This window comes from Saccostrea cucullata, unplaced genomic scaffold, assembly GCF_032062105.1.
Source record: "Saccostrea cucullata isolate Sc308-1 unplaced genomic scaffold, CSIRO_AGI_Scuc_v1 ctg124, whole genome shotgun sequence".
Lineage (NCBI taxonomy): Eukaryota > Metazoa > Mollusca > Bivalvia > Ostreida > Ostreidae > Saccostrea > Saccostrea cuccullata.
This window is the reverse complement of record NW_026927278.1, coordinates 122,491-187,770: the sequence shown is the minus strand read 5'-3', so window position 1 is coordinate 187,770 and position 65,280 is coordinate 122,491. Positions and strand designations below refer to the sequence as shown.

The following is a 65,280-nucleotide window of genomic DNA, read 5'->3' as shown; positions in this document are numbered from 1 at the left end:
GGTCCTAAAAGATCTAATTTTTCTTTCAATGTGTAATTTATTCCTCGGAATTTGTATTTCTTATTTTTATTATTATATGGTATTGACCTATTTTATATAATATTAAATATGTCTCAAAAAATTCAAATTTCTATGGGTAAAATTTAAAGGTTATACCGGTATGTACTGTATCAATTCAAGAAATAATATTTTGTCAACCTTATATACAGAAGATAAAAATGTTTTTCAGATGCAATAGACACAAAGCGAGATGCACGGTATCTTTTGAGCTCTAGAGGCGTAAAGGAAACACCAGGTATATATTATATTAAGATACCGATTTATAATCGTGACAAGGAGTACACAACGGGTGTAGCTGGTCGGTAAAGGATGGCACATGATCCAACCTCTGATGTTTCTGAGGTTCGTGTTTGCGCTGCTCCTATTCTGTATTGTTTGATAAGACGTTTGTGCTTGAATATTGTTCCTTATCTCCATATACGATTTTTACTTTCACCATAGAATCTTATTTTTACAACATATTTTACAAAGATGGCTAGAAGTTTTACAATTTTACAGAGAACGTTTTATGTAAAAGAAAGTTACCAGAAACTCACTTTTTCACTTTCTGTAAAATTGTTAACATTTTGAAAGAGAAAAATTAAAAATATCTTCTGTTCTACGTAGCTTTCTCTGAGACATTTTATTGTAACAAACTTTTCACTATGTCCTATTCTATCTTCCTGTAATATATTTTTAACAATTTCGAACGATCCTTATTTGTATAACCTTTTTAACAACTGATAACATATGTAGATTAGAGCACCACTTAAATGTTCCCAAAATTTGAATCACTTGGATATATTTCTATCTGAAAAATTTTCGTCGTATTATTCAAAACTTCCGAATGAATTATATGTTTCTTGTTATCTGCACTATTATTTTAAAAAAAATATATGATTAATCGAAATACTAACTTGATTTTTTTTTTTTGAAGTATTGAAAACAGAATCAGAAGACAGTGTATGCTTACAACCGAAGAAAACGGGCCCCTGCAAGGCAAGAATGGAACGGTACTACTACAATAACAAAAACAAGCAGTGCGAAAAGTTCATCTATGGCGGATGTCAGCGAAATGACAACAATTTCAAAACTCTGAAGGAGTGCAAAGATAAATGTAAAAACTGAGAACTGCGATCTGGATTATTAATTAATGTTCCTTTTCAATTGAAAATTGGTCAAGTTAGATTAATTGGGACGCACATTACACTAACTAAAGTTGAGAAAGATATAATATAAAACAATAAAAAATAGGAGCAGAGCAAACACGGACCTCCAAAACATCAGAGGTTGGATCAGGTCCATGCAACGAAAAAATCCGTCGTCAATTCAGTGTATAAATAATGGACTAACAATTAGTTAGTCCGAAATGTCTTACGTTTTCCAGGCTTTTTTAACGATTTTGATATTTTACGTGCCAGGAAAACGCCAGAACCGGTGTAACGTTGAATATTGACCCCAGTTGAAAATTGACCCGGGGTTCATTTTTCAACGTTGAATATTGAACCAGGGGTGTTTTTTCAACGTTGAAAATTGAGACCAAAAGTCGTTGAATTCATACCCGGGGTCATTTTTCAACAGCTTGATATTTTTTTCTTATCCCCGATGACTTCAACGAGTTGAAAATAGACCCTGTTGAATATTGACCCCACCTATAAGAGTTTGAACATTTTTCGAACTTGGAAGTTGTTTTACGGGTTGTATCAGTATCTCTTTATATTATATTTTGGTTTCAATTTTTTTCCCTTTTCAAGAAAAATAGAAATAAACCTATCATCCCGTGTAAATATGTACGTTTTGATACACGATTTCAGTTATCTTCAAGAATGACAACTTTATTTTTGACAATATTTTCTAAAATCCACATCCATAAATAACCACATGTACAAAACCATGAATAGGGCATAAAACAAAAATCCTGGAAATCTGGTGTCTAGAAACAGAAAGTGAACTGTATATAATATCAAAGTGATCAGGTGGGCAGAACATCCCATCTAGTCGAATTCAGTTTAAAAATTAACAAAATTTAAAGCCTAAAAATTAGAATGAAACACATCAGCCAAAATGAATCCAATGATAGGTTATATTTGTGAAAAGATCAATTTGTGAAAAGATCAATATAGCGACCACAGCATGTAAGTAAAATCCCTGTAACAAACTTATCTGTCAGTAGCCTGCCTCGGCCTAAAAATCGATCGTTTTCGGAGCATAACCTTGAGAATGAGAACTAGAGTTAGAATCTGGGATGCACTAGAAGTTGCACTTCGGTCCGTGTAACACTTAACAATTCAAATTTCTAAAACGATGTAGAGTTTTAGAATGAGAATTTTAATATTTTACTTCAAAAATCTAATATTTCAATTTTCCAAACAGGTTTAACATTTTGAGTTTTAAGATTTATACCTTATATATTCAAATTCAAATTTCCAAAAACACATTTTGTATTTTAAACTTTTGAGTTTTTAATCTACCGTTTGTTCAGAAAGTTTACGCTTAACAATCTAAAATTCGATAACGTTTTCGTCATTTGATTATTTAAAATTTACTTCAAACTTCCAACTTTCAAACGATTTAGATTTTTAAAAATTTAGAATTTTGATTTCAAACTCAACTTTTGAATAACCAAAACACGTTTGTGCATTTTGAGTTTTTAGAAGTTTACTTCAAATGTCCAAAATATGAAATTCTACACCTGGTTTAAATTTTGGATATTCAAAGTAAAATTCTAAAAACTCAAAGTGTTAAATTATTAGAAATCTGAACATTTGAACCAAAATTCCAAAATTTTGAAAATCTTAAACGTCTCAAAGTTGGATTTTAGAAGTTGGAGCTAATTTTCAAATAATTGAAAGACGAAAAATATTACCGAACTTTAGATTGTTAAGTGTAAACTTTCTGAACAAACGGTAGACTAAAAACTCAAACGTTTAAATTCCATTAATCGTTTTTGGTAATTTGAATTTTGAAAATTTAAGGTAAAAATCTAAAATATCAAAATTTTAAAACCTATTTCGAAATTGGAAAATTTAGATTTTTTAAACTTAAATATTAAATTTCATTATATCAAATCAGTTTTTGAAAGTTAGATATTTGAACTAATATATTAACATTCTAAAACTCTAAATCGTTTTAGAAATTTGAATTGCTAAGTGTTACACGGACGCATTTCCCACCATCTTTGATATCAACAATTAAAAATACGCCGTCCCTGCAACTGCATTTGATCTTAACAACTAAAAAGTGCATTCCTCTTCAAAGAAACAGAGAGAGAGAGATAGGATCCTAAAGTTTTTTCTCGGAGGCGGGGGTATGGTGTCACAAAAATAAATAAACGAAACGAATAAACAAACAAGCAAACAAAAAAATGGAAAGGGAAACTAGCCAATGTTGAAAACCAAACCATGTTTCTCCAAATGGATGGAAGGGCCGCTTCAAAAATTCCTCACAAACTATCCTGTGTTTCCGCGATTCGGGGGGGGGGGGTCAATGTTTTATTTTGGCTACTTTATTATAAAATTTATTAATATTAAATAACGCTGAAAGTTAGGGTTGTGTATCTAAGGCAATTTTTTTTTTATTAAAAGAACTACAAAAATGAAGAAAACAGTCCAGTCACAAATACAAAAACAATAAAACAGAACAAAAAATGAAATAAAATAAATAAAACAAAAACCAAAACTAATCCCAAAAAGGGGAGATAACCCACCTTTTACATCCTGTACTTAACAAAATAAATATATGTATTGATTGTGAGGTTCGTTCTTGAACTGTTTGATTAACTATGCGAAAAAGATCACTTAACCTTTTGAATATTTTGAAAAAAAAAATCCGTTTTTCAAGTTGGACATTATAAGTTATTAATGTTGTGCATAACTAATAACTAAATAAGCACGTGCATCATAAACTCTCACCATTTTCCAAATATTAATATTAGGAATTTTAAAATTAAAATAAATGAAGTGTTGTTAGCAAAAAAAAAAAAATTATAAATAAACACATTTATGAACTAAATTTTATATTGTTTAACTATGTTTACTAATATTCTGGATTTACATATACAAATATATACTTCTTTTTAAATAAATATTACACGAAATATTGCAATATTAAGCTACATGTAACTTTGAAATCTAAGATATTTTTTTTAAATATTTCACTCTAAGAATATAACTGAACTACAGAATTAAGTATGCATTGATTACATTGGTGTCGGAAGCAAATTGAAAGTGCTGGGGGGGGGGGGGAGGGGCTAATTGAAAAAGAAAGAAAAATTCAAATCTAAAAAAAAAAGCTGACAAGAAAAAAAATATATTGGGGGGGGGGGGGGGGGGTGGGGAGGTGGATCCAATATCTGTTTTTTAAACACTACCACTTACTGTAACGTGCCTGTTGAAAGCAGGGGGAAACTAATCTAATTTCATATTGTTCGATGCCTATATTATGTCTATCTTTCCCAAAAAAAAAGGGTAAACATCCCTAACCCCCCTCCCCTGTACCAACGCCTATGAATTAAATCACAGTTGTGAAAACCAAGTCATAAATATGTGTTATGCTGTTGAATTTTGAACCGGTTTCATGATCAAAATTCCATGACCCGGCTCAGTTTTCAACGGACTAGGGTCTAAATTCAACACCTTTGGTCTCACTATTCAACGTTGAAAAATGACCCCCGGGTTTTTCAAAAAATTCAACGTTACACCGGCGCCATTACGAAAACTGGGAATTCGCTGCCTCCAACCGGAGGCGGCATTCTCGAGTTGATTTTAGATACTTACAAACATTTTAAAGTCACAAGTTATAAATAGTACAATACCTTGAGTACTTACCTATTTTGTTTCTATGGTTCAATTATAAAATAATTATATTATACAATCCGTTGAAAACATTTTATCAGACTGATGAGATTTGTTAACATTTCCTGCATTTTAAAATATTGCAAGTTATGTAACGAAATGTGGGGTGATATTTTCTTTTCATTAACATTGATGAGTGCTATAGGCATTGTGCTTGAGATCCATTCTGATTTCGGCATTTAGTTCGGTTCACAAGTTTTTAAAATCAACTCCGGTTGAAGACGGCGAAATTTTTCAGGTTTCGTAATGGCGTTGGTTCTGACGTTTTCCTGGCACGTAAGATATCAAAATCGTTAAAAAGCCTGGAAAACGTCAGATATTTCGAACTAACAATTAGAATGATTGATTGATTGTTTATTGTTTAACGTCCTTCTCGAGAAATTTCACTCATATGGAGACGCCATCACTTGCCGGTGGAGAGCTGCGAATTTTGTCCTATTCTCCGCACTAAGGGCCATTGAACAGGGAGGGATCTTTTTCGTGCCAGCATCTACTGCGACATGGGCAGTACTATTCAGTGTTTTAATAATGGACTAGCAATAAGTATGAAAAACGTCAGTCAGCATTTAAATCAATGATAAATTTGCTGACAAGGTCATTGAATCGACCATAGAACTTATGAAATGATGACTTTAAACGAGACAGCTGAAATTCTTTTTTCATTAACTTGTTTGTCAATAATTTAACTCGTTTTATAAATTGTAGAGCGTGCGCTTGCGTATCGAATCAATTGAGATATATAAACACGGTATGAAGGCGATGAGATATATTGCTGAATAAGTAAGGGAAGTTGACGATTGTAAAGTTAAAGACATCACGTTTATCATAGAGCTTGGTTGTTAAATTACCATTAACGTCTTTTTCAAGTAAAATATCCTAATATGAAACAGATGTATCAGACTGTGGTATCTTTTATCTCAAGCACACCGGGACATATCGTATCGGCATAAGAATGGAAATTACCATTGTTAATTGACAATATGTCCTCGATATAACTAGATGTCGAGTTGAAGGCCACAACAAATGTGTCTTCTTTTCACGTATAAGATTTTTGACAAATTCTGCTTCATAAAATATATGGAGATAACGAATATTATTCAAGATCAACAGTCCCTTAAACAATACAAAATAGGAGCAGAGCAAACACAGACCTCCAATACATCGGAGGTGGGATCAGGTGCCATGGAGGAGTGGGCATCCCCTGCCGACCGGTCTAACATATGAATAGCTTAATAGGTCTGCTAATAACGGGGCGCAATTGGTACCCGTGGGAATTCCAATAGATTGTTGGAAGACCTGGTCTCCAAAAAACCACATAGATATTGTCAATCAGAAACTCAAGGAACTTTTTAATGTCAACTTCAGAGTATTTGTGTATACACAATCAGAATGTTTTTTAACAAAATAATTTTGCAAATGACCAATGACAGAAAAGTAAATTTACGAGGTACATTTGTTTTTAAAAAGCAGCTGTCAATGATATCAAAAAGCACGGACTTTAATTTATTGTGGAGAATGGTTGTGTATAATGTTGAAAAGTCGCAAGTTTTTAAGCTGTAGATTTTGTAATTGGTAAATCTTGTGATTTCAAATTGTCCAAAAAAAAATTTTTAAGTATCCACATCTAATTTACAGCACTTCTTGAATATATTGTTGCACAGTACTCTTGAAGTTTCTCCTTCACTACTGTAATTATCTAAATGATGAGTAAAGAAAGATGCTTGGTAGAGCATTTACTGGAACTCGCTATGTATCTTTGTAACGATTTTTACAAAGTTTCGGAATCCAATATAGATATAGTACTTCAAATTCATTTTGGCTCTTTGGGATCTTAAAAATATTCAAAACTGACATATGATTTTGAAGATTTTTTTCCTTAGAAAGGGAAGAGGTTGGATTGTCGTTTGCAGAATTAAATTAAAAGTTCTGAAACACAATTGATATAATGAGCCTTACAAACGAAGACAATGTTGTTACCTGTTTTGTCAGCAGGGATCAGATCATACTGATCATGTAATCTAATTGTTTTTTCTCACTTCTAGATTGTTGAATACAGAAGGATAGATGGTTTTCATATTGCCCCTCATTCTTTTCATACGCGATTGTTAAACATAAAGTGTATGACGTTTCTGATAACAGTAAACGTTTTTGTGAGGACTTGGTGGAACATTTACTGGAACTGTCAATGTACAGTGTATCCTTGTTTAAAAGGATGCTTATGAAGCTGTGAATCCAATAGAGGTGCGGTAACTCAGATACCCTCTTGTTGAATGTTCTTTTGTTATTATAAACGTTTGAAAGTGGTATGTGATTTTGTTCTAAAATAAGGTATAATATACATGCATCTCATTGTACATAGGTTTCGTTATCTGATTCAAGATAGGCTTGCAGCATGGCAATTATATTGATCGTATAGATAAACAAGATTATAAAATGTTTTAAGGCAGAGTTTGATTTATTTCACAAATAAACGGATGCTTGTCAGCACAGTTGACATCGCCCCAGGACCAGTCGTTATCGGGATACTGCAGCAGAAGACAGTCCTGGTTACTACCCACGTTGTTTGGTTGCCCGGGCTGCCAGTTGCTATAGGTAACTGGATATGGAGTTCCGGTGTCCGTCCATTCAAATATGCCCTCTGATCTGTCATCTGTCCCACTTGTGTAAAAACCATTGCTTGCAGCAGCAGTCAAATCTGCAAAGAAAGTCAAATGATATACTTCAAAGAAAATACCCAAATAAGGGGAAATTGTATGTATGTTTATTCAATTGATAACAAAAAAACCCCATTTTGTCAGTTTTTTGTACCCATAGACAATAATGGAATCTCAGTCAAAACATGTATATATGGTGTTTATAAAACGCACTTTCTTACACAAAAAAATCTGCACCACATTTAAAACACAAAAAGCAAAATATCGAAAGACAATGCCTCTATTCCAGAACTGTAGGTATATTGAGTTTTGACCTTCTGTTTGTTTGATGATGTTGACGATGAAGTCTTGTTCCTGTTTGGATCTGACGGAGACCAGGTGAGAGTAAGGATTCTCCTTCCTACAGGCTGTCTGAGCCTCGTACCACGTGCTGGGTGTTGTATGGAATGTATAGTAGCTTGTAGTGTTAGCCGTCACCCTTGTATGGGAGTTTGATGGGTACTTAGGAATGCCTTAAACAATACAAAAATAATCAATGGATTACGTCAACAAGGTAATAGCACTTTTATCCATTTTGTTTACAATTTACACTACAACTTAAAGAATACGATTCTAACAACAGCTGAAGTAAACCTCCATATCACACTAGAAGTAAATCGATAGCGAACGTCAATCCTTAAACTATCTGAACATACGTGTACACCCCAACAGTAAGCCCTTAACATTTACAATAAAAGTGCACCGAAAAGTGCAACAAAGTAAGACAGTCTCCTGACATTACTAAATTGTAAAAATAAACCTTTAACACTAAATTACTCGTTATCAATTCAAAATTTGGGAAAAAAAACTTTACTTTTGAATTTTTTAAAATTTGAACCATAAGAAAATGTTAATACTTCCACTAATAGAAGTACTGAACACTAATACAAAGTAATTCTCCACATGTACTTTAAAAGAAAATCAAAACTTTTAGATCTGAAATACGAGATAACTCGACATTTAAACTTAAATTAAACCTTGGTAGGTAAACTAAAGTAAACCTAAAATCAACATTCAAGTTAAAACGAAAAGGTAAACTTAAATAGTGCATGTATTACAACAGAGGTAATCAAAATTCGCATAAGAAGTATCTCAACACTTACTCTTGCAGGTAGAGTTGAAGACGTAGATGTCATCTATTGCTATATCGCCGTTTCTTTTATGGTAGGTGTATCCAGAGCTGTAGTGATATTGCTTGTAACTGTCTGTTTTGGCCTCAAAGACCAACTAACAAAAATAATATAGTATCAAACATTGTTTCAGCATAAAACTAAATCAGAATCACGTGAAATTTAATAAAACACAAAAGTTCTATGATAAAGAATCTTTACATTGAGATGTGTCTTACATTGAGAGGAGAGGCGGTGTATTCCGGGTCTAAATAGATTTTTCCTAGACGCCACTCCTGGCCGAGCCCCCCTGTACGAGAGAATACTGGGTATCCTAGACCTCCGTGAATCTGACAACAGCAAAATAAACTTACAAATCAGACACTTTTTAAATCAAGATATCTAAATTTTGCATACGTTAAGCAACAGAAAAAGAAAAAGAGATGCACATTACATAGAAAGAAACAGGGATACAATGAAATATACGAAGTGTACATATATATTGTGAATACGGAGCCAAAAAAGCATATCAAACCTTAGCGTACACATTCAGTTCTTTCACATCGTTCCCATGAAGATTGTACCAGAACAGGATACAATACCCATGAGAAGATGGAAGTTCGGGGGAGATAAATCTAGTTGTGGAGGTTGATGCATGTGAGTGACTTGTAGCATGATTGTAAGCATCCAGAAACATGTAGTGTCCTATAAAAGGTTATTGTTAGAGATTTAAGACTGGGTCTGACTGACAAATATATTGAACATCTGTTAATGTAAAGAACAAGCATCTGATATCTATATCAAATCGGAGAATTTTGAGTTACATACGTGATTTAGATTCTATCTCACCGTGAGGACTTCCGTAGGTGTGGTCCTGCTTTGGTCCTGTTGTTGACGACTGCGTCCCATGGCCGTACGACCAGTCCAAGTCATCTGAATGATCCTGGACAAATCCACACTGACTTGATGTTTCAAAGTCACAGAAAAGGACAGTTGATGCAGCGGCGGATGAACCTTATATTAAACCATAACCATTTATAATTATTTGCATCAGTTTTCATCTTTGAGATATTAAAGCGTGTGTATTTACCTTGATGTGACGTAGCTGAGGAACCAGACACCTGTCTACAAATCTGAGATTCCCTGCTGAGTTTATGGAGTTCATTTTGCAGACGGTCCCTTTCTTTGAACCAGTTCTGTCTTTCTGTTGTTATTGCTTTCTCCGTCTTCTGCATGTCCAAAACATACTTTGTAACTGTGGCATTGCTTTTTATATTTCTTTCGCGAGTGGCTGTAAGTTCCACTAATTTCTCATTTAGTTCGGTTTTTACTCCAATTAAGTCAATTTGCACGCTTTGGAAAGTACTGTTGATGGTTTTCACCCAAGTAGAAACATTCTGAAATTCATTTTTAACTGAAATTACGTCACTACATGGACAGCTTTGGCGATTTCCGTTACTGATCAATGACCTTTTTGGACTTCCATCACAGTGATGCACATTGATATTGTACAGACATGATCCACCAAAGGCACAGCTAGATGTCGCACAGTCTCCGGTACAAACAAGGTGTAAAATGAACAATACTAATATGCTGTTCTTCATATTGATAACATCTACTATATGTAGAGATAAGTTCCTTTGACCTCAGTGCTTTCCGTATAAGATTCTCTATTGCTCTCATGATAACATAAATTGAATAAACACAGTGTAAAGTGAATTAATTTATTATTTGTCTACATAAAGATACTGCGATTTGAAAGAGTTTGGCAAATGTGTCGGCATGCATTTTATTTTGAGATGAGATATAGAAGACGAAAAATAACTTGTTGAAAGAGAAAAATCTTCAAAAAGTTTCTGCAAACACGCGACTCCCAATAGATAAGAAATTGACAAGTACGACTTATGATAACGGGGACCAGTTTTATCGGCATAAGTTATCACAATGCGGCTGTTAACTCTTGTTGGGTCTTGCTTGCTTTTTGTTGGATGTATCAAATCACAATTCCAACCCGGGTGCAGTTTTTCCAATGGACAATGTATCTATAACGTCAAACTCGGGCATGCGCAGACATGTGATGCGGCTGGAGGATCTGATCAAGTATCACATTCTAGTTCTGATGGCTGTTCCTGTGACGATATCCACAAAGTAGGTAGTGACGTAACGTCATTACGGACGACAGTGTCGGATCTCCAACGGGCGGTTGATAAGTTATACAGTGAAATGAACATCTCCAGATCCGAGCTTACACAAACACAAGATTTACTCCACGCAGAACAGCAGCATGCCGCGGAGCTACTGGTGTCCCTCAACAGTAAAGAGAAAATGCTGAACCAGTCTAAAGAGGAACTAGCTCACGTTCTATTGTCAGCCAAGACTGAGCTGGATAGCCTCCGTCAACAACTGATCAACGCCTCCAGACAGCTCTCAACTTGTCAGGGGAACGCCGGTCTGCCAACGACCCCACCTCAAGGTAATCATCGAACACTGTATATGAAGAATTTGGACAATTTTCGTAATATCCCTCAACAAAAAAGACATTAATTGAATGTGAAGGAAAATGACAATACTTATGATAGTAATTTGTAGAGGTTGAAGAAAATAAAAAGTTATCTATCATAAAAACTACAGACAAAATATTTGAATCTGTAAACAAGGCATATTATATTAAGCAAGAACAACCTGTTACAACCACAGTGAACCCTGTGTATTGATCAAGTAGACAGAACATTCAAATTTTGTATAAAGACAAAAGTTTAACAATTTGTATGAAAAGGCCAGTCAAAATACCATTCATTTTGATCATTGAATTTGTTTCCATTTGTGTAGTGTATTCAGGGTACTCGACATTCTACTGTGGCTTTGAGAATTACCAAGGTTCCATGTGTACCTTCCACGCGGAGACTGATTCCAGCACGAGAATGCTCTGGACGAAACAGAGTGGTCACCTTTATTCATCAACAGGACCCAACATGGACCACACCTACGAAACTTCATCAGGTGATCCAATACAAATAGATCTAAGAGGCACTATAGGAATGATTCGTGCATTTTATCATAATATCTTTAATTCTAAACTGACACTGATACAAATAAGAGGCACTATGGGGATGCACTGTATATAAATATCTCTTATAGTAAACTTGTCTATTTTTAGAAGTGACATGATTTTAAGTTGCCTAGGATGTTTTGAAGTTGTAATTTTATTCCTGAGATGTCCTCTTTTAAGGTCACTACATGGCTATCGACGCCAATTACATTTCGCAGCACTCCTCTTCATCAACAACACATACTTATCGCCTACTGTCACCGACCTTTGAACCTGCGCAGCACTACTGTATTCGCTTTTGGTATAACATGCATGGAACTGACGTAAAACCACTAAAGGTTTATGCCAAGGTATGTATATTTAAACATTTGTAAAATGTAAATTTGCAGTGATTAACTGAATCTGAAGAATTATTTTACATTATGTTAGGTAGGCGGTGGTCTGGGGAATCCGATTAAAGTTATCCAGCCAGTTAACAGTGTGGATTGGAAGCTAGAGGAAGTGGAAATAGGTTCTGAGTACACTGCCAGCAAGCTCCAGGTCATCTTTCTTTGAGATACTAGTACTAGTAGTTACATATATCTGGTTTATTTCTGAAATAATATAATGTGATAAATTTATACTTTTTCTGAGAATAAATAATGCAAAGTTAAATTCGCATTTTTTAAAATAGATATGGTGGGATATTTCTGGTCTTTAATAATATATAGGTAAACATCCAACATCTTTTTTTATATCGGCATGTATATTTTGTACGTGTATGTTATGTCAAAATTAAATTTATTTAAACCTCACACAGAACTTTTTCTTTCCATAACACAACCAAATTAACCCCAGCCATAAAGTCTGTACCATCTATAATGATAACCAACAAAGTAACAGTCAGATATTCTTGCAAGCTGACATAAATAAGTTTCATATCCACATGAAAAATGTAAAAATATAAAATTATATAAGTTGAATGTTGGTTAAATGAGAAATTTTCTAATTCTCATCCAAGAATATTTTCAAATACATCAGCAGAGATATGTTGTATGTTGATAATTTTTATTCTGCAAGTCTTTGCATTCTCAAGAAAAATTACTAAGACGTGGATTTAAATTCTATAATGACGGATAAAAATGTCTGTATAGATTTATATTTCCCTTTTCTTCCCGAGAGAATGAGACTACAATTAACAGTTGTATTTAGGTTGTGTTTGAGGGTAGTACGAACGCTCACTACCGATACTCCTACAGCTCACATGGGTCGAGTTCAAAGTTATATGATAATGAAAATGGAAACGTCGCCATTGATGACGTGTACATCTATAACACAACTTGTCAAGGTATTTACTGCATTTGTTTTTATAATTCATTAAATGCAATTGTATTTTTAATTAAAAAAACATATACAAATATAAAATTATGCACATCTAGAAATACAAGAAAAAGGTCAAAACGTCGTTTTTCTCCAAAACTTATGTAGCGTAGCACCTCTGGTATTTCTACATTTTTTCATAAAGAAGTATGAATTATAAAAACATACTATGTACATTTTATGCTGTGGTCTTTGTACATTTTATGCTGTGGTCTTTTCGCAGACGTACCAATTTGCCCTCCAAACTCGTACACACACGTAAATACTGACAACACTACATCATGTTATACATTTCACACCACACCGATGTCTTGGTATAATGCAATTGATGAATGCAAGAAGGAATCTTACGGCAGCCATCTTGCCTCAGTAACAGACCAAATTGAACATGATTACCTGGTTAATCTCATCCAGTCTGATATAGGTATGGAACAAAACTAATTCAAATACGATAATTTACAAAAATTAAACAGAAATACTGGGTTCAAACTTGAGGGCGAGACAACCCCTTAACACTGGGTCGAGACAGCGATATCTCAGCCCTGAAGGCGAGGTAGTTCTACTTCACAGATGCTGTCTCAGCTAGTCCAAAACGCATGTATCAGGGCTGATACACTACTAGGTGTATGATATACGTACAGAACAAGACTACCTGGTCAAATTTATCCAGTCTGATATAAGTATAGAACAAAACTAACCGATCAAGTCTAATATACGTATGGAACAAAATTACCTGGTTAATCTTGTTCTGTCGGGTATATGAATGGAGCAAAATATAACCTGGTTGATCTTATTCTACAAAAGAAAGACGCCTTTTACCAGCAACTACAGGCAGTCTTAGATAAAGCAAGGAAGAAAGACATGGTAATACTCATGGGCGACTTTGATGCCAAGATTGGAACTGACAACACTGGTACACAAGGACTGGACTATATGAACGACAAGGGTGAGAGATTTGTAGACCTATGCTCACTAAATTAGCTGGTAATAGGAAGAAGCATCTTTCCTCATAAAAAGATTCACAAGGCCATATGGAGATCCCATGACCATGTTACAGAGAATCAGATCGACCATACCTGCATCAACAAGAAATTTAGACTAGCGTGGTAAGATGTCAGGGTGATGAGAGATGCAGACATTTTATCAGAATACCATCTGCTGGTGACTGTATTAAGACTACGCCTCAAGAAGTTCAACAACATGACAAACAGGAGGACAAGGTACAATGTGAGTGCCCTCAAAACAAAGGAAATGAAGACAGCATTCCATCTCAGCTTATCAAATAGATTCCAGCTTCTACAAGACCAGCAAGAAAACAATTATACCAACATAGAGATCCAATGGAAGCAGATCTTAGAAATGTGGCAAGGCACATTTGAGGAAGTCCTAGGCAGAAGAAAGACTCGGAACAAGGAATGAATCTCTGGTGAAACCATGTTGAGATGATCAAGCAGGACAAGAAAAGCAAAGGCAAAAGCTCAAGAGGACTACACAGCCACAGATAAAAACGTTGTGAAAAAAAGCCAAGGAAAAAAGTTGAAAAAGATATACGGCATTACATCGACAACCTGTCCAGACAAGGAAACTTAAAAAAAACTGTATATGATCACAAAGAAGCTCTCCAACAAGTTCCAGCAAACAGACAAGCCATTGAAGGACAAGAACGGGAAACCTCTCACAACAACAGAAAAACAATTGAAGAGGTTGGTAGAACACTTCTGACAGCATTCGACAGTGTGTGCCGAGAAACATTGTGGAGGATACTGAGGCACTATGGAGCACAAGAGAAGCTAGTCTCCCTGATTCGAAACTCCTACCAAGGCATGATATGCAGGTTTGCCCATGCTGGCAGATGTCTGAGAGTTTCGAGGTCAAGACAGGAGTTCGACAAAGATGCTTATTGTCACCATTTCTTTTTCTCTTGGTCATTGATTGGATCATGAGGTCTACCACATCAGGGTGGAACAACGGTATACAGTGGACACTCCTGAAGCAACTGGACGATCTTGATTTTTTCTGATGACCTCGCTCTCCTTTCACACAGCCAAAGTCAGATGCAGGATAAAACAACTCGCACTGCAACAACATCATCAGGAACGGGCCTCAAAATTAAATTGAAGAAAACAGAATTGACGAAGAAAAACACCACTGTCCAAACACCAGACATAGTTGGTGGTGAGCCCATCAAAGAAGCTGAGTCCTTCATCTACCTGGGAGTGTGGTGGACAGAAAGGTGGCACAGACCGGAAGTTAAGAGTTGACAAGGCAAGAACTGCATTTACCATGTTAAAGAACATCTGGGCCTCAAAGAACATACGTATTACCACCAGACTTCGGATCCTCAACCCAAATGTAAAGTCCGTCCTATTGTACGGTGCAAAGAAGTGAAGGTTGACCAAAACAACCCTGCAGAAGATCCAGACATTTTACATCACCGATGGCCTGAAAGGATCTTGAACGAAGAACTATGAAAGAGAGCAGGACAGGAACCAATGGACGTACAAATAAGACAGAGTGAAGCTGGATTGGACACACGCTAAGGAAGTCATCATCTAGCATCACACGTCAGGCCCTGACTTCGAACCCACAGGGCAAAAGAAAGAGAGGACGTCCACGAAACACCAGGAGGCGTGACTCGAAGTCAGATTTAAAGACAAAGAATATAACCTGGCAGGACGCAGCAAAAGCAACCCAGAATTGAGTTCATTGGAGGACTGTCGTCGGTGGCCTATGTTCCTCACTGAACGACAGCCCTGAGTAAGTAAGTAAGTAATCTAATTCTGTCGGATATAGGTATGGAGCAAAATTATCTGCCAGAATTCATCTTAAGTATGGAGTAGAATTACCTGGTTACTCTAATTCTGTTGGTTAAAGGTATGGAGCAAAGTTGCTTCAATATTTAGATATATCGACGACGTATTGTCAATTAACAATGGTAATTTCCATTCCTACGTAGATACGACATGTCCTGGTGAGCTTGAGATAAAAGATACCACAGAGTCTGACACATCTGTTTCATACTTGGATATTTTACTTGAAAAGATGTTAATGGTAATCTAACAACCAAGCTCTATGATAAACATGATGTCTCGGTCTAACTTTTCTATCGCCAACTTCCCTTACTTATGAAGCAATATTCCTCATCACCTGCATACGGAGTGTATACCGGGTATATCTCAGTTGATTCGATACGCAAGAACATGCTCTACGTATGAACAATTTCTAAAACGAGGTAAATTATTGACAAGCAAATTGATGAAACAAGAATATCAGCAGTCTCGTTTAAAGTCATCATTTCGTAATTTCTATGGTCGATGCAATGACCTTGTCAGCAAATACAATTTATTATTGAACCAAATGCTGACTGACGTTTTCATACTAATTGTTAGTCCATTATTTATACTAACAATTAGTATGAAAACGTCAGTCAGCATTTGACTCAATAATAAATTGTATTTGCTGACAAGGTCATTGCATCGACCATAGAAATTACGAAATGATGACTTCTATTTATGATGTCCATTATTTATACACTGAATTGACGACGGATTTTGCCGTTATTTCCCATCATGACAAGGAGCACACGGCGGGTTTGACCGGTCAGCATGGGATGTTTACTCCTCCATGGCACCTGATCTCACCTCTGATGTGTCGGAGGTCCATGTTTTCTCTGCTCCTATTTTGTATTGTTTTATGGACTTTGAGATTGAATAGTGTTCGTTATCTCCATATCCTTCTTATAAATGTTGAAGGAGATAAATTAGTACATTATCAGTTTGGTGACAGTATAAAAATTTTCAATGTCAATCCTACTGAGAAATGGCAGAAACAGAATTTTTGTGATGTCTTGTTTCGACACCTTATCTTACATCTTGGTATTTTGCCTGTTTTTTTCACTTTAAGTATTCGTCTCCTTTTTACCAAATAGGTTTGATGACAGCGGGACAGAGTGGATTTTATATTTCTGGAAATGATGAAAACTCAGAAAATCACTTTGTCTGGACAGATGGAGGGTCGCCATCGTCCGTAACCTATAGCAACTGGTATCCTGGGCAACCAAACAACGTAGGTAGTAACCAGGACTGTTTACTGATGCAGTACCCTGACGCCGGGTATCAGTGGGGAGACGTGAGCTGTTCAGAGACGCATCCTTTCATTTGTGAAAGCAGATACTAAAAATAAATTAGCTTAAGGCGTGTTTTTACTTACAGTGACAAGACCATCTTTCTTCGCTGATTACCAAAACTCGAATAATTTGGCCAACAATTAGAGTCATTCATAAAACGTGTGTGCATTACCCGCAAAACTAGAATTTTGTATTAAAAAAAACGTGTTTCATAAATAAAAAGTAGCAAAAGAGGGCATCACATCCAAATTACTATCCTAGTATAGGTAATTACCGGTAAATATAATTTAAATATTAAATTTAAAAAAAAAACACAAAAGAATTGGGGATATTTCAAACTCTTTATTATTTGGCATACATGTATAAGATGGTAAATTGCATTAGATAGTTGCATCATAATACACATTTTACTTCTTCTTTGCAACGCAGAAATTATTTTCAATCATATTTAGAACATCTCTTTGAAACTGTTCAATTTCTTTCAATATAAAACATTTAAATGATCAACTTCATGCTCAAATAAGTTTGTGCAGAGATTTCAATTTTTTTAATAACTCTAAAACAAATCAACATAATGTCCACTGGTAAACCCTTGTTTCACATAAAAAAAGGTTTTGAAACGGTTCAGTGACTGGGCATATTTTGATGAAAGTTCTTGCAAACAAGATAGAAACAGTGCATGCATGATAATTTCTCATCAATTTGGGAAGATGAAAAATCAGTCCTACTGGGCATGGTATACTTGGTACATGTCTATTGTTATGCTGAATTCAATAACTATAGTGGATGTAACTATGACCTTCGGCTCCTGGTTACTCACATTCTATATTTCTTTTACATCGATCGCTCTAGCTCGGGATTTACCATCATACCATTACAATTTTCACTATGGTTTTCCTTCTAAAACAAAAAAATCTGATTTCAGGTACATTTTTGATGTATTTCAAAAACTGTATCTTTAAATGGCAAAGGCATGCATACATCTAAGAAAGATATTGATTACAATGATTTGCATATACATGTAAATTATTACTGTTCAGATTTATATAATTTAATTTTCAAAAAGATTAATTCTATCACCGTAATATACATGTATGCCTGACATTTATTCTTGGTCAAAATTACCAGTAAATGGGCTGACCTCTTCAGATCTTGTCTTTCCTTTTTACTTTAACCCCGTGTGACATCATTCTCTTCGACTGATAGCTCTCCACCCCCCAAACCACTTTGTTGGTAAGATTCCGTGGAAGTACTCGTCTGCTGCGGGTAGACCCGGGCTCGGACAGGCAACGAAACACGAAGACACCGACCAGAAACACCGCCATGATGGAAGAGCCAACGACTAGAAATACCAAAACATCCGGGTATTTCTCAAAGATGTTCTCACTATCTGGGGCAGTGCTGTTAGTCGGGTTCATCCTTCTCTAGGCAGGAATTTCTAAAGGATGAAAAAAGTAGATAGTAGAGGAAACTCGTTGACTGAAAGGAACCAGTTTGTACGGATATACTTCAACCTACGCACATCGCATGACGCTTTGAAATTTTCATGCTATACAAACTTGTGCTTGATACTTGTAGCTGAAAAAGCCTGCATGGTTTAGGAAACATCATTTTAAGTGTTTACTGCTAATGACCAATAATTTCATATTGACTTACTAACTAATGAAAATAAAGAACTTGGAAAATAAAATATTTATTGCATTATGGTAAGGTTGACAAAATTTGTTCACAGGCCAAATTCACCGCTTTTGTAGAAATCATAAAAACAATGTATTTTTATCAAATAATCACAGCCTATTTCACAATTTATTCAACAAGAAAGCTATGTGAACCTTTCAATACTCTAAACAATTCTCATTCACTTTTGAAAGTAAAAAATACATTTGTATCCTCTATTTATGTAAGAACTACGTGTACTTACCAATGACATGGGTTCCTTTGATTACAGCTGAAGAAATCTGCAATGTGAGCGGGTAACAGGATGTGTTGCCCAGCGATTCTAGGTCATAGTTACGGGTTGTTACCCTAACATTTAATTATGGATGAATTGTTTTCTGTCAGGGAGTTTTTATTGATTTAAATACTCTGTCGCAGGGGCTGTAACTTTTTTCTTCTGTGACATGATGTTACATGTATGTTTTTATTCCGCCTACTTTAATGGTGGGAAATGGATTATCCGACATGCTAGACTTCCCTTTTAATCTAACATTTTGTAATTGCCCTTAAGATAATGAATAAACGAGGCATAAATTTACGACGAATGAAAAAAACTTCACATTTGCAAAAATACATAAGTAGGTGAAATATTTCGTGTCTGTTCTTCATTGATCAATTCAATTATCTTCTAAGAAATCGATCAATTGATTTTCGCATCAGTGTGAATAATTCATACCTAAAATGAGAGGCAATTATTGACAGCTAACATTCTCACGCAAAAAAGTTTTATATAAAGTTGCTCTACTCCGGTAATTTGCCTCTTCAAAATCAAATTAAATTATGGTGGGTAATATCCCCATTTGAAAATATTTTATGTAACCTGGTTTTAAAGTTCCATTATGTTTGACTAAACCTATAAAGTTTTTTCATTATCATTCAATATCCTAGAAACACCTAATATTTCTAATTTCTTCTGAGCAGAATGTTTTTGGTATATTTACTATATACGTATACACATGTATGATCCGGATTCCATTGATACTTTACCAAAAATGAACATATAAATAAATACAAATTCAAACATTTTTTAATTTCAAATGATATTGTAGGAATGTACAGACAATGGGTGAATAATACTGATAACAACATTTAATGCATTCGGAACTGTCTTTTTGTAAGTTTTCCTAAAAAAATATGTTTCGTTGTAAACTCTAATCACAGAAAATAAATCAACTTTATATCAGGGACATGTTACGTCTTATTAATATAACAGATGCGCTATATAGCTGCACTGTGTTGGTTAATGTACACGTGAGTAGTATGACTAGCACTATGATTCGACAGGTTCGGTCACGTGTCGTATGATTTAACACGTTCAGTCACGTGTCGGCAGCACAAAGCACCATTGGACGGATTTGTAACAGTGTCCATGTTGGAACTGTATTGCACAGTCAGTATCACAGAATATTGAGGTCGCGGCCCTCTGATCCTCACCCCCTCCCGCTATGAGGATCGATCCCTCCCCGTGAGATGGCGTCTAGTCCCTCCGTAATAACGACTCCACCTTCCTCCTCATTAGGATGTCTTTATACTGGTTCCAAGTCTCGTTAGTGTATATGATTTTACTGGCTTCTTCAACGGACATGTAATCACGTTGCTACGAAGTAAAACTATGTTCAGTACTTTTGTGTACAAATGCAAAATACTCAGTATGTTATATAAGTAGTTGAACTTGAACATAGGAGGCATGTTGCAAAACCAAAATTCTTCACTAATAATGTATATTTTCTTTGAATCAAAAGTATACCGGTATATTGAAAGCTCATTTGAACATTTGATAAAAAAAATATGAATTCATCAGTAAGCATACAGAACGACAAATCTGGTTAGTCTATATCCTAAATACCAGTTCGGTCGTTCTTTATAAATACTTACCATAGTCTCGACTCGTAACATCGTGTTGTTCTGTGCGTGCTGTAGGAAAAACCGTTTACTAATACGGATGATTTCAGCACCATCGCTTATCTGTAAGCAAAGTTAACATACATCATTAGTCATCGACATCGTATCGATATTTTTTCGTTTAATTTGGTCACTTGTAAGCTTGTTTGGACTTATTGTGAAGATACACATTGTAGTTTACACGGAGCTAAAGCAGGCTAGCTTACCAGGCTGACTCCTTTCGGTTCCGAGGCGATAGGCGGATCTAAATGTTCCAAACCCTATACGAGAAGAGTTCAATTTTGAAATTTCATTTTTCTTCCCATATTTTGAAAATGTATCCTATAGTAATGAAATAAATATTTACTGTATCTTAACTTCTAAATTGATTGTTTTGCTGATAATTTTGTACAATTCATAATAATAGATTAGTATTGATTGAAGCTTTTTTTAATCATGTTTTGTTAATATGCTTATTCAGTTGATGTTCTTATATTAATCATGTACCTCCTTACACAACTTCATCCGACGTTCAAAATTTATCTAAATAGACATCTGTGATGTGTTATAACTAGTCTACTGCATATATAACAAAAAATTAATACACCCTCAACTATATATATATATATGTACAAAAAGTAGAGTCGATCATAGAAAAATAGCTTTATATTTACAAAGTGTTGGTGTTCTCGCTACAATTAATATGCATGTGCAAGATCTACGGTTGATATGTTGCTATATCTTTTTTTTTTTGCAGTGTTGTAAGTGAAAGATGAAATCCTTAATTAGTAAAAATTGTTAGAAAACTATTTTCAAGTTTAGCTTTATGTTCTATTGAAATAAAACTTTGACTGCATGCCTCCGCCAAGGGATCTATATGGAGGGGGAATAAGAATGTAGGCCATGTCATATTCCTTTTTATACCTTATCTTCCCAACAAAGATTAGATAGACAAGGCATTGTATACATAATCACAAGAAAATATTTCGATTCCCCATGTGCGACTGCATGTACATGTGCCTAAATGAAATCTATGGAAATACTGTAACGAACAGTATTCAATCTCAAAAGTCCATTAAACAATACACATTTTGGAGCCAAGTAAACCACTAGAGGTGGGATCAGTACCATGGAGGAGTTGGCTTCCCCTGAATAAAACATATCATCAGATGACTTCCCTTCATTAGTTCTTCGCGAAAAAAATCTTTACATGAATGAATCAAAACGTATGTCTAACTCCACTGGCAGAGGCAATGAGTCCTAAAAATTAACAGGCTCTTCTCACACAAGTGTTGCAAGTACAAAATTTACAACCACTCATCACGAAACCATCCTATACTGATAGTATAGCAACCCATTAAACTAGTACATATAAGTATATGTTCCTGCATAAGCTATAGGTACATTATCTACCGTACAATCTCACCTCACCAAAGGGGTCACGGTACAAACTGCTGAATTTACGGGCCACGGCATCCAGACCCTAGATTTCATGTGAATATACAAATTCATTAGTATTCACAACACACAAAAGTTCGGTGATCGATCACAATATTAGTGAAGCTGTGTAAAAAACGGTGATACAAGTGGGCAACAGAAGACTGTTGTCAGAAAGCTAGCAACAAAAAGACAAATGTTGCTGGAAAGCTGCAAGAAACTACAGCTCTCTCACAATATTCAATATTAACCTTTGGTCCGTTATTGGTGCTGTCTAACTGCTGCAACTAAAAGTGTTTACAGGTTATTTGCATTAGTTGACTAAAAACAAAGGTGTTCAAATCACTCTGCTTGGAGAAAAAATTAATTTCTCAGGATTGTTTTCAAGTTACGTGACTGATTGTTAAAAACATCTCTGTGTGGCACTTAACTAATCTTTTAGTAAGGAAAATAATTAAAACGTGATCGCGAGTTTCATGAATATTAATCGTCAAATTCACGCGCTTTGGAGTTGTTATACGTACAAAGATGTCGCCAGCAGTCAGGATGTCAAGCTGTAATTTCGTGGACCGTAATTTAGGTAGACAGGGCGTATGCTCCTTCCACTTTTTTCTTCTGATTTTGGCAGAAACAGCAGATTCAGCTTCAGTCTTCTCTCGTGTAAGGAACGTCCCATGTGGTCGAAATTCACTTGTTGCAGATTTCTCTCCATAGGATCTGGCAGACGGCAGAGCGTTAATTGGCGGGAACGATACAGTTCCATTAGAAGACGACCTATCGGAAACGCAGGTCTAGAAAAAGAAATTTCAAATATTCAGTACTTGAGAAACTATAAGACCTGTTTCGAAGAGGGTAATAATTTCTAATGTACTTAGTACCTACCGTTTCTCTCGGAGTTTCCTCTTCTATGACGTAATGCTCAGGTGCAATGTCGGCTCTAGATCCCCTCCCGCTCTTAGGATCATCTGTCTTAGGCTCAGCTAAAAGAAAAGAATTTTATAAATATATTTGAAAATAAACCAGAAATACAAATTTAGAGTCTTTGGTTTGTAATTTTTTTGTTTGGTTTTGCCTCTTCATAGAAAAAAACAGACCTGACAGATGTACATACAACATATATAAATCAAGGTTTAACAGACCTATGATAGGCGTTTTGATCAGCTTTGCCTTCCTTTTGATACTCTTGGCTTTGCTGGGGCCTTCGGGTACAGGCTGTACGGTCTCTGTTTTGGTTTCTTTGCTGTCTTTGACGGAGTCTTTGTCTTTCGAGCTTTCACTCTTGTTGTCTGCTTTATTATCGGTCTGAGCGGACGTTTTGTGACGTTTTGTTAACTGTCAATATTATCAAAATTCTTATGAATACTGTATATTAAATCACATGCTTTTTTAACAAGTAAAGAGAAACCTGTGCTTTTTGTATAACAATTTGTCGCCTGATCTAGCTTAAAAGATGCAGATATCAGTTGATTTAATTGTCTGTTTTCTGCCAAAAACAGCATCGGAAAACAGGATAATTACGTGCAAAAGGAAAACATTGCGTGTAACTGTGTAATAAGCTTAAGCACAACTTTAAATAATGAATATCATCAACCTCAAACGTTCGAAATAATAGCTTTAAGAAGATTAGGTATCTGATTGATTTATAATCAATGTAATGAATCATATATTATTTTTACACTTTACAAAATATTTGTTTCCCCAATTTTCAATCTAATGTCCTTGATCTCTGAGATACAAACATGAGTCAAGGTTACGGAACATACACTGTAAACAAATAAGCCATGGGTAACAACAAACAAAATAAATTCAAATAAAAGTTACAAAGTTATCGTTTTGATAAGGTTTAAGGATAAACACAAAGACAGCCATAACAAAATATGTCTCCTCTGGGGACAAATGATATAGAGGGAATGAGGTATGTTTCCATTCTGATAAAATGATTGTCAAACTATATTATAATTAAAAGATATTTCAAAGGCAGTTGTTAGTGAAATGATTTTTTTCTTCAAAATGGTATTAATGTTGGTGACTGAAGCTGCAAAATTTTACACATTCATGATCTTGTTAGATTCTGTACACATATCAGGAACGGCAAACCATGCATTCATCATAAACACGCTGGGTTAGTTTCTTTAACACCGTCTTACGTTAGACAGAAGACCGATTCCCTCAGAAAACTGGGTTGACCTGGCACTAAATTTGGACAGAGATTTAAGGTCAACCCCGAGGGTGTGTCCGAGCGGGCTTCTTAAGAAATCTGGCATCTGGGTTTATAGAAAGAGCACTTTTCTTTTAATGTACGGTCTTTGAAAGGGTATTGTTTAATTTACTAATTCTTTGTTTAACTTATGATTTTACGTTTGTTCATTGAAAAAAAAGATTGATAAAAACCTCTGTATTTTATTGTGTTCATAGTTTCATACCCACCTCTGGGAAAGAAATCTGATCCGCTCCCCGCTCGGCTTTTGCCTTACGTTGTGAAAACAGGGACCCCAACATTGCTGAAAACGTTAAAACGAGTTAGATCTACTCATCATTATTTAAGCACTCTAAAAATGGTAGACAGCAAGACATCAACGCATTCTTTTTAATTAAATTATAAGTACAATTGGTTTAAAAATAGAGAAAAATTATGCCAAATGCATGAATGGTGAATTTTAGCAATTTTTGTTTTAATTCATGAATAGTTACCATCAGCGTGACTAAATGTACGTCCCAATCCCAGCTCTTCTGTTTTCTGATTGGCAAATTTACTTTCATTTTGAACATCAATGACAGTTTGCATGCGCACAACTCGAACACGACCCTAAAAAATTTATAAAAATTTCATATAAATATTTTGTTATGTTGTCACTTAGGAGATTAATATTTAAAACTTTTTTAAAAATTTCTTTCTGTAACATACCGATTTGACAACATGTATCCAGGGCGTCCTATTGGTATCATGGGAAATAACTGCATCTTGACTAAAATAACAACCAAATATATCATACCTTTAGATTTAAACAACTAAGACCTCTAACATGTGTATTTTTGCATAACAGTAAATTAACTGCATCTAAATTTTTGAAAATTACTGTTCTTATCAAATTTTGTTTTGGTTTACATTAGCTACCAAAGAATTGGAAAATTTAGTTACCCATAGTATTTAAGTTCGATTGCGTCCGTATTTGTTAAAAACACTTCCACCGGAAATTCATAGAACAATTGCAATGTCCTAAAAAAGACATAAAAGATAATTGTCTTGCAAACAGGATGAAAAAAAAGTAAGTACTGTGTCATACATGCTCTCCACAGAGTATTTAAATTTTCTTAATCGCATTTGCTGATTACAATTCAGAAAATTACCTAAGGTATTCAATAGGAGGTCCTTCCAGTTTGTTTTGCAATCTCATCAAATCCTGAAATATTTTTAATTTAGGTATTTATTAACATCAAATAAAAAATAGAGTTGTTTCAACAAGCCTGACTTGTTCAATTGCCGTAACAATCTATATAAATCACTGTTAATTCTACTGATGTACTCACTGATCTGTGGAGAATGAGGACCTCTACATTGCCCTGCGTCACCAGGTGGTGTTCACGTGACCACTGCTCCTCCAGCTCCTCTAACTAAAGGAAAAACAGAGAATTGCAGTGAGGCATACTGATATTCAAAGGAAAAGATTAAAATACGGTGACAGATAAAATCTTTCAGAAGAAATTGTCATTTCAGTAACGTGAGAAAATAAGCAAGTGGAAATGGGTAATTATAGGGACATGGGAAATGGGATTACACTGACGCACAGAAAGCATCAAAGTAACACTCAAAGGATGTTCAGGTAAACAAGGGAATAAAAACTGACCTCATAGAATGTTCAGGGGAAAACAGAATATAAAAGTGGCGCAGAATGAAATCTTAGAGAATTTAGGTGCTTATATGACAAATAGAGAGATGTTCAGGGAAGGGGATAACAGCTACGCATTGAGAATGCCTAAAAAAAACGTGAAACTTCAGAAAACCGCAAAGGGATGAGGTGGACAGGGTTTTGCTGTAATGAATAGAATGCATTCATAAAACATGAGGATCATGACAGCTACATGTTCAGATGAACAAAGGACACAGAGAATGTTCAGGGAAATACAGAAAATTATAGTGAAGCGGAGAATGTTCAAAAAATTACAGTGGATTTCAGTTCGAAAGGGTAATTTTAAATTCAAAGCGAATAACACTCTTTCAGAGAATGTTAAGAGAATACAGATGATTTCAGTTACCTACAGTGATGTCCAGGAAAACAAATGGGTTTACAGTGATGCACAGAAAATGTTCAGGAGACTACAGAAGAACTACAGTGCCCTTCAAAATGTTCAGGGGAATGCAGAGAAATACAGTGACGCACAGAAAATGTTAAGGAGACTACAGGAAAACTACAGTGCCCTTCAAAATGTTCAGAGGAATACAGAGAAATACAATGACGCACAGAAAATGTTAAGGAGACTACAGGAGAACTACAGTGCCCTTCAAAATGTTCAGAGGAATACAGAGAAATACAGTGACGCACAGAAAATGTTAAATAGACTACAGGAGAACTACAGTGCCCTTCAAAATGTTCAGGGGAATACAGAGAAATACAGTGACGCACAGAAAATGTTAAGGAGACTACAGGAGAACTTCAGTGCCCTTCCAAAAGGTTCAGAGAAATACAGTGACGCACAGAAAATGTTTAGGGAAATACAGAGGATTAACTGTGACGCACAGAACGTGTTCAGGGAAATACAGGAGAACTACAGTGCCCTTCCAAATTGTTCAGAGGAATACAGAGAAATACACTAACTCACAGAAAATGTTAAGGAGACTACAGGAGAACTACAGTGCCATTCCAAAATGTTCAGAGCAATACAGAGAAATAGTGTCGCACAGAAAATGATCAGGGAAATACAGAGGATTAACAGTGACGCACAGAAAATGTTCAGGAAAATACAGAACTTCAGTGCCCTTCCAAAAGGTTCAGAGAAATGCAGAGAAATACAATGACGCACAGAAAATGTTCAGGGAAATACAGAGGATTAACTGTGACGCACAGAACGTGTTCAGGGGAATACAGGAGAACTACAGTGCCCTTCCAAAATGTTCAGAGGAATACATATATATTATTATAACAGTAACTTGATCCGAAGGGTCGTATCACGTCGAGTTGACAGGCGCGGATCATCAGATCTAACGAGACGCGAAGCGTCGAGTTTGATCTGATGATCCGCGCCTGTCAACGAGACGTGATACGGCTCTTCGGATCAAGTTACTGTTATAATGATAAATTTATTATATACCCCCTTATAACTAGCTAATTATAGCAAAATAAAACATTAGAGATCAATTGTATAATATTTGTCCATAAACAAAGCATAATAACAATGGACTTTTTAACGCGCAAAAAAAAATAACGTCATGTTTTTGCGTACTATATCATCAGTTTCAGAGAGTGGTGATGTGGATTCAGAAAACCACAGTGTGGTGATCCGGAAAACCGGATCAAGACGTCACGTGATTCCGTTAATTCTACAGTAAAATTGAGTGATACACGTTAGGTATAAAATAAATAGAAATACACTGACTCACAGAAAATGTTAAGGAGAGTAAAAGAGAACTGCAGTGCCATTACAAAATGTTCAGAGGAATACAGAGAAATACATTGACTCACAGAAAATGTTCAGGAGAACTACAGTGCCCTTTCAAAATGTTCAGAGGAATACAGAGAAATACAGTGACTCACAAAAAATGTTAAGGAGACTACAGGAGAACTACAGTACCATTCCAAAATGTTCAGAGGAATACAGAGAAATACATTGACTCACAGAAAATATTCAGGAGACTACAGGAGAACTACAATGCCCTTCCAAAATGTTCAGAGGAATACAGAGTAAAAAGTGATGCACAGAAAATGTTCAGGGGACTAGGAGAACTATAGGGCCCCAAAATGTTCAGGAGAACACAGAGAAATACAGTGACTCACAGAAAATGTTCAGGGGACTAGGAGAACTGTAGGGCCCCAAAATGTTCAGGGGAATACCGAGAAATACAGTGTCGCACAGAAAATGTTCAGGAGACTACAGGAGAACTACAGTTCCATTCCAAAATGTTCAGAGGAATACAGAGAAATACAGTGACTCACGGAAAATGTTAAGGAGACTACAGGAGACAGGAGAACTACAGTGCCCTTTCAAAATGTTCAGAGAAATACAGAGAAATACAGTGACGCACAGAAAATGTTAAGGAGACTACAGGAGAACTACAGTGCCATTCCAAAATGTTCAGAGGAATACAGAGAAATACAGTGACTCACAAAAAAATTTCCGGAGACTATAGAAGAACTACTGTGCCATTCCAAAATGTTCAGGGGAATTCACAGAAATAGTGTCGCACAGAAAATGTTCAAGAGACTACAAGAGAACTACAGTGCCCTTCCAAAATGTTCAGGGGAATACAGAAAAATACAGTGACGCACAGAAAATGTTCAGGGGACTAGGAGAACTATAGTGCCCCAAAATGTTCAGGGGAATACCGAGAAATACAGTGTCGCACAGAAAATGTTCAGGAGACTACAGGAGAACTCCAGTGCCCTTCCAAAATGTTCAGGGGAATTTACAGAAATAGTGTCGCAAAGAAAATGATCAGGGAAATACAGAGGATTAACAGTGACGCACAGAAAATGTTCATGAAAATACATGAGAACTTCAGTGCCCTTCCAAAAGGTTCAGAGGAATACAGAGAAATACAGTTACGCACAGAAAATGTTCAGGGGAATACAGAGAAATTATAGTGAGTATTGGTAAATGTTCAGGGGAATACAGTAGCTGCAATAATGTAGCCCTCTCCCTTTTTTTGGGAGAGGGCTACAAATCCTTAGGATCTCCGTAATGGTGCAAAGCGGGAGCGATTCACTCCCGCACGGATTTCAGCTCAAATTGTCAGTAAACGACTATTTTATTTATACGTCTTACCTGAACTTCCAAAATGTAGTTATGCCAGACATAAACCGATCCAAAAATATACAGAACAATCCATCTATCCGTATTTTTCGTGTATGTCAACGTCGTAACTTAAATTTATCCGCCATGTTTACTGACCTTGACAGATTTTATTTTGGGACAGCCAATGAGATTAAGGATCTATAGGGAGCAGATTTCTTTGGAATTACCTTATTTGCTGTATTGAGTTATTCTAAATTTCATGCGCAAGTCTCAGTACGTCACGCAAGAACTGTCATGGCTGCTGAAGTTAACACACAGATTTATTTTACATGGTTTTCGCGTTTAACAAGCTATGATGTCGACAGTAAATAAAAATTTCGTCTTATTAGAAGTAAGTTGATTGTAAAAACAATTTATTCTGCCTGTGGTCGCCCGTATTTGAAAAATATTTTTACACCATTACGGAGATGCTGAGGAATTGTAGCCCTCTCCAGAAAATATCAGATAAAAAATCGGAGAGGGCTACATTATTGCAGCTAGGGAATACAGTAGAAATACAGTGCATGCCGAAAATAGGGGAACGTTGACGCACATAAAATATTCCGGTGACTATATGAGAAACGTAATTCTTGTCGAATATAGAGAGGAAAGACAAATTTCAGGAGACCACCAGAGAAATACAGTGACGCATGGAGAATGTTTAGGATAACAGGAGAGATTGCAATTGTCAAACAGAACACATTCATCAGTTCATTGGATGATAAATACATTGAAGAATGATCGATTTGAAGTGTAGAGGTACTCAATATTAATGTTAGTTTATCAAAAAATAATCTAAACAATATGATTTTGTACATCTGAATTTCAAAATAGTGCTCTTAATAACTTTTTGAAATGATTTTGTTTAGGAATTTGTTTTTAGTTCGTTGTTACTTCAACAATTATGTTTCAAAACTAAGGAATGCTTGATATAGAGTTTAAAACATTGTACAGATAATAACTAAACCAATGCAGGCTGCATTTAAGTACAGCCATTAAAGTACTTCAAAAATATCAGGTACCTATTTTTTGTAATGACATCTTTTGATAGTTTAAGCTAAAAGGTCAGGAGCAATAAATTTTAGATAAATTGAATAATCTACGTCCGTATTCAAATCTTTCGTTAATCAGTATTCTATTCAGCCCTTTCCTATATATGAAAACAACAATCTTAATAATTAAGTAAAATGTCTTTACATATTAGAATAAGACATCCTCTTTGTGTTAATTAATTGATCATCAGTATACTTACATCAGTTGTCGTTCCTTTGTTGATCAGCCCTTCCGTTCGAGTGACCTTTCCTTCGGATAAACTGTACTCTCTCACTTTCCGTACTGTAATGTACAAATATATCTATTACGTTTAATCCGTACTTTGCGGATTGTGGTATTATTTTCTCTGTTTGCTTAGCTTTCAAATGATTTATATTTTGTAGGCTCCAGTTGACTAATCAAGTCTTGAAGTTTATTCCTAGGTTCTTTAATATCTTCATGTAACAATGTCATATCAAAAAAGAATTCCAAACAAGTTATAATTTAAACTGCAGTAAAATCAATGCAAGATTGTACCGCAAAATTTAAATCTTACAAATATTATGAAAACTAATAAGATCTTTCATGGAAGTTTGTATATTAACATGATTAACTTTACAGATTTCACTTGTTTCAACAAAATGTTTAATGACACTACCTTTTCCCGTCAGAATATAGTAAAATCTCTCTGGCTTCTTTCCTTGGTACGCCATGATTCTGTTGGAGTCGTACCTATCATTCAAAGGCAAAATTATTATCGTACACCCCTTATAGGAATAGGAATGTTAATATGTCAAGTCAGCTATAAATAAATGTATCAATTACTTCTCATATCCAACCACCCTCGCCAGATCTTTCTCTTTTTCTACCGGAAACAAATGATTGAAAGCTTTGGTAGCCCGTAGCACCCACATGACCTAGAAATTAAATAGAAAAATATTATTTTCCTATATGAATAAGATTTCTTTGCTATTTTCTATTAATTCAAACAACTAAATCCTTGAGTCATCTACCTTTGCCAGGTCCTCTTCCGTCCTGTAGGCTGGATGAGTGACCAGAGCTAACTCCATATCAAAAGCCAGCTAATGGGAAAAAAATGAGTAAACATGTCAAGCACTCGATTTCAAGACTAATCTGCGGGAAAAATACAAAAAAAGTACAGGTAAGTGGTATAGAAACTAAATGATCACCGTATCCTAGTATGCGTACCGAGGATCGCTGGGGCGCCTCCACCTGCTCCGACTGGTCCTGAGCTTTAAGGCGCCTCAGTGCCATTCCTGCAACTGGCTTCTCTTCTTTGAAATATCTACAAAAGTACGATTTATTACCTTGCAAAAGATTACACTGAATTCACAAGTTTACGCCACCTAATTTTGTACAGACACATAATCCAGTCACCTTCTTTATAATCATGTTCAAAATTAAGGTTTTGTAAATTCCCGCCGTTTTCATGCATTTAATAAAGGTGACAATATGTCTTGTTCATAAAATAGGAATGTTGAGCACTGTTGGTCTTGCTGGTATTTTAACAATTGTTTTGGATAGACCCTGTGATATACTTACTTCCGCCATTTTATTGCAGCCCGGAGGACCGGGCTGCTCTATACATATAAGTTTAAGTGTTGGTGTATGGGGATTGGGGCGGGAGTAGTTATCCAGAATTAAAGGTTTTCTAAACATTGAAAAGATTGCTAATCAGAATGTTCTTTCCTTTATAAATTAGGAGATACATAATATATTTACTTCCATAAAGTGAATCTGTAAAAATATGTATGTTTTTCATATTTCATATATAAAAATTACTTATCATCTACTATAGAAAAAATGACATGTCCCTTTTTTTAGAACATCGAATTTTACTTCTCGCATAAAAACGTACTCTGCACAGTTCGTGTTTTATATTCGGAAATTGAAAATTACAATACATTTTTGAATATAGGGGATGCATGTGTCTAACTTCAATTTATATTTTATGCAGCCAACATTTACTTGAGGAATTGAGCAAGTTTAAAATTGTATCATTTTTGATTTTTATACTATGAGTTTTCATTTCCGCCACTATCGTCTCCATCAATTAGACGCATGTCTTTTCACACATATCAAAGCGGTTTGATGATCAAGACTTATTTCCATTGTTTACTTTATATAATTCCCGGGCGACAATTGATGGTTACATCAATGTTTTCTTGTATGTCTTGGTTTATGTTTACTTTTGCCATGTGATATACGCATTTCCGTCTTGTAATTTATTTACTTTCGGCTAGTGATATACTCATTTCCGCCAGTTGAAATACTAACTCCCGCCTTGTGATACACTTAAGTTACTTCCGCCATGTGGTATACTTATTTCTGCCTTGCGATACACTTACTTCAGCCATGTTATATTTTTTACTTCTGTCTTGGTTTATATTTACTTCCGCCATGTGATATTTTTACTTCCGCCTTGTGATACACTCACTTTTGCAATGTGAAATACTTATTCCCGTCTAAATTGTGATATACTTACTTCCGCCTCGGAAGATGGGCTTTGTTCATTATCTGAATCATCAGCAAGGCGTGGTGAAGTTTGTCTTCATTCTGAAATAGAAGATAAACATGGTAGTATATCAAAAATAATGTTTAATGCATTGTATTATGAAAAAATTGGTGCTAAAAAATACAAAGAATTATTTCTTTCAAAAATAATATAGCATGAATGTTCTAGATTCTTTCGGACTTTTTTTTTACACCATGTTATAATGTTTTAAAAGTGCAATCAAAATACATGATTCTCACCTCGATGAATGTTATCTCTAAGTATATATGGCAAGGTATCGTACGAAAATTCCGATATTGGCGTATTCCAAGAAGCATCATCCATGCAAGTTTGGTCACCGTATTGCTTAAAATTTTTTTGGAATGGACCTACTTTAAAACTTAAACCTTGTTACTCGTTCAGGAAATGTAGGTCAGACCCAGACTAATAATGTACAGCCTTGTATATTCATTGTCCATGCAAGTTGGGGAGTAGGCAGACAGGATGACTGGTATTATGGATTCTCAGCTGTATCGGCATTGCGAGTTTGGTTCAGATAAGGACAGAAACTGGAGAATTGCAAATCATCCTAAAACTGATCTAACCTGCTCAAGAACATGAACTTGGTCTTTCTTTTTTGGCTTAAATGCATCTGAGACCTAATACTCGCGATGAAGCATCATAGAAAACCTAATCATTATAGACAAAAAGGGTTACAAGAAAATAAATATGCTCCAAAAACTTTAACCCGGAACGTCGACGCCATTTGAAGGGCATAAGCTTCCTTGAATTATTTGCAATAAGTTTTATTAATTAAGTAATATTATATACTTCACTCCATCCATTGAGCTATATAATACACCTCAGTAACATATGTACAGTTAGTAGAGTACATTGTTAAATTACGTACATGGATTACACAATCAAATGGGATTAAAGACGATTAAGTATGTGGTGTATATCGTGTATAATCACTGATTATTTTCCTAGATAAACAAAAAAATTAAACATATATACAGTTACAAACAGTGCCATTATTTTTAACTGCCTAAAGTATCGTTAAATGATCTTTTGTGGTAGAGTAGTACGCCCTCGTATATGGTAGGTGTATGAGATTTCCCTTGTATATTATCATTTTTACAAGAATGATCTCCTACTGGTTAAAATTGCTTATCCCGAATTCTTCAGAAAACAAAATAGTTTGTGTTTTGTATAAATATCGATGTGCTCAATATTTTCAAGGAGGTCCAAAAAACCCATGGGTAAATTTCATTTATAAAATTTTAACCTCTTGTGGGTTCTCTAACATTTGGTATGAACAAAGTTCTATTGACAGAAATTGGGTACTTGCAGCAGTGAAGCAAAGATTAAGAGATCAATTTATTAAAAAATGCATAGTGACATTAATAATTCATCAAAAGGTCAAATTTACAAAATTTTTAAGAGTGACTTTGGATGTGAAAAATATCTAAGTATCTTACCTAGTAAACTCCAAAAAATACTAATAAAATTTAGAACCCCAAACCACCACCTCCCAATTGAAACTGGTAGATGGTCAAATATTCCATTAGATGAACACTCTTAAAAAAGTTTTACTTAGTAGTCATTTTTTACTTGAAATAACAAAGATAAGTAATAGATAATTACTAAGCATTTACTTAAAATTTAAAATCAATTACTGAAATATATGTCAATTACTAGATTCAAATGTTTTACTTGATTTTTGTATTTTAAAGAATTGTTTTACTTACACACTAAAAAGTTTTACTTTGTAATTTATATTTACTTAAATTTGCGTATATAAGTAATAACATTACTTGGTCTTTACTTACATTTTACCACTATTTACTATATAATTAATAATTTAATGCCCCCGTAAACGAAGTTTCGGGGGTATATAATTTTTGTCGTGTCCGTCTGTCTGTCTAGCTGTCGCTATGTTTGTCTGTTTATCTGCAGAAACTTTAACCTTGCCCATAACTTTTGATTTAGTGGAGCTATGACTTTCATATTTCACACGTGTATTTCTTGTAACAAGACCTTTCTCTGAGTATCACCAAATTTTACCTTGACCTTAAAGTTTGACTCACTTATACACAAAAAATCCAAACTTATTCTTTATCCAAATCTTTTGAACAGTAAATACCAGGACATTTATACTTCACATATATATTTTTTGTTGAAAGCTAAGAACATTCATTGAATACCAACAACTATGAAATTTTGACCTTGACCCTGGAGATTTCCATCCTTGTGAAAAAAAACTTTAACCTTGGCCATAACTTTTGAACGGTAAGGAATAGTGTTTTCATACTTACATATATGTAATCATTTTGAGAAGACCATTCATAGGATTCCAAGAACTTTGACCCTTTGACCTTGACCTTGGAGTTTGACCCACTTTTAAAAAGCAAACCTTGACTGTATCTTTAAAAGGATAAGGGTTAGTGCATTCATACTTCACATAGTTACCTTTCTTAGGGTACCACCAAATCTGTCCCTTTGTCCTTGACCTTGGAGTTTGACCTACATTTCAAAATTGGTAACCTTGACCATAACTTCTGAAGGGTTGAGGCAAGTGTTTCCACATTTCACATATGTATTTTTTGTGGCAAGACCTTTCATTAGATACCAATAACCTTGACCTTTTGACCTTGGAGATTTCAAGAAATCCCAATAATTTAAATTTGCATATAAGAAAAGTTTAACCTTTGCTATGTTGCCATACAGGGGCATAGGTGTTTCACAAACACATCTTGTTGAATTGTATTAATTAATTTACTTAAAACAAAAATTTTTTACTAAATCAAGGAGAATTCAGATCAGTATTTACTTAAATATGGTAGTCTAATCATTAATTGTCTGTGAGGAGGAGTTATCTTTCTTCTAAATATACCTTCATGTGAAAAAAAAGTCACACTAATAAAAATGCGAAATTAAGTACTTGAAATGTTTAACCATTTTTAAAATGGTCCTTAAAAAGATACAACTTATTCAATTTATAAGGCTTTCGAATTTGGAATCAAATGTTTTATTGTTATATATAATAAAATAATTACAAAGAAATTGGCAAAAGAAATAGAAAATATAATTGTTTTAAGTAGATTTCTTCTATTAAACTATTCAGAGGGCCCAATTAGGGAACTCAAATAAAGAAATCTGTGAGTAGTACTCACATGTTAGAGGGTCGATACCTTGCAGTGTTTCTAGTAAATAATGTCGATTTTAGTAAATATGATAAGTATTTCATTTACTTAGTATTCTTCTGAGTAATAAATATTCTAGATTTTGATTAATTTCAGAATTACAAATTTACTTAGTAATAATTCATAAAATTTAGTAAATAGAAAGCATATTATCTCTAAATTAAGTAATAATAATTTAACAAAAATGAGTAGTTCATTTACTAACTTAAAGTAATACAATTCCTATGGTATAAGTAATTCTATTGATACTTAGTAAATCATTTTATAAGTAAATGAATTCATCCTTATTACTAATCATGTTTACAATTACTAACTATGATAGCCATTTACTTGCTATTCTGACTAAATGGATTACTAATAATTACTAGTTTTTCTTAATATAATATCTTATTTTAAAAACAACAAGTAAAACTTTTTTTAGAGTGAAAGAGTTTGTAAATTGTATAATACAGTGCAAAGAGAAGACGAATTTCATTTCATTTTAGAATGTAAAATATTAAATAGTATGAGAAACAATATTTTACATCCAGATTTTGTAAAACGCCAAATACACTTAAGTTTTGTGAAATTATGACAACGACAAATTTAAAATCTTTAAAAAACCTTTGTATATTTATATCTAAAATAAATGACACCGTCTGTCCTCCATAATTCAAATGCTACCATACCTTCTCTTTTTTTATTCTTTTTTCTTTGTATGTTTATTGTTATACTTTGCACAAATGTTATGCCTCTCATTTATGCTGTTGTATCATAACTATATTTATTATTTTTCTTACAATTATGACCACTAATTTATATATTGTACCTCATGTACCACTGATGTTGGTGTGAGTGAAATAAATGAACTTGAACAACTAGAGGGTCACTGTGAAGTAAGGATAGAGGCCTGTTTTATGCATGGAGTAGACAGTTCTTTATTTATTTAATCATTAATTGACATTACCTTCCAACTTTTCCTAAATCTCTTTCTGATGTCTCCAACATCGGTTTCAGCAATAATCTGTAATAAAAATGCAAAATATTTGTATTTACTCGCATGTGTATGCGTAATAATATTGGAAAACTACATGACAAGAATTTTTTTTATGAAAAAACAAACTTTAAATGAGACAGACTTCAGAGAATTATAACTGGTTATAGCGGAATGTGTGTAAAATAAAAATGAATCAATTTGTTTATTTATTTATTTTTTTTTTTTACAAGGTATTAATAAATTATTTTCCATTTTCATTTAGTTCGTTGTAACTGTCCAATAAAACTAATTGATTATTTCTTGTCTGTTTTCCTAAACTTCTCATATCTTAACATTTCCCACCATTTGTTCATTATTTTAAAATATTGCATCCGCCTTGTAGAGAGACAATAAATTCTCTTGATGCTGTATTGATGATCACAACCATTTACTGACAAAAAAGTTCATCGGGATCTTGTCCTCTGGAGCGTTTACAGATCAAATATTTAACATTGTATTGATTTAGAACACATTTACAACATGTTGAAGATAACCGTCCTTTCAAACACTTGAGCAAATGGAATGTTTTAAAATAAGAAACCACATCCAATAAAAATCTCTTATATCAATACACAAGCAAGATACTTCTATACAAAAAATTACAATAATTTTCGGCATTGAAAAGGGAAAATGCAACGCGGCTAAAGAAACAACCTGCTGGTTTTAACATTTTTTCTAAAACTTTTCAAAACTGTGCAGCTATACACATGAAGAAGCGATCTCTTGAAAAACTCGCTTAAGTAATTATCATAGAGCAAATATTTAAATTCTTAATTGGACAATACGGAAAATGTAAATACTGAACATTATTAAAAGCCGTAAAAATGTCGATAATTTATGCACATTCTTCATTGTGTGCTCCCTTTGCTGAAAAGGCTCTCAAATAAATTTTAAAAAGTTTGTACAAAACATGTCGTTTAAAAAAAATTCATAGGAAAAAAAGGCTGTAAAACGCAAAGCAATGCCTTGCATGTCATTATTTGAGATAACTACATGTAACTTTAATAATTGTTGGAATGAAAATTAAATTTCCATTTAGTTTTCCACAAAAGAGAAGACAGTGTACTGAGGCAATAGATTCCAATTGTTGCCATAGACGACCAATAGCTATCAAAATTACAATTCAGCCATATACTTTTTTAAAAAAATATATATTTAATTGTAATCATTTATTGACAATTCTAAAGTGAGTTTCCTAGCTATTCTCCAAAACGGCATTTTCTTTACCAATTGTTTTGTTATAATGCACTGCTAAAATTATTGATCTTCCTATGGAGGTAGTTGATTGTATTTTAAAACTTCAAAGTATCAATCCGCATTAATTGGAAAACAAAACAGAACATTTAGTTATTATGTTTATTAATTTACTCAAAAGTCTAGACGTTGTAACAATGGGGTTAATGGATATGAATATACAGGACTAAAACTTTTTTCAATAAGTGTGATACACTAGGCATGCTTGGGGGATTTATATATCAACATTTCCTTAAACCAGAATTATATAGAATACAACTGTTTATATATCAAAAATATTTCAATTACAGACTTTCCAAGTACTTTTTATTGAAAATGCATTGAAAACCTACCCGGATTTTCTCTTGTTGCTCGGGGTTCATGTTTTTTAGCAGCATGCCGATGTCAGCCTTGGGTTTTACCATCGAGTTCACCTCCTCAATCCTGCTATTGACGGTTGTAATTGGGTTCTCATCTGGAAGAGCAATATTAATTTTTCTGCTTTTAGTAACAAACAATTCTTTTTCACGTTCGAATCCCTCGTGTAATAACCAGTTATGTTCCATCTCAAAGACGCCGATTTGTTCCAGCTTCTTATGAGCTGTTTCCGTGTCATCTCTGTAGTCGTTAAGGTAGTCCGACTCATCACTGTCGCTCTCGTGTTCCGTCCGGACTTCCGGTTCCGTCGTTCCTCTGGGGTTTGAATCCATTTGAGATGCTAGTCTTGTTGTGGCACTAACGTCTCGTGCCTCGACATCAAGGTCTAGATCGACCTCGGGTTCCAGCCTCGGTAAACACAGAGGCAATGTTTCTTTGCTCTCTGTTTTCTGTATCTTAGACATCTTTTTCCGCCGACTGGAGTCTATAAGCGTGGTATGATTTCTATTTAATCCTTCCATGGACATACTTTTTCCCGATTGCATCAGGTCATATTGTGTGAATGCTTTTGGAAGGTTCAGATTACTATGGTAAGCACGCCGAGTTTTACCGACATTCATTCTGAATTTTTAAAATTTAAACCTGTTCAGTTAAAATTTCACAAAAGATAAAATATTCCTCATGAGCGTCTTATTTATCAACACAAGAATATCATCCTCACGCTAAATTTGCCTTGTTTCTGTTTGTTTCGTTGAAATCTATATACGCTATAGTGACACCTGCCTGGCACTGCTTCTAATTGTACACTCCCGGATTACATACATGTAAGTATATTATTTAAACATTTCAAACCCATAGTGATCCGGATTAGCCCTCGTATTGCAGTAATCCACTCAATATTCTATCCTTATTGATTATCAGAAACCTAATACATATACCCACTCAGTGAATGGGTACGCTTAATTCAAATTTTATTTGAACAAGTCGGAGTTATTCTGGGTGACCAGTCTTTATAATTTATTTCTCTTGCGCTTTCTAATCAGTTTCTGTTTGCATTGCCTGTATTTAGACGATAACATTAACGAAATTAAAACGAGGGAGAAATATGGTAATTTAAATCGTGGAGACGAATTCCTGCACGTTAAGTATTTATTAACAATTTATTTAGATGGCCTGATTGAGTATCGATAAAAACTTATTAATACTTATCTGCCAGCGATATCGATCCATATAATAAGTTTCTCATTTCGTGCAACTATTTATCTCTCAAAAATCCAAATTGAGCAAACACAATTTGTTATTCAGGCTAAATCGTCGAGAGGCGAGGGATATTTATGTACACCTGAGATGGTGTATAAAATATTCAGTTCCATTGATCTCCAGAACACGTCATATTTCTCTTATTAACTGCCACCCAAACATGCCAAAGCAATTACACCGCTGATCATAAAAACAGATTAAATTCTAATATTTAGAATCACTTCATCTAACAATATTTAAACACCGGCACACTCTGTAAAACCCGTTTTCAAGGTTGACATAGATTTTAAGGCTCTTTGGTAAATTGTTTAATTTGATAATAAAAAAGGTCCTTGTAACACGAGTTGGTTAAAAGTTTTGGGAGCCTGGTCGCTGGAGACTTATCCGTGAAGCTGTTATAGTTAAGTGGTGAGTAAACACGAGTGAAGTGTGAGTAGTCAAAAATTTATGGACCTAACCACACGAGCCACTTTCCGTAATATGGAGGGTAGATTTAGTGTCCGGGATCAAATTCCAATTACCGTCCTACGGAGGGGGCGGTGTATTAAACCTCGACAGGACTCAAAAGGAAATTCATTTGACTAGAAGCTTCTCACAATCCGCGTTTTTAATAAATGACTGAATACCATGTTTGTTCGATTTGTTGACTGATTTTATCTCAATCTGATTCTTTTCAAAATTTCAGTATTACCAAACAGCTCGAACCGTTATTCCTAATTTGTAATGTATCTTCTAGCCAAGGGTTTCTGAAGATCTCCTGCCTTCAATTTTTTTTCCAGAGTTCTGAACACACCCAAGTCGGATACATCAATCTCGGAAATGAAAAACGCAAGTAAACAACGATCCGTAAGATAACATTCAATTCTATGAATAGCCATGGTGTCATCCAATATCTTCTAAATATGTGATTAAGAATCTATAATGAAGCTTCTGATTTGTTCTATACATAATAAATAAACATAACTCAATTATTGCTTCTTAATTTTAAAAAAACTTCGCTTTTTAACACGGTCTTTATTTCTGGCGATGACGCCCTTTCTGATATATTCGAGATCACATGTAAAACAATTAATCCCGTCTTTTGACTTCATATTTATGAGGAGAGTAGCCAGAAACCCTTGGCTATTTTTATGATCCTTTTTTACGACAGTAAATTGCTGCTATATCCCCCTATTTGATTGAGTTCATTACTTCATTATCCTCTGTTATGCATCCCCTGTGTAACCAACTCGGATGAGATGAAGATAGAGTCTGCCTTAACGAGAAATGGCTACGTCAGCTAGATATTTTATAGCGCGAACATTTTATTGAATTAAATGTTTTTCCTTCATTTGAAAAATGGTTTAGACAGACGGTGAGTTACGTATACTAACTCAAAATTCATTGCCTAACTGAATTGAAGGATTGATAAGAACAGCAAAAGACAACTCATATGTTATATTAGTATATTTTAGGGTGTTGAACATCGTACATTGAACTTAAAGCTTTGTAGGAGAACCACCGTGTGGGTGACGGAGAAAGACAAAGGCATCTTTTACATCCTTCTATCTTTATACTACAAGGAAACATTAATAAATACTTTTAGCTGTAATCTTTTTTTTAAGTTGCAAAGTATTCCAGGAAATAATTTTCATTCATCTCGAGTTTTAAATTGATTCCTCCCTTTTTACCCAGAAATCATAAAAACAGAAATCAAATTGAATTTAGCATAAAACAAACTTCCTGTGATTTATCAAATCACTTTGATCCCTGTTGAAAATGCCCTGCACAGGCAAAGGTCATGTCACGAAACTTAGAACTACAATAAATTCAGCCTTCAAAGTGTGACCTTGAACTAAAATCTAATCAATGGTTTCAATGACCCTGACCTTTCAGATGCTATTTATATAGGGTCAAGGTCAGAATTTATCACCTGTCTTAATACAAATAATAAGAGTATTACGTTTTGAAGATCAGATGAACATGTACCTAAAATTACATACTGTGCAAAAGGTGATGAACTGACGGAGGAAAATATGACAATTTTCCCCTGAAAAACAAGGGATGAGAAAGGAATAAATGGTAAAGAAGTTACTATCAACAGTGATTCTTTTTTTCTTCACATTAAATCCCGATCTTTTAAAAAGTGTTCACTAATAAACACCATGGAAAAGGTTGCGAAAACCAGAGTATAAATTGGCGTTTTGATTTGTGATATCGAGGTTGTAATCGGTAGGATTCCTTAAGTGTTCAAAACTGTGTTGGCCTTCATTCGAATCCAATATACTGTATTCCCACAAGTTTTTATTAAAATAGAAAATTTGGTGTTATGACCAAATTTTCTATTTTAATAAAAATTTGTGGGAAGACAATACGCATGAAATGATAGAAAATTAAAAATGTTAAAAGAAAATATATCCAGGTCTTCGTTGATATCGATAACGTTTCTGTATGTTGATTTAGATAGTCATATAGAAGACAAAAGTCTTCGTTGATTTACTGCATCATTCAACATCTCCAGTTAAGGAAATCACTCCATATAATGGTAAGCCAGTTGATCCTTTAATTCCTTTTCGTTTCCCATTTCTCCCCCGGCAGTATCGAAAGGTTATTCATTCTTGTCAAATGTTACCATCCTCTTTTTCGACAAAGTTTAATTTTTGTCTTTTGGCGCTGCTTATGAAACAATGGACCTAATAACATGGCTTGCCTTATGCCTTGCATAAAAGTTTCTAAGTTTCTAAGTAAATTCAAGTATATTCCGATCTCAATGATACTTTAATAAATAAAAATAAAGAAAAAATAGAAAATATTGCCTGTAGTGGAACTTACATGTATCCCCGAATAAGAAGTCGTGTCTGAATTGCATACTGCGCAGCATCCGGTAGGCGGCTGATGTGGAAGCCATTTTGTTTCTGTGTCCGAAATCAAATCTCCTAATCTTCAGTTGGGGATTCCGACCCCCTCATTGGGATGTCTGCTCTGAAATAATTGATGCCTTTTTCTAATCTGAATGGAACTTTGTGAATGTGTCTTAATCCAAAATAAATGGGGACACGTAACTCAATGGACTACATTGTACTTTGATGAACAGAGGGACTTTAACAATTGTTTACGGAAAGTTGAGAAAAAGTTCTCCGTGAAATATGAGCCACAAAGATTAAGTTCCTAAAATTGCCCACAGACAGATTCATTATTTATTTCTTCACGCAGCCTTTAATTGGACAAACAATAATTGCTCGGTCCCAGTAAACCCTTATTTAGTAATTTACATTTATTTCTTTTTCTCACGTTGGCAGTAAACCTTTTTCAAAATGAGACATAAAAATTGCAGTTTTGAAAAACTTTTTAAAAATCATATACTTTATCGATAGAGATATATCGTTTATATTTCATTAAATTTTTCAAGCCAAAATGATCAACTGAGCTGATCTAAATAAGATATCTCTGTCGATAAAGTTTAAAACAGTTGCAGCAGCCCTTTTTTGGCTGTCGATTGAGGATCACATTAAGTTAAAATAATAACAAATTTGACTGTCCCCTAAAATACTAAGTAAGTTAAAACATACATGTACACTATCCGTATAAGCTATCCATAGTTTGTGTGCATGGGCCCCAGAACAAGTGAAAACAGCAATATACATTAATGAAAGTACCACCCTGTTATATGAAAACCCTGGTCTGAGTTCTAAATCTACAATCCATCAATGCTAGGATAAGTAGCTACTCTAAAACCTTAATTGAAAAAGGGGGAAACTTTTCACGTGCCAACTGATGAACGACTTTTTCATTAAGAATTTCATAGTCTTCAAATTAATCCTCTGGACAAATATCACGTTATAAGTCTTCACACTTCCCTTGACTGCCTTTGGAATTCGATACCCCGGTGGTTTAAGGAACTTTCATACTGTGACAATACTTTTCGACAAGTCTGGTGCCTTTGTAGGTAGATCAATATCTTTTCTGTCACCCTATATTTTTAGTAATTTAAAAAGGCACTTGTCTTACTATTTTATATAATATTGATTATGTGAACATTTGTACCTAAGTGGCCAGTATATGTACATTTGATATAAGATATAAGGTAACGACATTACAATTTTAAGGCAATTTCCAAGTACGGAAAGTTGGCAAAGTGCGTTGTCTATTGCAATTATAAAATAAACAAGTTAATTCTCTGGCCAAAAACGCAAGACACTTGAACAAAATCAATGCAGATTAATGGCCCTGTTACAATCTCCTTGTATATTAAAAGTTGTTATTAAGTTGTTTGTCAATGATAGGTGTAACACGGCAATATATTGGAAGGTTAACCGTATACTTACTGATTGGTAGAAATCTAGTCCGTTAATGGTTTGGAACAGTCTCAGCAGCATTGAGTCTACATGTATACAGACACATTTCAAACAAGATACTAAAGCCCACAAAAGCCAGATGCCTGTTTATGGGTGCGTTCATTCTTTAAAAAAAATCGAATGTTGTTAAGGAACTGTCAGTTGTATCTATCGAGTCTTTTCAAGGCTTTTTAAACAAAATAATTGAGGGTATTTTTCAACAATTATAGGACTTTAATTTATTGAACTTAAGAATTAGCATTATCTGGCTCCCATCAATGGGGGAGTGTAAATTTTAAATCCAGTGAGAGACATTTAATCTGTGACTGAATTACTCTACCGGACCTTCACTCGTCCACTGATTCCTAGGTCTGGGTTCATTTTAAGGTAGCTCATATTGCATGTTTGTATAAACTTCAATTCTTATATATTCCTTTTTAAAGATTCTTTAAATGAACATAAAACTTCCTTGTTAATAAAACTTAACTTATATATGCATCATTTAAACAGATGTACACAAAACACTACTGGAAGTAAATACAGATCTTGATCAGTGTACAGGATTCTCAGTAAATGGTTTCTTAATCTAGCTCTGTCAACAAGGAGTAATCAAATTAACATCGCCTCGTAATACTAGCTACATGTACATGTAGGACTATATTCCTTATATACACTGTACTATGTAATAAATGTACTTACATCTAACTCACATAGGTGTGCATTAATGTATCCTATGATCCATTTTGCTTGATCATATATAACTCTTATCTCATAAATTACATAAAATTCATTTATCTCCCGACAATAAATCTCTTTTTGACACAGTGTTTGTGTCGATATTTTGCCTGATGACTTCGTTTTTAAGCCCGTTCTAACTGATTCCGGTACAATTTGATTTCTGGTTTAGGATTTCGGCATCAGGAGGGGGAATGTCGCTACGCAACGGACAGGTGAAATTGGCACCCAGTAATCAATGAAACTACGGGAGAAGAGAGAGGATACACGTCTTTTATAAATGTAATGGAGCCTTCGATGTCTGTTAAAGATTGTATATAAATCATAGTAATGTGCTATCTTAATAACAGGCCACTGAAGATAGGTCCCATGAAACAGAAAAGCATTAACCCTAGACTGTTTTAATTTGTTCAATACAATCACGGATTTAATGGAAGTAAAAACGGCTGTTTCATAGATCCACCATACCTGACCAATAATAACCTAATATTAAGCGTTGAGTATGAATAAGCTAGTAATCGACGTTTCTATTTGTGTTTAAGAATGTTGAAATAGTAATTTCCTTGCCTTCAGATATTGATCCCAATAGACTATTAACACAGTTTGTCTTTTGCAATATTTTCTCTGAAATGAGCGCAAAATTAATTGAAATCACGAAATTGTTCCAAAATAAGTCGTATGAAAACGTACCGTCTTTTCAAAACTTAATACATCTATTTAAAAGCTCTGGCCTGAGGGCCATAAAACTTAGATGAGCTCACTTTTGATCTCAGTCTCACTTTTTCCAAAGGAATATATAGTTGAAAAGTGAGACTGAGATCAAAAGTGAACTTGTCTAAGTTATAGGCCCTATGGCTCCCAGGTCAGGTTTTTTGACATCATAGACAACTGCTTTTTTCAATAAACAAGTGAACTCGTAAATATACTTACAATGTACCTTGTCATTAACCATTTTCATTTAAAAAACATTTTGATTGTACACACAAGTACTCTGAAGTTGATATTAATTTAAAAAGATGCTTGAGTTTCTGATTGACAATATCTGTGTGGTGTTTGGAGATCTCCAACAATCTGTTGGAATTCCTATGGGTTTCAATTGCGCCCCGTTGTTATCTGACCCTTTCTATGCCCCCGCAATCGAAGATTCGGGGGTATATAGTTTTGGCCCTGTCTCTCCATCTGTTTGTTTATCTGTTCGTCCGCAAAAAAATAACATTGTTCATAACTTTTGAGTGTGTGGGCTATGGCATTGATTTCATATTTCATAGCTGTATTCCTAGTGACAAGACCTTTCTTTGGTTACCACCAAATCTGACCTCCTTATCCTTGGAGTTTGACCCACTTTTACACAACATATCACACTTTAACCTTGGCCATAACTTTCGAACAGTTGGTTAGAGCTTTCAAATGTCATATGTGAATTCATTATGACAAGACCTTTTAATGGTTAATAAATATTTTTTTACCTTGACCTGAAAGTTTGTCCTACTTTCAAAAAAAAAAACCTTAACTTTATCCATAACTTTTGAACGGTTACATATGTAGCACTAGGGCTTTCATATGTCAGATGCTTTCAACAAATTTGACCTTGACCTTTGGAGTTTGATTTGCATCTGAGAAACTTCAACCCTTACCATAAGCTGCCATATGGGGGTATCAGTGTTTCAAAAATACATCTTGTTTGATGTATATATGAAGCACAATTTAGTACTATAGGGCGATTTTCGTATATAATCCTTATAGGTAATATTTCGAATTTCCAATGACAGTTTTTTGTGTAATTATCTATAAAACTAAAATAAAAATGAAAATAACTTAGAAAACAGGGAAAAATAACAATCATGAACAATACCTGAAATAATACCAAGATATAAATGAAAATAATATTTTTTACTCTCTCTCTCTCTCTCTCTCTCTCTCTCTCACTCTCTCTCTCTCTGTCTGAAATCATTCTAAATATGTACCAATTGATAATCTACTCTTCATACATTTTTTCAATGTTTACATGTACACTGTACTTGTAATTGTACCTTGACCTATGGAGAGAACGATCATAGGCATTTATGCCTGCTGTTCAATCCAATTCAATGAATAAAATATATTATAAACTAAAAAAATAACACGAGTTCCTATTTGCAGTACGAAATTTTACGAGTATTTTTCGTAATTTTGGACAAAATTGAGAAAAAAAATACTCTTAAAATTTCGTACTGCAGGTAGTCATCTGCAATATACCTGTAGAAACTGTAAAATGGTATGTTATATCATAACATGTAGGGAAATACTTAGCAAACTTTGTAATAATGCTCAGATCTCTAATGAATATAATTATGTTTTAGAATGAAAAAAATTGATTTGATTTTAAAATATTAAAAAAAAATACTAAGTATCACTTCGACAGTCATTAATATTCTCACAGACACATTAAAAGAATAGAACATGTCAACCAAAAATAACATTAAAAAATAACGTTTGTTGATAAAAAATATGATGCTGTCTATCCTCCATGATATTTTTTCTTCTTAACCTTCTCTTTTTTTTTTTTTCTTTCTTAGCATTTCTGTTTACATTCTGTCGTGTTCGGGCAAATTTGTATATAAGTATAGATGTAGCATTGTATCCGATATACCAATTTAGTTTGGGTGAATAATGTGAACTGTAACTGTCTAAAAAGATTTTTGAGAAAATTTCGTTTCACATTTCATTTGGTTCACGTACACGAGAAATTATTACAGCATGGGCGATAACTGTAATTGTCTCGAAAAATCAATCATTGTAAGATTGATATTTCCTGAACATGTTCTAGAAAATCCTTTTACACTTACTCTTTTTCTTTATTTCTTATTTGATGGAACAAAATCTGGGGAATCACTGCTTATCGTACACGTATAAGGCACGTTGGTTTAGCATTTGAATGTCAATTTAAAAATAATGATCCTTAAATTCTCGCATCATTTATAAAATCTTTATTTCATAAATAATATTCAGTTGCTAATCCAGAAAGTTGACATGTCTATATTAAACTATTTACTAAATATTTCTCTGAAACGCGTATCATTTCAATGGACCTGCCTTCGATTTAGTAATATAGTATATGCTGCTGCATGTACTGTACATTTTTATGTAGTTTTCTAAAAAAAAAAAAAAAAAAAAAAAAAAAATTTTTTTTACAATTCACAATATAAATAACCTATTATCTCTCACAGAATTAATTTATTAAAGAAGATTGATCAAAATTCTATATAAGAACCCTACTGTTTTTATTTTCCCTTTGAAAATCTTTTCATGGGCTGACTTTAGTGTGTCACCAATTAAGCTGCTTCCAGAAGCTTTATATAACCTGTTTATAACCGTTTTTACTATGTGACACAGTACCTACATTGTGAACTTTATGCTGCTTCCCACTGCGGCTGACAGTGTCTCTTATTAAGTACATTAATTCGTCTTCCCCCTCGAGGTTGGAACTGCACACGGCGGGGAGCGGATATCGGGAGGGCTCCTTAATTTATAACTGTGTATCTGTAATGCTCCGCTCTTTACAAAACTCATTGCTAAATTACACATTAATTCGCGCCGCGCTCGGCGACTTTTGTCTCCCGAGCCGTTCACTTGATATCTATGGTTTCCTCTTTATTATGTGTAAAGTTGATGGCAGATTTCAAGGACGAGCATTGAAGATCTGTTGGGAAACATCTGAATTTTAGACGTGAAAAATTAATCACCTCTCCATAACAATTTTCTCTAGAGTTAGGAAAGATGGTATTTGTTCTAGTGACACTTCAAAGCTTAATTTAATTAATGCATATTTGGAAGGAACAGTCATTTCCAGTATTTGTATTTATATATTGACATGCTAAATAAAGAGATGGAAAAAGTAAACACATGGACAACTCATACAATAGGCGCAGAAGCTTTTATTTGCCTACCATTGTAATGCCTTCCCATCCGTTTAATTCAACGGTTTTTCTCATCATACAAAAATTACCGCTACAAGAGAATCATTCTCATTAGCATAACAATAATCGTATCGGCACCAACAGGAGAGATCGATCTAAACGCATGCGCACTGGTGCTTATCTTAATGAAAGGCGCTTATTACAAACACAATAACAGTCCGTGGTAACGTGTTTATTGATGTGACCAAGTCCACACGGCTGAACCAATGTATAGCATGCCACGGACTTTCCTTCTCTGGCGAGACGAGCCCACATCGGTAGAAAACAACAGTTGTCATCCACAAAATACAGAGCCTGGTCAGAGAGACTTGGCTGCTGAAGCAGGTGTTTTTCTGAAGCCTGACAGACGAGTTTTTGGTGAGTACCACTCATTGATAACAGTTAGGATCAGGATGGTTCCGCAAGAAAGCCAGACATGTCATGTAACAGTTTTCTTCGGAAATCTGCTTAACTGAAAATAGATTCTTAAACATGTGGAAGTAATTAACTAAGTCATTATCATATTTATTGTTATCGGTTCATCGTATTTCTGGTTGCAGTGGTTATACTAGTTTGTAATTCTTGCAGGGTAGTCTAGCCGAACTTGTGCCCGTTTTTCAGGTTTAACATGTTTCCCCGCGGGACTAATGTTTTACATTTTCTTATCAATTTTTCATCAAATTCCAGTTTTATCGATTAGTAGTAAACATATGTCGTTACCCGACTAATGAATTTTGATATTTCATTTATGTGCCTTTGGGAAACATGTAACTATCTTGATCAGTTAGTTTTAATTTTTTCATCTTTTTTATGAAGTGACATGTTTATATTACATGACACTTTCATCTGATTGTAACCGTACATATTCCGATAATTAAGATGACAAGAAACGTCACAAATGAAAAATAAAGTAAATTTTGAATTAAACAACTTGATATTAAAAAAAAATATGGTGTGTGTTAATTTAACAGTACTTCTGAAGAGATAATGATGTAATCAGTGTTACCAGCATCAGAAGCACCTGCCATGATGGTTTTCATCCTAATTAGCGCCATCATCACCAAAAGTGACACGGAAAATATTGATTGAGATATTAGTAAATTCCACCGAAACATGAAACATTATCCTTCAAAATCAATATCGCTTTTTAAGACGCGCGTGTTTCGGTATTTTTTAATCAAATGTAATTCAGAGCGCTGAAAAAAAATTTGTGATGAATTATTAAGTAACGCTAATAATTTAATCATTCCTGTGGAGAGAAATTTGACCTTTTTTACGCGTTATCTGAGAGGATCAACGTTATATACAAAATATTAAAGGTGTCAAAATAAATCTACTTTGGCACAATATTGGATTAAAAGATAGATACTAATTTAATCTCCTGATAACCAAATCACCAGGTAAACAAACGGAATAGTGCGTGTATGATTTCCGTAGAAACATGGTTAGATAGGCCTCCCAGCCATCATTAATGAATCAATGGTGTTGGGTAGTTGATCTTGAACTCGATAAGACGTTAGCAAGACGACTTAATGGACAAACCCCGCAAATTAAGTCCCATAATATACTATCTTTATGTAGGTCCTTAATTGTAGCAACAGACCTGTTAGGGAGATAGGTATAAGATGGTAAACAAAGGTCTTGTACGAACAACAAAACACGGAGTCTGCTGACATGTCGGTTTTGATATCTATCAATTCTTATTCTATCTTATCGTCCACTTTCCCGCTAACCACATGTGGACATTAGCAGAACTATTCCCAATTGTTATTCTGATGTCTTTTTCACGCGAAAGCTAATAAGGAATGAAAGAATTACTTTTTACTTTATTTATTTTTGCAACAGCTTAATCCAATTTTCTTTCTAGTTCTTTTTATCACCTCTCCCTGTTTTTCTTTTGCGAACCAAAGTAATGCGGGACTCTATTCCTTCATTTAAGAAGTAACAGTTGTTCTTTTTATGTAAAGAAAAGAAGTGTGGAGAGCGAGTTTTGCTCCGCCACCCCTCCATTCTTACAAATAATTAGTCTATCTGCCCATCGCGCCATTACGACAGTCTTTTATCCGTCAGAACTGCCCCTAACTATTTCCAACAGTTTCCAGGAGGAAGCTCTGTTATTTTTCACAAGTTTGTATTTTGACTAGAAATGAAAAATTACATAATGTTCATTTAGCGGGTTCGCTCGGCCATTAAAAGACAACATGCGTGGCTCGTGAATTAACTATCAATATGGGGAATAAACGAAGTGTTAAATGAATGGATCAATGAAAAAAAATAGTGAGAAAGGAGAATTATTGATTGACTTCAAAAGGCGCCAGAATAAATATATTCACAAACTGAATGTTGATTCTAACTAAAATAAACTAATATTTACTCATGCAATATATATCCACCAGAAAAGCAACGGTTTAATAGTCCTTGTTAATCCGGATGTCTTGAAACTCTTTTTTCTAATACATATATAAACTTTTATTTTTTTAAATCTTTTTAAGATAAGACAATTGCAAACAGGTTTGAAAGAAAGTAGACAGTAAAATTGGTTTTATTCAGTTCTCTACGTTGAATAGTAAAAAAATATATGCGTGGTGGTACACAGCATTCCAAGATTGATAAATAAGCGTGCAATAAATAACGAAGTAATAACAGTCATAAAATCCCAGATGTTTGATATTTTTACAGGGAAAAAGAACGTATGGTCTTCACACGCTGTGCGTGGTTAATATCATTTTTCATATTTCATAACTTTATTTTCATACATGTTTATGCATTTATTTAATTATGTCTAGTTTTAATGAAAACTCATCTTTCTTATATATTTTTTTTTATTCTCTTCTCGGCTTTTCTTTCAATAAATTTAGCTAATATATTATTGATTTATGAATTCATAAAAGAAAGCTGTCAAAATGTTAACGGTACTCGACAGTCGAGCTGCTTCGTTAACGGACAGGTTCTAATAGACTTCAGAAACGCCCGCCACCCGGCTAGCTCTGGGCTATTTTCATTAACGATCATATCTATCAATCTATTGTAAAACACATATCAACTAAATGTAAACCAGTTCACAACTGTTTTCTTAAACAATGGGATTAATCGTATTGATTGTGGATCATAAATAACCTGGCCCACACCTGAGCCCTCTCCCTCTCCCCGGGGGTCTGATTACTGTATATACAAGTTTATGATGCTCTGGTCCTTTATCAGAGTGGGTCTAGGGTAAAGTAATCATTTTATTCAGATTCACGGGACTATTCGGACATGAATACGTCAAATTTACGTAAGTCTATATGATTAATATTCTACAAGTATTCTAATTTTCCTTAAGTACATCTTTAGTGCTATAGAACTAAATATTAGTTAGACAAATTTCAGTTAATTTTAATTAACATTAAACTTTCACGTACACAATTTGCGTAACATTGATATTGCACAACGAGAAATATTTTTGTCCATTTCATTTAATTAGCGCAACTAAATTGTTCATTATCCGTAAAATGATCTCAAATTCTGCTTAGATCCCCCTTTTCAAAATTTTATGTCGATTTGTGTATCCCAGTCAACTTTTCATGGCCGTCCGTGAAGGAATTAAGATTTCCGTTACACTGTCATTGTTAAAGACTTAAATCCTGCCTCTCTGAATGGGCCACACGAGCTGATTCACCCCAAATTGGAGGAATTAAAAACAGTTAGTACACCTGTCGCGCTCCCAGCAAATCAGAAGTTTGTGGGTCAACTTCTGCTGCTCCTAGGGTCGTGTTTTTATTTCTCAATGTTATACCATCTGTAGGAAATCTGTATCGGACCAACCTGACAATCAGATTTAGATAGCTGTAAAACCGTGTCGCCGGATTTTCTGGGTGAACGAGGGGTGAAGAACAATTTACACCTGTTGCTGAACAGGTAACAATTTAAGGGTGGTAAAAAAAAAATGTCAGGTATTTTGGGACCCAGATTTATAGGTGAAAAAATTGCTTGAAAAATTAGGTAAAAAATGGGTGTTCAGTGTCTACACGTGTATAATTTATTTAATTTAAAAAGCTTTCAGTAAGAAATTACAGCTACATATGCATAGTTAAAACGTGTGAAGCTGTCTTTTTTTTTTTAACCTTTATGAGCTTCTCAAAGTTCAGTTTAGTTTTTGTTTCTTCATGAATATAGGAGCTAATTTTTTATGACAGATGTATCCTTGATATATCGTATTTAGTAACCCCCCCTAAATTCCCTTATCCAAAGAAAATAAAAAAAAGGGGCAGGGGACTTGGAGAAGTTTTTGTCCAATCTTATCTCAGAGTATTTACTTCACAGCATATAAACCCTTTTCCTTACAGTCATTGAGATGCTTTTTAGGTGGTACAAATTCATATTTAGTTTTTCAAAGTCGGAATTCATGCACTTAAAAAATCTGTAGAGTTTCTAATCCTTAACGCCTGGGTTCTTCTGTGATATGTATACATCTACTGTTCAGTGCAGAATATATGTTTTAAAATTCTTCAAGTGAAATGAAAAGAACAAAAACTGATCTTGGGGAATAAAGTAGAACTAAAAGTTCTTATCGCAAATTCACGCTAAAGAAGAGTAAAACTACAATTTACGTTATTTATTAATTTTATTGCCTGTAGTTCAAGTTCTACATATCAATTATTTTTACGTACAATATATATGTACATATTTTGTTTTGACAGAAAGAGAAAATACCATGGAGAAAACCCTAGCAAACAGAACGACTATAGAAATAAAACCACTTCAGGAGATAAACAGTTCTAATCCACCTCAGCTAAAGATTGTAAAAATGGGGAAATCTAGCGAGGGAAATTCTCGCCAGTCCTCCCTAGATATCTTAGCAACAGCGGCTGCGCAGTGTTCCTCTAAAGAAGGTACTAGTGAAAGCAACAGAAAAAGAGAGAACAACTCTGAAAATTGTGACCTTGAGAACGTTGTCCCATTAAAGTCTCAACATAAACTTCCTTCATTTGCAACGCTGGCATACAATATGGTCCGTAACTTACAAACAAAGCCCGTGTCTGAAAATGTTAGACAAGAGAGGGGAAACCAAAATACCCCAAGACCAGGAATAAACACTACAACGTCCCAATCTTTGACGACTACATCCCGAAAATCTCCCCGAAAATCGCCAAAGAAGAATTCCGCTAAATTTGGTCGCTTAATTACCTATGGAAAAGAAAATATACCTACATTCACAAATGGCGAAAACAGGATCAAGCAGGAAGCATCAGACACGATATGTCCAGCCACTTTTGTCAGAAAGGCAAACATCACTAATGTTTCGACAGAAATTACAAAAAGTAATGTTAAAGAAGCCGAGAACATTGCTGACAATTCTTCTAAAAGTCGTACAGATGAAGCGAGAGCTGTTCTAAAACCGAAGATCTGGAATCCTCTTTTTCACGAATACACTCCTAAAAACCAAATCTCAGATAGAGAACCAATAGTAAAGACAGAACCAGTCTCCGATCCCCCCGATTCTTCTCATCGTGTCAGTGTTGCAGGAACGCTTACTATACCTGATACCAAAAGAAGTCTCATCAAACATACAGTAGAATCCATGATAAAGAAAGAAGAACCATCAGTAGACGACGTCAACGTGACAATCAAGCGTCTCCTGCCAAGACACGAAGAGGAACCAAATGCCAAGAAAATCAAGCTCGAAAACAATACACAGAGTGTATTGCCACTGACTCAGCCTTTCACTGAGAGCAAAACTCCATCCAAATTCCCGGTCATCAAAACAGAATATCCAACTTTGTACCAGGTCTCAACGACACCATCCCCTATCTCCCCTTACATGCAACGCGCATTTGAACCCTCACCTAAAGCATTTGCTGATGTTGCACTGCGACCACTTATGCCACCATTACAACATTGTGTCCTCTCGCCATTCAGTCCATCCTTTGGGAGAGCTGATAATCTTATGACCCCTGAACTTTACAAATCTCCACTCATGGTTCAGCGTAAAATAGCCCCGAATTCTTCACAGAATAATTTGGATACACCTTTGAAATCGGCACCAGTTCCTGTCTATGGGTCGCCTCCTGTGACGTCATCAAAGTTGGAATCGTCAGTATCTCGACCAAACGATCCTGTCTTCGCTGTTGATAACAAGCCATCGTTGGCCAGGGTGTTGATGCCAAAATTTGCAGACCTTAAAACCAAGACTGAGAAAATACCTCTCTCTAACGAGGTTAGTAGGGTTATTTTTTCGATTATCGATTTTGACCTATAATTGATAAATATTATGAACACTTTCTAGTAATGGTTTTGTTAAAAATTCACTGCGTCTTTTTAAAACAACGAAGTCTTGGCCATATTAATTTTAAGTTATGCATATTTTTTCGTTATTTTTAGAAATACTTATACGATTGCATTCTCTTTGCTTTGTTTTTGCTTATGTTCTTGTTTGATTTACAGCACTCCCCTGTGGTTGAGCTGGTAAATGGAGGCTTTGGAATCAAGAACCCCTCGTATAGTGCACCTAAACCCTCCGATATAACAAACATTCAACAAGGTAAAGACTCAACAGGTCGGCCATATTGACACAAATTGGGAAAATCAAACGCTTCACAAAATAACAGATGTACAGTTTCAGACGCGTGTCACAGATTTGTTTATCAGATGCTTTTAAAATTGTAAAAATATTATTCAACAGAATTTTAAATCTTTCCAATATGGGATACAATTAGACCATCTGTTACTTTCTGGGCCTCGACTCAGACTTTTTTTAAGAACAGACCTTTAAATATTGTTTATTTTCTTTGTCCAGATTCGGAGACGGGTAAAGGGAAGTACATCTGTAAGATCTGCTCCAAGGAATTTGGATTACAGCGTTTACTGAATCGCCACCTCAAGTGTCACAGTGACGTCAAGAGGTACCTGTGTACCTTCTGCGGTAAAGGCTTCAACGACACGTTTGATTTGAAACGTCACACTAGAATCCATACAGGTATATTCTTTCAAAATCAAAGTCTATATTAACGGAATTAATTTCATAAGATTTCGTAAACTCAACTGTTGCTGATTTTCATACTAGTATACGTCAGTATCATGAAACACAGTATGATTTTGTTTTAAAATTTTACATGGAATTTGTATTTATTATTTCTTCGAAACAAAGAATTTACACTTACTGAATTTATATTATGGACCGAATTGTCTTGCTTCGAAGAAAGAAACGATTGCTGACACAGTATAATACAGATCTATGTGAAAACCTTACGCATTCGTGGCTACGGACGTTAAATTAAAATCATTACCATTTCTTATTGTTTAGAAAAAAATCCATCACATTTTTTCTACTCAACTTTGCATTCGATTTTTGACCTGAAAACAATCTTTCCGCTTTCCTTCAGTGTAGATTCAGTTGAGGGTGTTATACTGGTGACTTCCGGTTGAGACCTCGACTGGCAGTTAAGCAAATAGACACTTTAGGGTCATGTGAATCTATCTAAAAATGAAATCCCTTATCTGAAGTAGATTTGGTGAAATCTTTAATCACGTTTTTATATAATAGAAATTTAAAATTTTATCAATACCAAATTATTCTTAATTCTCTTCAGGAGTGAAACCTTACTCGTGTAGCGAGTGTGACCGATCATTCACACAAAGATGCTCCCTGGAGTCCCACTGCCGGAAAGTCCACAACATGGATGTCTCTTTCGCCTACAAACAGCGGAGAAACAAGATTTACGTGTGTGAGGAGTGCGGCCATTCCACGGCTGATGCCAGCAGTCACTTCGTTCACCTCCGAGAAAACCACCCGAACAACCCCGCGCTATCAAAGTATCACGACAGACGACAGTTCAAATTCTCCATGGAAAATCAGCAGAATGTCCACTTGCCGCGAACGTGACCACGCAACAAAGACAGACTCTTCCCCCGTCAATCTTACTGATTTAATGAGCAGCTTTAACTTGTTAATGGCCTGTATATTTTTGTCTAGTCATTTTTGATATTTTGTACAGTTTTAGTTCATGGTGCTAAATGCATGTTCACGTAACTGTTTCAAGAGTGGTTGCATGTTTCATGTTTAGTAATAAATTATTGTGAAAATCTGTGGCTTGTTGGAATACTTCTTTTATATAAATTTCTATCAACTGTACATCACACCAGAAGTATTCAGCAAGTGTTCTATAGACTTGAACAAAGAATCTGAACTCGAAGTGAAGTGGTTGGATATAGAACAAATAGCTTCTGATATTATGGTTCAAAAACATGTTAAAGACGGATGATACATCATGCACAAACAAACTTTTGTTGAAAACAAATGAATTTAAAATAACTACCGGTCATGTTTATGCAAGTAAAATGAGCATAATCTTTGAATATTTCGTTAAAGGTTTACAATACAATAAAAACATGTATATAATTATTATGTATAGATTGATAATAAGAATATCTGCAGAAAGGCAGAATTTCGAACATTTTTTAAATATTTCCCATGATTTAGAAATTTATCACATATTTTCACTTTTATCCCGTTGATATTGCTCATGTGATATCATTTTCGTATCAACACTATGTATTCCTACGTCACGTGACGTAATATAAATAAACAAATACATGTGCATGTAGGAGAGAATGACTTAATTTGTCAAATTTCACTTTATTTGATATATTTTAACAAATTTTCATTCATGAATTAAAAAAAAAAGTGCTAAAATACATTGAATTCTTTCATTTTTGTACGAACTATTTCATACAGCGTAATATTATTTATTACGTTATTTGGTCCGAGGTAACCGAAAGGGAACTTTGAATTAGAAATAAAGACAAAATACACATTTATAGTGAACAAAAATATGTGATAAAAAGAATTTCCCATGGTTTGTGGTTTGATATGATTTTTATCCAACTCGTGTGTTTTCTATCCCCTCACCAAGGCTCGTGGATAGAAAACACACAACTCGTTGGATAAAAATCATATCAAACCACAAACCATAGGAGATCCTATATATATCATTTGCATCATTACAGCGAAATTAGGTCGGCAAATGCACACCAATCGAGAGGCCCGTTGAAAGAGGGAGCGCTCGCCAACACTTCTGTTGGAGGTATAAGAAAATTTTTAGAGCTCTGTTAAAAAGGCCTCAAGTGTTCATTCATTTTTTTCATTTGTTTTATCTGTCCTGAAGACGTCTGGTATATATTTTGACAAGTTTATGCAAAATAGTTCGATATACTAGTATTACATGTATGTAGAAATTTACAAAAATACTCGGTATTAATAGCAATACTTAAAAGATGATCACTACAGAATAGCAAGATTTACGATTGTTTTAGAAAGTGCACATGGGGAAATGAGACGTTATTTTTTATTAGTTTATTAAAAAATTAAAAAATGATATAACAAGTAAACATCATTAGTAAAATATTTTTAAAAACTATTTTTAAATAAAATTTATATTTTTGAACTTTAAGGTTTATTGACTCTTTGATAAGAGAGATGACTCTTATTAGTAAAGTGACTTATTTCCTTTATAAAATTCTCAAGTTTCTGACAAAGAACATGGGCGATCATGCCAATTAAAATGCCTATGCAGTTTTCGATAGGCCTGAATTTAGCAAAAGTTTTTTTTCCCAATCGGTTGGTCACAGTATTGGTCAACCTGTTTTCTTTTCTTCCCTTTGTCTTACCAAATTTAAGAGGGCAAAGCAAAAATGTTTGGAGAAAAATCTGTACAAAAAATATTATGAAATAAAGAACTTTTATTTAAAAAAAAACAAAAAAAAAAACAACCGCTTCCTTAATCTCCACAATGACCAATTTAAAATGTGAAAGTTGGTTAAATGAAGGAATATGAACAAGTTGACCTCCAAAATGGCGACCGACGGGAATCAACTCTTGCTGGGCCTTTCAACAAGTATCTACTTGGTATAGTGCGACAAACATGAATATGAAAAATTAAATCTCAATTTTAACAACATTTTCTTTGATATTTCATTAATTATTTGAGCATATTTTATATAATAAGTAAAATCTCGACAATTTGCAAAAAACTCGCAAAAATTCATTTGAAATTATTTGCCTATGAAAATAGATCACGCAAACTTACGAGAGCAAAAAGAATCATTTTCTCAAAGTATAACACTGTTCCTTTAATATGAGTGGGTCTTTACTCCATTTTATTGACAGTTTATCCTCAAAGTTTTGTAAAAAAAATTTCGTTTACCAGCAATGACCCGCTATACCTCATAAGTACACTTTCATGACAAAACATAATTTGCATCCTTTCATGAAAGAAGTCCGTTTAGTACAGGGGTAGTATCACAAACATGATTTACTTCATTAGTTCTGCAACATAATTTTTAAAATCAAAATAATTGACTTGAATGAAATTCTTTTTAATTTTATTTACGAGACATGTCAAAACTGTTACAAATTCGACAAATATCACGATATTTACAACCCTCTTGGAATAGTCACCGGAGAAGGATTTATTAATAGCTAGACAATGCTCAAGAAGTTGAACATTATGCAAAGTTTTTGGATTTCCTGAGATGGTTCACACTGGATTTCTACTTGGTGAAGATGTTACTAAACCAATTTCCTACTTGTCTCCCTGCCTCTTCTAATCCACTTCCTATCTGTCTCCCAACTTCCTGTAACCGACTTCCGGCCTGAGAGACGACGGGTGTCAATCTCTCCGACATTAGCGTCCGGAACTCCGATGCCCGACTTCCGGTACAACTGGTCCCTATCTGTAAGACCTCGAATAGTACCCTGTTGAGAAAACAGAAAAGCACTCAAATTACATCTGACTGTACATATTCCGTTTGACTAAAAGATTAAATACCATTGAAAACGTAGCCTAAACACAGCAAAAATGTATTGTCATAGGAATATTAACTTGCTATAAATCAGTATTCATACATAAGATTAGCATAAAATAACGAAGTGTTCCCTTTATTCCTGTACCTATGAATCTCTGTGGGCTGTAGGAAGCTGCTGGCTTCGTAAACTCCCATCAAGGCATCTCTGTTGTCCCAGAAGACGTCACAGAAGCTGATATTGGCGGCGTTATGTAGGTAACACGTAGACACGTGGTCCATCATGGTGGTCTTGACCATTCGACAGCGAACCGTGTCTTGTGTGTAGAATTGCTTCAGTGTGTTTATAAGGCAGTCCCCTGTTGCCTTTATCCAACGTTTTCCCTTCAAGCCATAACAAATAAAATTCACTTGGTATACAGAGCAAAATAATGAAAAAAGGTAAGTTATGTGGTGGACCCCAAAACAGTAAGCAAAGTACAAAAATGTGTTGCGTTTAATGTGTCAAGTGGAGAACAGTTCATACGCAATTATATATTTACATTTCCTTTCCATTCTACTTCTAAGTTATCTTTAAGGGTTATAGATCCGCTCGTTTTGGAACCCTTGAACTAAGTCTTACAAAGATGCTTATAAGTCTAAGTAAGGTTTATTATATCAAAATCTTCTCCTTGTTGATTTGAACTTATAACATAGTTGTTTGTTTTGATAAATACATTCATTACTTGCATATGATTAAAATATATCTTGAGTTCGGTTATGGTTGGGAAAATATAACCCTGTCAATCTAGCAGATTGAGAATCTCTAAACGTTTGGTTGTACATGTGTGATACTTACCAGGTCGTTAAACTGGTTGTAGTAGACCGGTTGGTAAAACTTCTCGCAGTCATATGTGCCGTAATGTTTGCTGAATCCACAGTTCCCACATGGGAATCTCTGCTCAAAACAGTCGTAAAAATTACAGGAACCGGACGCCGCGTGCTCTAAACAAGTCTGGGACACGTCTGAAAGACATTCAAAAGTCCGTTAATAGTAGTATTTGATATTAGGCGAAAATTCTTATTTTATAAACCCATATAAATATGATAAATATGCCCCCAATGGCTGAGAAATCTTTCTTCCCTACCTTGTACTGGATTAGTCGGGTTCTTGGCGTCACTGCAGGACGATACCAGATCCCGGAACATATCCACAACAAACGCATTGGACACGGTGATAAGGAGGAACACGGCGGCTAACGTTGTACCAGACATATTGTTTTCTAATCACAGCTCTAACGAGGGAACATATATATAATGAAGAGGACGGTGACGTCATTAAGAGGGGCCTCTTAGTCACTCATGCATACCAAACGTTGACAACTGTAGTGGCCCACTTACATTGTTTGTAAATTTTAATTAGAAGTATGAATCATTGTGACATCAAAACATGTCAAGGGCCCGTCTTTACCTTATTACGTTGAAACACTAGTTTCCCACTCCCCCATCCGTATTTATTGAAAATATATTGGACGACCATTTCAGTAAAGGGACAGTGGTAGTGGTGGGGTGGGGTGAGGAGGGGTTGGAGGCTGGTCTCAAGTATACAATTAAGTGGTTTAACAAGAAGGTTTCGGAAGCAAGTTATAATATACATGTACTTGCATTTAATTGTATACCCATTTCATAATTTACAATTAAAGAGATGCAGGACGAAATTGCACGTTTGACGTTCATGATTAATTATGATTATTTACTTGTATAATAATTCATATATAATTTTCAAGTTTAAGGAAATATAAATACACTATAAATTTTAAAACTGTAAGTTTACATGTTCATTTTCGAATTAATAAACTCTAATTAACTACTCAAAATGCTGATACTTAAACAATGAAATACTTTCTTCGCTAATAAGGGAAGCGTTTTTTTTTTAAAAAAAATAATTCTACAAGTGCTGCAACCCTTAGAGCCGATTTGAACAAATAAAGAGAAATATAATATTATTTATATTTTAATCCGTATAAATTGTTCACATGTATTATGAAAAGAAATTAAAAACAATGGAAAAATAATTTTCCTCTACTCTTAAAACATGGTATTTTCAATAGGTATAGCTAAAGGTTACATTGATGGAAGAAACCAGTAGATTTTTTCAAAACATGACATTACTTATAAAACCAGTTCTAGCCAATTTGTAGTATTTATAGATTGATTCAAGAGAATTGGTTTTAAATCAGCAATTTTTTTTCTCTCAAAATTCTTAAACATCAAAACGTACTTCTTTTTCTAAACTTTGTACAGCTATTCCTCACGATCTCTTCATCTAGACTTTCGGTATCAGAAAATAAACGGAACGGAGGTTTTCCCATTTTGTGCTTGGTTATCAACAAAATTACTTCGCTGAAAACTCCGGTTGTTCACACAAGTACTCTGAAGTTGATTTTAAAAAGATGCATGAGAAGAGGAAAACACTTGCTGTGGACTTCAGTTCGACATTCAAATATACGTACGGTGTTTTATCAATTAACAATTCTTATTTTCATTCATATATCGACTCGATATATCCCAGTGAACTTGAAATAACACGGAGTCTGTCACATCATACGTAATTGGATGTTTTACTTAGTATAAACGAAAAAAACCATGTGAAAATGACTTCAGCATTCCCATTGCCAAATTTCCTAATCTATATATGTAGTAATATTCCAATATGGTGTTTGTCTCCTGACGTACCCACCATTCAAGATCTTTCTCTAAGTGTGATCAATTCTTAAATCGAGGCATGCTACTCACTAATACATAAATGTTACAGGAATTTCAACAAACTCGTTTAAAGTCAGCATTTGGTGAGTTCTATGTTATAGTTAAAGTACATTTTATCGAGTGTACCATGGATAATCAAGGGGGCGGTGACGAGTTTGCAAAGATCGCTATAATGATTCTGCAAAGAACCACGAACGATAGTATTGTTCTCCCGCCTACCTCTAAGTCAATTCTCAAAAGTTAACATATTCGAATGATTTTTCAAAATTTTTATAGATATTTATATGAATTTTAATAAAACATTACTTTTTTGGGATACCAAAGAGAGATAACTTTATAATTTTGGTAAAACTTGAGTTTTTCACTATAGAAATCAATGGAAAACGGAAAATATTTTTAAAACATCTTTCCCCCCAGTGAAACAAAAATTTCTTTTTACAGGTAATATGGACTGTCATTTTACAAATTTATGCCAAAGCGTTTTGTGTTTCACGGGGGGGAACATATGTTTATAGACAAAAAACGAAAAAAATGCTGATTTTTCACTAATTTTAAAGTTATTTTCAGCTAAATAATTGTATTTTATCAATTTATATATGTTTTATTTATTTGCGTAAAACATATGAAAAGATATGAGATACATTTTATCATATTTAAAACTATTTCAAAATATGGTGATTCTTGAAAGTTCGATTTCACTAGAAAATATCGTCTACCCCCCTTTTTTCGAGAGCTGAAATTAATGATAATTTACTATCTAGCGCTGGAATTAAAATGATTAATCAATTACCATAGAACTGTTCTTTGTATTAAACAAAGATTTAATGACCAAATTGCCATTAAAATTGAATTTAATGGGTGCAAAATGTAGGCGGGAATCAAGAGTTAGAGTACGTAGTTCTTTTGTCCTATACTCGGCACTCAGGGCCATTGATCAGGGAGGGGTCTTTTTCGTGCCACCACCTACTGACACGGGACCTCGGTTTATACGGTCTCATCTTAAGGACTGGTCCCCACGTCCCGCAGTGGGATTCGAACCCGCGACTCTCTATAATGACTTTGTTAGCAAATCCACCTATCATTGGGTCGTATTCCTGCTGACTTAAATTGTCTCATACCAATTGTTAGGCCGTTGTTATGCCATCGTTATGGAAGATTCGGTGTTTCACAAACACATCTTGTTTTTATACTGAATGAGGAAAGCTCTGTTTACCTGACCAATAAATAGGGCTCACGGTGTGACCGGTCAGTGAGGGATACTGACTCCTCACAGGCACCTGATCCTACCTCAGGAATCTCCATTTTGACCCCTCTTCACAAATCTGTATTGCTTATAATGATCGCTGTTCATAAGCTTCATCTTTTACATTTTTGTAAGAATTGTAGTAAATATTCAGAAAATTTATTTGTTGTAAATGGAAAAATTAGATTAGAAATAGTCTTCATGACCAGATTTAAGTGATGTTGATGTGGTAGAAGATACTCTACCCGAATATCATTTGTTTTGGTTAAAGTTGATGTCTTAATGCTATTTACATGTAATTGAAAAGTTTTAAAATTTAAAAATTTTCAAAAGTCCTTTGGAGATTTTTTATCCACATTTGATATACATCACTTCTTGAATATGTTGTGGCACAAAGTGTCTGAAGTTCCTCCAATATTTCTCTTATTTATTCCAGGTAATAAGACATAAAACAAAGTTTTTGGAGCAATCACATTCCCAAGTAACTACCAGACCAAACTGCATAACTGAGGCATCTACACTACTGTAGTACATATTATTGTGAGACTTTGCTTTATATTTTTTGAGATGATCTGTAATCTTTATTGTTTGGTTGTTGCTGTACCTCCATTTTCAGGATTGTCCCCGGGCAATGAACATAAAAAAGTCACCAAAAGGAAGAAAATTGGTCTTTTTTAAAAACAACAAAATGACAAGTAATGGTTGCTGCAAACAATATTTATTACATCAATAACAAAACAAATATATATATACATATATTTATATCTCATTTAAAAATCATTTTACAACATAAACAGAGTAAAATAAAAGCTTTGAAAAAAAATCTTTACCATAAGGCTTTTCAAAAATCCTTGATTTTGATAAAAATACATGTATTAATAACTATAACAATTCCTCAAATCGTAAGTAACAGAGCAGGCAAATATGAATTACCGGTACAATGTTGCATCAAGTGGAACTACATTTTGTATATTTAATATTGATAGTCTAATTGAAATTTCCCTACACACTACAAAATTAGTCCTAATAATACAAAACAATAATGCACCTTGGTCTTCACAGAACAAATAGCAGGAAAATTTTCACAGGGATTCACATGATTGATAAAAAAAAAACTTTTTATTTTTTTCTTCGATCTTCCGAATTACCTGATTTAATAGCAAAATCATGACATTTCGTATGGTCATTTCTCCTAAATAAGAGTTCCTTCACAAGGCACCAATATGGGCATTATCTACATCAATCTTTATGTTATATTTGGCATTATATACTAGTATATGTATCTAAATAACAAACAATTTCATGTTTTCTCTACATCTCTTAACTGTAATGGCTAACATATTATTTATATTAACAAATACACTATAAATTTATTTATGAGGGTTGCTCAAAATTCTGCAGATATAAGCATCATTTTGTGGTACCCTTGTATCACAAATGCTACAAAGGATATACCGGTACTAGCCTCAGTCTACACAATTTGTAGACAAGGCCAAAAAAAATTAATCAATTGTTTCTCAGGCCAAAAAATTCAAAATTCAATGCGGCAGGCAGTTTTTTTTTTTGTTTTTTTTTTGTAGCAGGTTTTACATCTTTTTTAAGCCATTTGTTCAATAAAATGATAATATCTACCAATTCTTAA

General features: G+C 34.4%; 5 protein-coding genes across 8 annotated transcripts; 2 read left to right on the top strand and 3 right to left on the bottom strand.

Annotated features, from left to right (window-relative positions):
- Positions 1–7,328: 7,328 nt before the first annotated feature.
- LOC134273915 (uncharacterized) lies at positions 7,329–10,350 on the bottom strand. Its single transcript, XM_062756132.1, has 7 exons — positions 9,785–10,350; positions 9,544–9,708; positions 9,230–9,399; positions 8,934–9,044; positions 8,689–8,812; positions 7,861–8,058; positions 7,329–7,587 (listed from the first exon to the last, which is right to left on the bottom strand). Exons 1-7 carry the CDS (start codon positions 10,296–10,298, stop codon positions 7,331–7,333), a joined length of 1,539 nt encoding a protein of 512 aa, XP_062612116.1. The 5' UTR covers positions 10,299–10,350; the 3' UTR covers positions 7,329–7,330.
- Positions 10,351–10,591: 241 nt separating this feature from the next.
- Positions 10,592–17,285, top strand: LOC134273914 (uncharacterized). The gene is made up of 7 exons (XM_062756131.1): positions 10,592–11,167; positions 11,524–11,694; positions 11,924–12,093; positions 12,173–12,283; positions 12,935–13,070; positions 13,326–13,526; positions 17,031–17,285. The coding sequence occupies exons 1-7, from the start codon at positions 10,639–10,641 to the stop codon at positions 17,276–17,278; spliced, it is 1,566 nt and encodes a 521-aa protein (XP_062612115.1). The 5' UTR covers positions 10,592–10,638; the 3' UTR covers positions 17,279–17,285.
- Positions 17,286–19,973: 2,688 nt separating this feature from the next.
- LOC134273929 (uncharacterized) lies at positions 19,974–40,351 on the bottom strand. Of its 4 annotated transcripts, XM_062756150.1 has the most exons (23): positions 38,604–40,351; positions 36,949–37,005; positions 32,788–32,858; positions 31,491–31,587; positions 31,295–31,363; positions 31,107–31,198; positions 30,940–31,013; positions 30,502–30,584; positions 25,791–25,874; positions 25,611–25,663; positions 25,402–25,479; positions 25,168–25,228; positions 24,954–25,068; positions 24,690–24,763; positions 24,410–24,526; positions 23,402–23,594; positions 23,145–23,242; positions 22,787–23,053; positions 22,514–22,549; positions 22,252–22,308; positions 21,053–21,106; positions 20,820–20,909; positions 19,974–20,541 (listed from the first exon to the last, which is right to left on the bottom strand). In XM_062756150.1, the coding sequence occupies exons 1-23, from the start codon at positions 39,246–39,248 to the stop codon at positions 20,422–20,424; spliced, it is 2,685 nt and encodes an 894-aa protein (XP_062612134.1). In that variant the 5' UTR covers positions 39,249–40,351; the 3' UTR covers positions 19,974–20,421. The 4 variants fall into 4 exon arrangements, with proteins under 4 accessions (XP_062612134.1, XP_062612132.1, XP_062612131.1 ...); XM_062756148.1 differs by lacking the exons at positions 22,252–22,308; positions 24,410–24,526; XM_062756147.1 differs by lacking the exons at positions 22,514–22,549; positions 24,410–24,526.
- Positions 40,352–53,599: 13,248 nt separating this feature from the next.
- On the top strand, positions 53,600–56,733 carry LOC134273928 (fez family zinc finger protein 1-like). The gene is made up of 4 exons (XM_062756145.1): positions 53,600–55,067; positions 55,295–55,391; positions 55,647–55,826; positions 56,440–56,733. Exons 1-4 carry the CDS (start codon positions 53,658–53,660, stop codon positions 56,730–56,732), a joined length of 1,980 nt encoding a protein of 659 aa, XP_062612129.1. The 5' UTR covers positions 53,600–53,657; the 3' UTR covers position 56,733.
- A 2,480-nt stretch (positions 56,734–59,213) lies between these two features.
- LOC134273927 (uncharacterized) lies at positions 59,214–60,938 on the bottom strand. The gene is made up of 4 exons (XM_062756144.1): positions 60,778–60,938; positions 60,489–60,655; positions 59,799–60,034; positions 59,214–59,603 (listed from the first exon to the last, which is right to left on the bottom strand). The coding sequence occupies exons 1-4, from the start codon at positions 60,902–60,904 to the stop codon at positions 59,399–59,401; spliced, it is 735 nt and encodes a 244-aa protein (XP_062612128.1). The 5' UTR covers positions 60,905–60,938; the 3' UTR covers positions 59,214–59,398.
- Positions 60,939–65,280: the final 4,342 nt, after the last annotated feature.

What these genes read in the sequence shown, in the direction of transcription:
- LOC134273915 (XM_062756132.1), bottom strand. Translation starts at nt 10,298, where the DNA reads ATGAAGAACAGCATATTAGTATTGTTCATTTTACACCTTGTTTGTACC. An exon ending in CTCAGCTACGTCACATCAAG is followed by an intron (nt 9,709 to 9,784) that starts GTAAATACACAC and finishes GTTTAATATAAG; the next exon opens with GTTCATCCGCCGCTGCATCA. An exon ending in CTTCAACTCTACCTGCAAGA is followed by an intron (nt 8,059 to 8,688) that starts GTAAGTGTTGAG and finishes GTATTGTTTAAG; the next exon opens with GCATTCCTAAGTACCCATCA.
- LOC134273914 (XM_062756131.1), top strand. Translation starts at nt 10,639, where the DNA reads ATGCGGCTGTTAACTCTTGTTGGGTCTTGCTTGCTTTTTGTTGGATGT. An exon ending in CACCTACGAAACTTCATCAG is followed by an intron (nt 11,695 to 11,923) that starts GTGATCCAATAC and finishes TCCTCTTTTAAG; the next exon opens with GTCACTACATGGCTATCGAC. An exon ending in CACTAAAGGTTTATGCCAAG is followed by an intron (nt 12,094 to 12,172) that starts GTATGTATATTT and finishes ACATTATGTTAG; the next exon opens with GTAGGCGGTGGTCTGGGGAA.
- LOC134273929 (XM_062756150.1), bottom strand. Translation starts at nt 39,248, where the DNA reads ATGAATGTCGGTAAAACTCGGCGTGCTTACCATAGTAATCTGAACCTT. An exon ending in GATTTAGGAAAAGTTGGAAG is followed by an intron (nt 32,859 to 36,948) that starts GTAATGTCAATT and finishes CTTCTATTTCAG; the next exon opens with AATGAAGACAAACTTCACCA. An exon ending in GATCAAAACGCCTATCATAG is followed by an intron (nt 23,243 to 23,401) that starts GTCTGTTAAACC and finishes CTTTTCTTTTAG; the next exon opens with CTGAGCCTAAGACAGATGAT.
- LOC134273928 (XM_062756145.1), top strand. Translation starts at nt 53,658, where the DNA reads ATGGGGAAATCTAGCGAGGGAAATTCTCGCCAGTCCTCCCTAGATATC. An exon ending in AAATACCTCTCTCTAACGAG is followed by an intron (nt 55,068 to 55,294) that starts GTTAGTAGGGTT and finishes TTTGATTTACAG; the next exon opens with CACTCCCCTGTGGTTGAGCT. An exon ending in TATAACAAACATTCAACAAG is followed by an intron (nt 55,392 to 55,646) that starts GTAAAGACTCAA and finishes TTCTTTGTCCAG; the next exon opens with ATTCGGAGACGGGTAAAGGG.
- LOC134273927 (XM_062756144.1), bottom strand. Translation starts at nt 60,904, where the DNA reads ATGTCTGGTACAACGTTAGCCGCCGTGTTCCTCCTTATCACCGTGTCC. An exon ending in CCCGACTAATCCAGTACAAG is followed by an intron (nt 60,656 to 60,777) that starts GTAGGGAAGAAA and finishes AATGTCTTTCAG; the next exon opens with ACGTGTCCCAGACTTGTTTA. An exon ending in ACAACCAGTTTAACGACCTG is followed by an intron (nt 60,035 to 60,488) that starts GTAAGTATCACA and finishes TATGGCTTGAAG; the next exon opens with GGAAAACGTTGGATAAAGGC.